Below are 72,089 nucleotides of genomic sequence, written 5' to 3'. Positions count from 1 at the left end.
AGGTAGATCTCTGGGGACCCTAGACCCTATCTTTGATCTCATTTTGGGGAAATCCCATTTCCACACCACTAAATTGGACACTGTCCACAGAGCCCTCGGGGTCATCTCTGTTGAGTCCACAAATTCACCCTAAAGTAAGCCATTGTAGCGAAAGCCAGAAATGTCCTTGACTTCCAGGGGGCTCGCATTCAATGGTTTCCAGACCTGTCCTGGATTAAAAAAGATAAGGGGGGTATGAGGGTCACTCTCTACATGGGGGAACAGATGGAGAGATCGATTGACCCAGATAAAGGATAATCTAGTTTTAATAAAGAAGTCCTACTAAATGACTAAAATACAATATCATAAAATGCACTTGTCATAAAATATATTCACTAAAAAAAGGAAAACAGATATAACCCACTAGCAGTGGGAGCAGTCCTCTCAAAGATCTATCCACTCCTCTAGACCGTATATTTCAATGCAGTTCCACAGTGGACTTTCCAGTGTTATTAGTTCCGATGATGCAACGTGCAGTCCAGACACTCGAGTCCAATTGTATAATATATTTTGTTGCAGTAGTTAGTTCGGCCATTGAAGATTGTAGCCAGAGAGCACCGCCCAATTTCATAGCTGATCAGATGCATATAGGGTTACACCAACCTGGTGGCCGTATAGTATGCTGGTTATCCGGACCCCACCTGTAAAATGAGTAGCGCGTCTCTTGCCAGCCTCCCAGTGTGCAGCGTTCTCCGCTGTTGTGAGCCTCACCATTCACGCGGCGTCCCACGTGGTGTTACGGGCATCGACGCGGCGTCTCACATGACCCGGAAGGGGAGTTAGTTGTCGGTATGTTGGTAGCGCTGGTAGTGGTCGGGGTCCTAGTGTCTGGATTTTACTGTAGTCATTCACGAACAGGCCTATCGTTTTGTATTATAGATTACAGTCTTTAGGTATGCATCAATGGAAGTGGCCCACTAGCTGGGACCAAACGCGTTTCGGGGACAACCCCCTTCTTCAGTGGACTGAAGCGCTCATCTACATATTCCTCTGTATCGGCGTCCTCAGGACAGTGATACAGATGGCTGTGCTACGGCGGGGCAGGGGAGGGAGAGGTGCCTATCAGAGAGCGGCTCTGGGGGTGCGATTAAGTCATTATCATCGTGCTGCCTGATCTGGGCAGCACAGAGCGGGGGACACAGGCGGAAGTGGCCTGCATCGCTGCCAGACTCATGAAGGTAAGTATTAGTGTATTCTTTTTTTGGGGGGGGGGGGCACAATGGGGGCATCTGGGCGATTTCTCACTGGGCCATTTTGGGGGGACACTATGGGGAGATCTGGGGGCATTTTCTTCTGTCCCATTTTTGGGGGGCATCTGGGGCATTTATTTCTGACCCATTTGGGGGGGCACTATGGGGTCATGTGTTACTGGGGGGGCAGTAGGAGATGATATTGGGGCATCTGGTGGATTTTTGTTACCTGTTTGCCCTGGCATGTCTACATTCTACTGTCTCCCCAAATTACACAAGGGGACGCACTTTAAAGGTGACCCATTGTGTCAGGGGTGGGGAACCTTTGCCAAAATTTGGGGATTTATGTAGATCAGATTCTGGCCCCTTTTGTGACTGCACTTCCCTACAATAGCCGTGACACCACAGATTTGTTAAATCTGTGGTGATTCAAATTGAGGAAGGTAGTCTGTTGGCCAGTATTGATGTTGAGGTGCTGTACTCTGGAATTCCTCACTCCCTGGGCATCAAGGCGGTTGAGTACTCTTTGAGCACTCGTGGTTGTCAGTACCGCACCCACAGTCTCTTCATCCTCCGTTTATTGGAATTCACGTTGACCCTAAACGTGTTCTCCTTTAGTGGGAGGGTCTACCACCAGCTCAGGGGCACTGCGATGGGGAGTTCCTGTGCACCATCGTATGCCAACCTGTTCCTGGGTTGGTGGGAGGCGACCCTGATTTTCACGGAGCAACGATCTGTCTCAATGGAGCATGTGGGACTGTGGGCCCGTTACATTGATGACATTTTTATTATTTGGAATGGTAGTGATGCTTCATTTAGGTCTATGGTGGAGAGACTTAATGATAACATGATTGGGGTAAGATTCCCGTGTGAGTCTGATAGTGAACGCCTGCCTTTCCTTCGATGTCCATATCTCAAAAACCCAAGGAGGTGAGCTCATTACGTCAGTATACAGAAAGCGCACATCTACTAACACCTTGCTTAGGTGGTAGAGAAGTCATCCTCTCACACTCAAGAGAGGTATTCCCAAGGGGCAATACCTCCGGTTAAGCAGGAATTACTCGACTCAACGTGAATTTAGAAGGCAGGCTGATGACCTTCGTACTAGGTTTCGGCAGCGAGGGTATCCAGACAGGGTCCTGCAGAAAGCTTTTAGTTTAGTTTGTAAAATATTTTATTGTACAAGTCAAAAAGAAGGTCATACTTTGAGGACATCAATGGCATCATATTATGCATCCGCATAATGCACGATAGTATTGACATTAACATATACATAAAATCAGTGAATTTGTATAGCAAAAAGAGAACATGAACCTTAACATAAGACCAGTGCCGGACTGGGGATAAAAACCAGCCCTAGAAAAAGTTGCATACCAGCCCCACAGCATTGCGTCATTATTTACTTGTTTATAAAAGGGGAAAGCAGTCATTTTAAAACACGAATATGAACTTTGCCCCACAATAGCTCTTTTGTAGAACCCCATTGTTCATATTACCGTTTTACTGGCTAAGACAGCGCTAAATCCCGGCCATCAGTGATAGTGACGTCACTGGGCTTCCTGGCAGCCCCATGGAGAGCCCGGTTCGTCACCAGATCTTCAAAAAATGCCTTTGCCCTGCACGATTTAGTGCAGGGCAAAGTAGAGCATCGGAGCATGAACTGCTCCGATGCTCAAGTCAGGGGGGCTGCCAGGGTGAAAATGGAGGTATGTCCGGGTTCAGCTCTGAACCCGAACAACCCCTTTAATTTATACTCAGATATAGTCCTCCTGTAAGTACCTGGCCTTCCCCCTCTGTCCTCCTCTTCCTCACCCCCTTCCCCTTCTGTCCCCCTTGAATGTATGTCAGCAGCAGCACCAGGAGAAGGACTGAAGCTGAAGGCTGCACAGGGACAAGTGAGTGACTGGCACCCCCTTCCTGCTGTCACAGAGTTGCTGGATTCTCCTGGAAAAGTTGTTGAAGTGCAGCTGCCTGGAGGTGGTGGGCTTCAAGCTTCTCACAGCCACTCTGACCACCATGCATGGAGTTTCAGCTGCCTGGAGGTGGTGGGCTCCAAGCTTCTCACAGCCACTCTGACCATCATGCATGGAGTTTCAGCTGCCTGGAAGTGACCTCCAGGCTTCTATGTATGAAGGCACAGTAGACTGCTGGGAGCTGCCTGTGTGGAGGCTGAGCAGCCTGCTGGATGCAGAGAGTGTGATCACTGTCCCCTCCTGTACAGAGAGCAGCAAGGGACTCTCCGGGCTGGGCATTGTCTACCACGTCTTTGTGTGAGTACCGGACCACCGTGCTGCTGTGTATAATGCACCGCCACTCGCCACATGTGGTCATGGCCTGGCATCCAATACATATCAGGGGAAAGCTATACTGTGCATTAAATATGGTGCAGGGCTGCGGGGGGGTCCAGCAGTGTCTGTCACTTGGAGATGTCAGCGGCAGAGCTCCTGGAGACACGACGTATCCTCATCCACACACTCTTCTGTGCGATTCCTCTTCTCTGTCACATGAAGCCACATATTCTTCTCCAAAGTACAAGCCCTCCTCAGTCAATCTGATTCCCTGCCCTCTGTGGAGGCACCATGCCCAGCAGGTCCTTTGTACAGCACAGTGACACCAGGTTACACACCAATATGTTCTCCACTCCCAGCCCCTGACAACCTGTGTGACAACCTTTCACAAAGTGCTACCTCCAGCCAGAGCCCCGCTGTCAACTGCCCCAATTTCCTTGCTGTGATGTATAAAGAAGCATGTGAGGGCTACACAGTGCCCATGGAGCCCAGATCCTAGAAGCTGATCTGCCCAGCTGATGTCACTCCTGGAGAGTCCTGTAAACTGGAGACTGTATGTAAACTAATAGTATACATTACATAACCCTGGCAGCCTGCACAGTCACATGTGGGCACAGCCCTGGCATCCAATACATATCACAGAGAGCAATACTGTGCTTATAGCGCTGATCCAGTGCTGGAGAGGGTGGCAAAGCCCTCCAGAACAAATTAGCCAATAGTCAATCCAGCATAGCCATGGGACTCAGCACATCAGGTTGTAGCCACTTTTGCAAGAGGTGAAATAAGTCCTAATACTGGGGTCTCGCGGGCTCAGCAAAGTTAAAACCCCACTAATGTACCCCTTGGGCCCGGATCAACACATTCACCCCCAGTCTTGCCAGAATCTCACCCTTTACTTTCTGGTAGTTGGCCGCTTGATCATCTGGAAAGTCGAAATACACCCACTGAGAATCAGATGCCAGGAACGGAGCGACGACCTCAGCCCACTGGTCTCATGGTAGTTTCTCCCTTCTGGCTACCTTCTCGTACATCACCAGGTAGGTTTCAACGTCATCTAAGGGCGTTCTCTTGGGGGTCACCGGATGGACCGCTTTCCAGACATCGTGTTGACGCTTTGGGATGTTCCTGTCATCTATATAGCCATCACGTGTTTTAACAGCAGCTGGTTTGTTTCTTGCTGCTGCCCGTTTGCCTCTCGTTGTTGCAGGTTGGCTTCTCGCTGCTGCTGGTTAGCCTCCACAAGAGCCTTCATTATGGCCTACATTTTGTCGAGGGTCACGGGTTGAAATTTAGCGGGTTTAATGCAAGACAAACAACCGTGCCCGGAGCAAAAATGAAAAACAATACTTTGGTGATCATGCCTGCCTCACTGCACTCGCACCCATCCTCCACCAATTGTGGGGTTTCGCACTGGTAGATAGGGTAAGCGGACGCAGTACAGAGGCAAAATACAAGTTCTTAACGCAAAACTTCAGTGTTTATTCACACAAAAAGTAACGCACAAAACAATGCGTTACTTTGCAGTCTTGGTGTTTACTTCACACACAATGGAAAGTACATCTTTGTGTTACTTCACACAAATTGGAAAATTTGTATAAGACAAGTCACCTTGATGTCAGTTCTGCCTCCAGCAGTTCACGGCAGGCTTTAGGGGGACCTGTTTCCTGGCCCATGGGTCTCAGCCCACCAACCTGGCACCTAGCCTCAGATCCCAACACAGAGATCCTGCTACTGAGCCCAGCTGCCTATTTAAGGACAGCCAGGTGCTGCCAAAAACCCGGCCCGGCAATTAAAATCCAGTCCAGCATTTGATCCCACCTGGCTGCAAATCAGCCCAGCAGCACACGCTGGGATGAAAATACCTGTTTTCCCTGACCATTCAGAATCAGAATTAGCTTTATTTGCCAAACACGACACAGTCGATCGTGCTCGGAATTGGGTTAGGCACAGGTACAGGCATAGTAACTAGGGGGTGGAAGGGGGGGGTTAGCAATGGGCACATTAGGGGCGAGGGAGGGATTATGGGCGGGAGATGGCGCGTGATGAGTTCAGCAGTCTGACGGCCGTTAGGAAGAAAGTGTTCAGCCTCCTCGATGTCCTTGCAGGGATGGCCTGATACCTGCGGCCGGACTTTAGACGTCTGAAGAGATGATGGCCCGGATGTGAGTGGTCATTGAATATTTTCAGAGCCCTGGAGCGCAGTCTGTTGGAGAAGATAGAGTCAAGGGGTGATAGTGGCAGTCGAGTAGTTCTCTCCGCCGAGCTGATGACCCTTTGTAGTTTGCCCTTGTCACTGGCTGATGAGCCGGCATACCACACCAGAAGGGACGAGCACAATACCGACTCGATGGTACAGGAGTAGAAGGACCTCAGTTGTCGAAGGAAATAGAGCCGCTGGTGAGCCTTCTTAATGATGGACGAGATGTTGGGACGCCAGGATAGGTCTTCACTCATTCGTGTACAGAGAGAACAGGAACGGCAATAGTACACATCCCTGAGGGGCGCCAGTGTTGGTGACCCTCGGTTTAGAGGTCAGATTGCCTAATCTTACGACCTGGAACCTGTTAGTGAGAAAGTCCATGATTCCCCGCACTGTGTCACAATATATCTATCTATATATATATATATATATATATACACACATATATATACACAGCTAAATATTCCCTGCTCCACTCCATAGGCCTGCAAGGAACCCCGGAACAGGGAAACAATTTCTTCAGGCAAAAAAAATAATCCAGCACATGCACTACGGGTAAAATCCAACTTTTTTATTGTGATTCTTTTAAAAATTCCATGAACTGATTAGAGCATTTTACGGTCTACACGTTTCAACAAACTGTATTATTCATGACCAAGAATGGTATATATATATATATATATATATATATATATATATACACACAGTACAGACCAAAAGTTTGGACACACCTTCTCATTCAAAGAGTTTTCTATTAAAATTGTAGATTCACACTGAAGGCATCAAAACTATGAATTAACACATGTGGAATTATATACATAACAAAAAAGTGTGAAACAACTGAAAATATGTCATATTCTAGGTTCTTCAAAGTAGCCACCTTTTGCTTTGATTACTGCTTTGCACACTCTTGGCATTCTCTTGATGAGCTTCAAGAGGTAGTCACCTGAAATGGTTTTCACTTCACAGGTGTGCCCTGTCAGGTTTAATAAGTGGGATTTCTTGCCTTATAAATGGGGTTGGGACCATCAGTTGCGTTGTGGAGAAGTCAGGTGGATACACAGCTGATAGTCCTACTGAATACACTGTTAGAATTTGTATTATGGCAAGAAAAAAGCAGCTAAGTAAAGAAAAACGAGTGGCCATCATTACTTTAAGAAATGAAGGTCAGTCAGTCCGAAAAATTGGGAAAACTTTGAAAGTGTCCCCAAGTGCAGTCACAAAAACCATCAAGCGCTAAAAAGGAAACTGGCTCACATGCGGACCGCCCCAGGAAAGGAAGACCAAGGGCCACCTCTGCTGCGAAGGATAAGTTCATCCGAGTCACCAGCCTCAGAAATCGCAGGTTAACAGCAGCTCAGATTAGAGACCAGGTCAATGCCACACAGAGTTCTAGCAGCAGACACATCTCTAGAACAACTGTTAAGAGGAGACTGTGTGAATCAGGCCTTCATGGTAGAATATCTGCTAGGAAACCACTGCTAAGGACAGGCAACAAGCAGAAGAGACTTGTTTGGGCTAAAGAACACAAGGAATGGACATTAGACCAGTGGAAATCTGTGCTTTGGTCTGAGGAGTCCAAATTTGAGATCTTTGGTTCCAACCACCGTGTCTTTGTGCGACGCAGAAAAGGTGAACGGATGGACTCTACATGCCTGGTTCCCACCGTGAAGCATGGAGGAGGAGGTGTGATGGTGTGGGGGTGCTTTGCTGGTGACACTGTTGGGGATTTATTCAAAATTGAAGGCATACTGAACCAGCATGGCTACCACAGCATCTTGCAGCGGCATGCTATTCCATCCGGTTTGTATATAGTTGGACCATCATTTATTTTTCAACAGGACAATGACCCCAAACACACCTCCAGGCTGTGTAAGGGCTATTTCACCATGAAGGAGAGTGATGGGGTGCTGCGCCAGATGACCTGGCCTCCACAGTCACCGGACCTGAACCCAATCGAGATGGTTTGGGGTGAGCTGGACCGCAGAGTGAAGGCAAAAGGGCCAACAAGTGCTAAGCATCTCTGGGAACTCCAAGACTGTTGGAAGACCATTTCAGGTGACTACCTCTTGAAGCTCATCCAGAGAATGCCAAGAGTGTGCAAAGCAGTAATCAAAGTAAAAGGTGGCTACTTTGAAGAACCTAGAATATGACATATTTTCAGTTGTTTCACACTTTTTTGTTATGTATATAATTCCACATGTGTTAATTCATAGTTTTGATGCCTTCAGTGTGAATCTACAATTTTCATAGTCATGAAAATAAAGAAAACTCTTTGAACGAGAAGGTGTGTACAAACTTTCGGTCTGTACTGTGTATATATATATATATATACACACACACACACACACACCGTATATATAAGTGTCCAAGTCACATTATTATGACCACCAGCTAATATGAAGGCCTGAAGCGTCTGGAGCCATGCTGACTACAGTGAAACCCACAGCTGCTGCAGGGGGCATGGGAGGGCATTCATAGAGCGAATTAAGTGTGGTCCCACAGATGCTCAATTGGGTTCAAGTCTTGGGAGTCAGGGGGTCAAGTTGCTACTTGAAAGTCTTGGTTATGCTCCTATAATCAATATCGGACATTTCTAGCTGTACGCATTGTCTTGCTGGAAGATACCATCTGCCCCAGGTAAAATAATCTGCATGCATAGGTGTACATGATCTTCAAGGATTCATTCATAACCAAAATGGCTGAGTGGCCCAGAGAATGCCAGGATAACATTCTCCAGACCATAACGCTTCCACCACCAGCTTGTGTTCTTCCAGAAATGGCTACAGGGTAATTGCTCTCTGATATTTCTATGTCAGTGTCCATCTGTGTGATAAAGCAAAAAGAGTGACTTATCGGAGAAGGCAACCCAGACCAATCAGCGGAGGTCCAATTCGGATACTGAAATTGATGTATTTTCGGTCGATGCAACTTCGCTAGTATTGGTGCTGTAACCATCTCTCTGCTTTGAATGCCCATATCGCTGAACTTTTGTTTTAGACACACATCTGGTAACCCCCCCCCCCTCCCTAGTTAATTTTGTTGGACAGTTGCTCCACTGTAGTGTGTCAGTCCACCATCACACACATTCTTAGCCGACGTTCAGCTCACATTAATGATACGTGGTACTCTGCAGTTTCCACATCGCTTCATAATGATACACTTTAACCACAGCAGCAAACAGTTCACAAACTGTGTAGTTTCAGAACTACTGCCACTTGGGGCCCAAAAGCCAATAATCATCCCTTTTAGCAACTATGATAAATTGCCCCTTTTATCCATGACAGTAACAAGGGATTTTTGTGCATACAACCGATAGCACTAAGCCAGCTCACAACATGTTGCTGACATTGAAAGTAGGAAGTGGTCATAAGAATATGGCTCAACTGTGTATATCATGTAAGATCGCAATGGTGCATTGTTACACTACATCTAATGATTGTCAATGGTGTCCCAATGCGACATGCTGGGACGGTCATTAAAAATTCAACACTTCAATTCTGGTCTTAGGTAATATGCAACTTTGCCATCATAGAACACAATGCAAGTCTCAAGCCACTACAAACTGAATGTGACTTTTCTGCAATTAGTTTTTTTAAACAGCCCAAAAATCAGCAAAACAGCAAGTTGCGCAACTATTCTGAGACTCAGTCATATGACAAATGTTGCCGTGTATCCCTAGTTATTGATATATCTGTAAGATAGCTTTAAAATTCGTATTCCCTTACGTCCTACCAGCAGCACAGATGGGGTTAACTGCCCCTGTGGACTGGTAGGAGCGGCGGAATTTTTAATGAGCCCAAGAACCAATAAGCGATCTTCAGCTCCCAGAAAAGGAGGAGATCGCCCCCCAGCCCACCGTGTTTTTTTCTGTCCTTTGGACAGGTGGACTGGCGTGAGGCTCCCCTTTCTGGGAGCTGAAGTGTTTTTGAAGGGGGCTCTCTTGTTACTAGGAGATTGCCCTTTTTTCTGCTTTTTGCCTTACTGGCTTGCCTTTGTTGCTTTCTAAGAAGCTTATTGCGGCTCTATATTTACAGGTGTACCTCAGGGGGGGCGGTGACCTCCCTCCCCTCTTCCTCCGACCGGTTTTGAGAGGCTCAGCAGTACTCCGGTTGCTAGACGCCGTTCCGGCGTGAGCGCCGCCATCTTCCGGAAGTGACGCGCAGGTGCGCAACGTCACTTCCGGTCTTCTTATATCTCCGAGCGGTGTTTTTTTTTCTTCTCACCGCTCGGTCTTTCTTCTTGTTCCAGGGGATCCTGCTCTGTCTAGAGCAGATAAGGGAGATACCTTATTTATAGCTGAGTCTATAATAAAGGCTCCATTAGAGATCTGGGCTTACCTCTAGAGAGACCCCGCCCGGGGGCGGAGCTCCCCCTTTTTAAACGCCCAGAGCCTGTCATTCAGTCTCTGGTTGCGTTGCTTTGCAAGCTAGCTCCAGAGTTCCTGTGCTTGGCTTATATTCTTGCTTTGGATATTTTCTTCCAGCTCTATTTTCTTCAATTGCTGGTGGGCGTCCCAGATGTTGTTTTCCACCTCACTATGTGTTTGTTAGGTGTTATGACCTGTCTCTTTTTCTGTTACAGTGATGGCTTCCCCTAGGGATTCGGATCAACAGCGGAAGTCCAGGGCCAAAAGAAAGCACTTGGCCTGTTACGATTGTAACACTCCTTTGGACGACAACTGTCCTTATTCAAGGTGCGAGAGTTGTCGCACACAGGCAACCACGGAACCCACGATGCGGGAGATGTTCCAGTGGACGAAAACCTACGTGGATGATTCCATAAAGGGAGTTGTGCGCCTTCTTAATGAGAGGCTACCAGGATCCTCCCAGACTCCTATGGAAGTGACTGCACCAGTCGAGAGACCCACTCCCTGTTCCGTGGGGTCATCTTCTAAGGAAGAAGAACTAACTTCTTGTTTTTTTACTCCAGAGAAAACACAGAAGTTGCTGAAGTCCATCAGGTCAGGGGACCATGATGTTGACATGGGGGAGTCCTCCGTTCCCGCCGGACGGACACAGCGTGTCTTTAGAGCGGATGAGACCCTTCTCTCTGTGATGCGCACAGAGTGGAGAAAGTCTGAAAAAGGTCCAGTCCTCACCAGGAAGTTCAAGCTTATGTACCCAATGGCTAAACCCTTGGTGGAATCGTGGGGTTCCGTTCCCAAGGTGGACATGGCGATAGCCAAGTTGTCCAGGCGCACTCTGGTCCCTGCAGACGATGGGTCTAGTCTGCAGGACCCTCTAGATCGGAGGGCAGAGTGCACCCTTAGAAGGGGTTACGCGGCGGCCGCTGCCTCCGCATCGACATCTATTGCGGCCACTGAAGTAGCCTCCTTCTTACGCTGCAGGCTGAATCAAATCCAGACAGACGTGGATCAGAGCGTTTCCAGAGATGACATCCTGACCGCCTTCAAGACAGTCAATCTGGCTATGGATTTTTTGTGTGATTCCACCCAAATGCAGTTAAAACTGGCAGCCAAAACGATGGCTCTTCTCTCAGCTGCCCGTAGGCCACTATGGCTGAAGCCGTGGAATGCGGACAACGCGTCCAAATTTATTTTATGTGGGCTCCCCTTCGAGCCGGATAGGCTCTTCGGGTCCGAATTGGATAAAATTATGGAGGGACTCTCCGACAAGAAGGGGAAGAGTCTCCCCCAGCAGCCCTTTCGGGGACGCCCCAGACAGGATCAAAGATGCGGAGGCCGTTCAGGGCAGCAGGCTAGGCGCAGAGATTGGGGGGGCCGTCTCGTAGATCCTCGAGACGCCCCTGCAAACCCACCAAGGAGGCGAAACCCTCCTGACTATGGGCCTCTCCGAGGCTCTTGGATAAGCCCCCTGCCGTATCTTCTCTAGATTTTCCCGTACCCCTCCCCCAGATTCCCGTGGGGGGCCGTCTCTCCCACTTCAGACACATTTAGGCCCAGCAGATTGCAGACCCCTGGGTTCAGGGTATAGTTTCTGCCGGTTACCGGGTAGATCTCATCTCCCCCCCAGAGAGATTCATCGCCACGCGAAACTTCGGGTCGGCAAAACAAAAGATCCTAGAGTCCTACATTCAGGACTACATCTCCAAGGGAGCTCTGGAGGAGGTGCCGGCAGGGGAGAGAGGCCTAGGGATTTATTCTCCAGTTTTCCTGGTTCCCAAGAGGACGGGATATCTCCGGATGATCATCGACTTGAGATTTCTCAATCGATTTGTAACGAAAACCAGGTTTCGGATGGAAACCATAATGTCAGTCAGTCACATCCTCAAACCTGGGGACGTCATGGCTACTCTGGACCTCAGGGATGCTTACCTCCACATCCCGATCCATTCCGCCTCCCGGAAGTTCCTCAGGATCACGGTCCAGATCTCAGGGGTTCGCAGGCATTTTCAGTTCGCCGTTCTTCCCTTCGGAATCTCTTCTGCCCCTCTCATCTTCACCAAGGTGGTGGTGTCGGTGGTGGCAGCTTTGAGACTTCAAGGACTGACTATTATTCCTTACCTGGACGATTGGCTTTTCATAGCCTCTTCAGTTCCGATCCTTACCCACCATCTTCAGATCGCAATCTCCTTTCTCCTCCGCCTGGGCTGGATTATCAACTGGCAGAAGTCGAATGTGAGCCCATCAACTTCAATCCATTATTTAGGATTCGTGGTCGACTCTGTGGAGATGTCCCTCCAGTTGACTCTAGAAAGGAGAGCGCGGATTCAGGATCTGGCAAGGATCCTTTACGTCCCTCGTCGAGTCTCCATCCGGACTCTCATGAAGATGCTGGGGCTCCCTTGGGCGCTATGGCACCTCCGTCCCCTTCAGTCGGAGGTCTTACACTTATGGAACGGCAGCCCTGCGGGGCTAGATTCCCTGTGCTCCCTGTCCGGTCAAACCCGGAGTTCCCTCAGATGGTGGTTCATATTGACTACAGACGCGTCCCTTGTAGGCTGGGGCGCTCAGCTGGACGGATCCCCAGTACAGGGATCTTGGTCTCCTCTGGAGCGGCGTCTCTTTTCCAATCTTCGCGAGATGCGAGCTATCCGGCTAGCCCTCCTTCACTTCGCCCCTCAGATCCGGGGCAAAGCAGTGAAAGTCCAGTCAGACAATATGACTGCGGTTCTCTACATAAACAAGCAGGGAGGCACAAGATCATTGCCCCTTCTGTCAGAGATCGGGGTAATTCTTCGGTGGGCAGAGTCGAACCTTTCCCATCTATCTGCCACTCATATTCGAGGCTCCCTCAATATGATAGCGGACCGCTTAAGTCGAGGATTACCGACCATGGAGTGGTCTCTGCATCCGGAGATCTTCAGGCAGTTAGTTCACAGATGGGGTATGCCAGAGGTGGATCTCATGGCGACCAGGTTCAACACCAAGGTGCTGAGGTTCTGTTCCCTGTACAGGGAAGACAACCCCCTGGCGACAGATGCTCTGACGATACCGTGGAGGTTCAGGCTGGCTTACATCTTCCCTCCGTTTTCCATGATACCGAGGGTATTGACGAAAATCCGTCAGGATCAGGCCTCGGTAATGGCCCTCATACCGTTCTGGCCCAGGAGATCCTGGTTTACCCAGCTCATTCAGATGAGTCGGGGACAATACTGGAGACTCCCCCTGGAGCAGACCCTGGTGTCATGGGACACTCATCTCTGCCCAGATCTGCACAGGTTCAACCTGACAGCCTGGAGGTTGATCAGTCCCTTCCCAACATAGAAGGGTTTTCCGAGTCGGTCCTGAGAACTTTGTCGCATTCCAGAGCAGAGTCTACGAAGAAGGCTTACTCCAGGATCATGAGAATCTTCTTGTCATGGTGCGATTCCAAACAGGTGGCGTCTGCAGATCCGCCCCTTCCTGCGATATTACAATTCCTTCAAGATGGACTTGATAAAGGTCTCTCTCCAGCTACCTTGAGAGTTCAGATATGTGCCATCTCGGCCTGCCTTAACAGGCCGCATTCTCGGGACCCACTCATCAAACGCTTCCTGAAGGGAGCTGAAAGACTAAAGCCTACTATACTGAAACCTATTCTCCAGTGGGATCTTTCAGTAGTGCTCAGGGGGTTAGCATCTCCCCCCTTTGAGCCATTGAAGGAGGTGGAATTAAGATTTTTTACCTTAAAATTGGTTTTTCTTCTGGCTGTAGCTTCAGCCAAGAGGATTTCTGAACTACAAGCTTTTTCTGCAATTCACCCTTACATCATTTTCTTGCAGGACAGAGTATTCCTGAAGTTTTTACCCTACTTCAGACCTAAGGTTCCAACCTTACAAAATATTAACCAGGTAATCTCTTTACCAGTTTTGTTTTCAGCCTCCTCCTCTGATACTCCAGCCAGACATCCGCTGGATATTTCGAGGTGCCTCCAGGTCTATGTGGATAGATCTAGAGAGTTCAGGATAGATGAGAATCTCCTCATCCTGTTTGCCGGTAAGTCTAAAGGCCGTAAAGCGTCTAAAGCTACCATTAGTCGCTGGATCAAGGAAGCCATCAGGGAGTCTTTTGTCTCCCAATCTCTAGATCCTCTGGAGTTTGTGAGGGCCCATTCTACTAGGGTTGTCTCCACCTCTGTTGCGGAGAGAAGACTTCTCCCCTTAGAGTTGATCTGTAAGGCGGCTTCCTGGAGCTCTGAGTCAACCTTCATCTCCCATTATAGGATAGATGCTAGGGTGGCAGAGTTTTCGGCCTTTGGGCAGACAGTTCTTAGTTCTGCCAGGCATGAGGACCCTCCCTAGGGGATTCTTCTTGCTATCTCCCCATCTGTGCTGCTGGTAGGACATAAGGGAATCGTTAATTTCTAACGATAATTTGTTTTCCCTTAGTCCTAACAGCAGCACACAAATATCCCACCCTAGGTACAAGATGCTTGTTAAAGACACGGTGGGCTGGGGGGCGATCTCCTCCCTTTCTGGGAGCTGAAGATCGCTTATTGGTTCTTGGGCTCATTCAAAATTCCGCCGGTCCTACCAGTCCACAGGGGCAGTTAACCCAATCTGTGCTGCTGTTAGGACTAAGGGAAAACAAATTATCATTAGAAATTAACGATTTGCTCCTGCAGCATTTCCCATATTCCAAAATAGCAGTAATAGTTTATTCTGTTTTGATGAGTTTTAGAATTTGATTGCATTACAAAACATTTTCCACACATAAAACATCAAAATGGCTTCTCTCTTACGTGAAGTCTCTCATGTCTATTACGATCTGATTTCCATCTAAAACATTTGCCACATTCTGAACATGAATACAGCTTCTCTTCTGTATGATTTCTCTCATGTCTAACAAGACTTGATTTATCTGTAAAACATTTCCCACATTCTAAACATGAATATGGCTTCTCTCCTGTGTGACTTCTCTCATGTCTAATAAGATGTGATTTCCGTATAAAACACTTCTCACATTCTGAACATGAATATGGTTTCTCCCCTGTGTGTGTTTTCTCATGGAATACAAGATTTGATTGATCTGCAAAACATTTCCCACATTCTGAACATGAATATGGTTTCTCTCCTGTGTGACTTCTCTGATGTGTAACAAAATTAGATTTATATGTAAAACATTTCCCACATTCCGAACATGAATACGGCTTCTCTCCTGTGTGACTTCTCTTATGAATCACAAAATTTGATTTCTGTGCAAAACATTTCCCACATTCTGAACATGAATACGGCTTCTCTCCTGTGTGACTTCTCTGATGTTTAACAAGATGTGATTTTTCTGTAAAACATTTCCCACATTCTGAACATGAATACGGTTTCTCTCCAGTGTGAAGTCTCTCATGTATAACAAGACTTGATTTATCTGAAAAACATTTCCGACATTCTGAACATGAATATGGTTTCTCTCCAGTGTGACTTCTCTCATGTCTCACAAAATGGGATTTATCTGTAAACCATTTCCCACATTCTGAACAAGAATATGGCTTCTCTGAGTGACTTCTCTCATGGGAAACAAGACTTGATTTATCTGTAAAACATTTTCCACATTCCGAACACGAATAAGGCTTCTGTGTGTGTCTTCTCTCATGGGTAACAAGAGTTGATTTCTCTGTAAAACATTTCCCACATACTGAGCATGAAAATGGCATTTCTCCTGTGTGATGTTTCTCATGTCTAGCAATACTTGATTTATTTTTAAAACATTTCCCACATTCTGAACATGAATATGGCTTCTCTCCTCTGTGGCGTCTCTCGTGTCTACGAAGACTTGATTTATCTGCAAAAGATTTTCCACATTCTGAACACAAATACGGCTTCTCCCCTGTATGAATTCTTTTATGTTTAACAAGACTTGATTTGTCTGTAAGAAATTTCCCACATTCTGAACATGAATATGGCTTCTCTCCTGAGTGACTTTTCTCATGTCTAACAAGACCTGATTTCCGTGTAAAACATTTCTCACATTTTGAACATGAATTTAGCTTCTCTCCTATGTGACGTCTCTTATGAACAACAAGACTTGATTTATCTGTAAAACATTTCCCACATTCTGAACATGGCTTCTCTTCTGGGTGAATTTTCTCATGTGTAATAAGATGTGTTTTCTTTGTGAAGCACTTCCCACATTCTGAACAGGAGTATGGCGTCTCTCCTGTGCGAGTTCTTCTGTTTGCAGAAAGTCTTTTTGTGAACTCTTTAGCACGTAGAAATCTTTTACCTCCTCTTTGTCCTATATTTATGGTAACAATATGTGACTGGTCAGGAGAAAGTTCCTCATGATTAGGGGGGCTATATGACAGATTTGTGCTGTGAAGTCCTGAATCTACATTAAGGTTATCTCCTGAAAAGCGCTGCATGATGTCTTCATCACCTGCTTTATAATTTAGTGATAACATGAAGTTTCCTATAGAATTCTTACAGAGGTTTTCTGTGAAGATAAAAATAGAAATTTGTGCTTTACTTTTTTTAAACCACTGAGTAGACAAAGTCAGATCTATAGCTACACCATTCATTTTAAATCTCTCTTTCCTTTAATTAAAAAACTATACCAGTGTGCGCGATTCCAGCATCACAAAGCTTTGTGTAACACTGTGATAAGTTTAAGATTCTGCTCTACAATCATTTACCACTTTTACTACACAAACCTAACTACAAAATTTGAGAAACCAACCATATCTGGCAATCAAGCATGCTTTCAAGACGTTTGGCCCTTCAATGCCAAGGGGGCATCACATTAAAACAACAAGTTAACTTAAGGATCTGTCACCACATTCCTCAACACAACCTGCATTCATGATTAAATAGATCTCTCAGACCTGATGAGGCAGGTGGATTCACTAGAAAACTCCATGCCGTTATGCCCACCTACAGCTTAAATGAGCAGCACTTTTTAGTGTCTCTCTTCCTCAGCTTCTAATAGCAACAATTAATTAACCAATAATTCAGGACTCACTGGTAGTGATGAGCGAACTTGTGTTTTAAGTTCGGCGTCTAAAGTTCGAGTTCAGGTTATCGAAGTATCCCGTTATGGATTCTAAGGCTGGGTTCACACCAGAGCGTTTTACAGCGCGTACGATCGCGCTGTAAAACGCCCGACGCCCCAAGAAGAACATGAGCTTCTTTGGGGCGTCTTGTCGCGCGTTCCCGCTGAAGTCTATGTACGGGAACGCGCGACAAGACGTTCCGTTATGGTCCATAGTAGCGAAATCCATAACGGGATACTTCGATAACCCGAACTTTAGACGCCAAACTTAAAACACAAGTTCGCTCATCACTACTCACTGGCAATAAAATCTGACAATTATTATATGTCCAGTCAATAAAACAAGCTGGATACAGGTTATGATGTGCACAGAGGATGCGGGCATTTTGCGGAAGCTCATGCTTCTTCTGACTTGCGTTATGACTTGGGTGCACACAGGTATATATATATATATATATATACACACACACACACACCGTCCCCACTGCCATCACTATAGTAACTTTTCACTACAAACATTGAGGCAACAATATAATTATCATAAAAATAACAATGAATAACACCGACAATGGCATCTGTTGGGGGAAGCGGGAATATCATTTCTCACCAACTAAGGCTACTTTCACACTTGCGTTCGAGGTTCCGCTTGAAGGCTCTCACAAGCGGCCCCGAATGGACCTGTGCGGCCCCAATGCATTCTGAGTGGAGGCGGATCCGCTCAGAATGAATCAGTCTGGCACCGTTTGACCTCCGTTCCGCTCAGCAGGCGGACACCCGAACGCAGCTTGCAGTGTTCGGATGTCCGCCTGGCCGTGCAGAGCCAAATGGATCCGTCCAGACTTACAATGCAAGTCAATGGGGACGGATCCGTTTAGAGTTGACACAATAGGGTGCAATTTCAAACGGATCCGTCTGACTAACTTTATGAATTTTTTCTAAAAGATAATGCAGACGGATCCGTTCTGAACGCAAGTGTGAAAGTAGCCTAAGCAGACATTGAAAATGATGCTGAAAGCAGAAATCTGAGTGGAATACAGTAGGTGTGGACCCAGTGTGGTGCTCCTCCATTACCTGTCACTGCACACACGTGTATACACTGCACATGACGGCTCTTACCTTGTGATATAAGAGGCTGGTGCTCCTCCATTACATGTCACTGCACACACGTGTATACACTGCACATGACGGCTCTTACCCTGTGATATAAGAGGCTGGTGCTCCTCCGTTACATGTCACTGCACACACGTGTATACACTGCACATGACGGCTCTTACCTTGTGATATAAGAGGCTAGTGCTCCTCCATTACATGTCACTGCACACACGTGTACACACTGCACATGACGGCTCTTACCTTGTGATATAAGAGGCTGGTGCTCCCCCATTACATGTCACTGCACACACGTGTATACACTGCACATGACGGCTCTTACCCTGTGATATAAGAGGCTGGTGCTCCTTTATTACATGTCACTGCACACACGTGTACACACTGCACATGACGGCTCTTACCCTGTGATATAAGAGGCTGGTGCTCCTTTATTACATGTCACTGCACACACGTGTATACACTGCACATGACGGCTCTTACCTTGTGATATAAGAAGCTGGTGCTCCTCCATTACATGTCACTGCACACACTGCACATGACGGCTCTTACCTTGTGATATAAGAGGCTGGTGCTCCTTTATTACATGTCACTGCACACACGTGTATACACTGCACATGACGGCTCTTACCTTGTGATATAAGAAGCTGGTGCTCCTCCATTACATGTCACTGCACACACTGCACATGACGGCTCTTACCTTGTGATATAAGAGGCTGGTGCTCCTCCATCATGGCCTCCTTGTACAGGTCCTTGTGTCCTTCTATATACTCCCACTCATCCATGGAGAAATAGACAGTGACGTCCTGACACCTTATAGGAACCTGACAACACAATGACACCATCATCACCCAGACCCCTCCAGTGCTGTTACTGGAGAATTTCCCAGCATTCCCAGCAGTGTCACCTCTCCAGTCAGCAGCTCCATCATCTTGTGGGTGAGTTCTAGGATCTTCTGCTCATGTATCAGGGGGTGAGGGGGAGGCTCTGTGATGGGGGGAGGGGTCCTGCTCCGCCCTCCTAACTCCTGGAGATGGATGATGGGAGTCACACAGTCCTCCGATGTCTTCTTCACTATTGTGTACTCCTGTGGATGGAGAGAGACACTTAGGGAATAAATCCTTCAGGGGTCATGTGCTCTCCTCCGGCCCTCTCCTCCTGGTACAACGTGCCTACTTACCTTCTCATGGCTCCTACAACATGACTATTGGTCACTGGTCACATGACACATCACTCACCATATTGGGGGCTGATCTTCAGGTTCCCCATCACTTGGAAGGTCTGGAGGCCGTTCTCCAGGACCCTGGACTCTTCCTATCACTTCCTATGATGGATTCTCCTTCCCGATGTCTGACTTGTTACAGAATACAATAAAGAGGAGAGAAATCTAGAAAAGTTTACCTCTCCGCTCAGCAGGGAGATGATCTCCAAGGTGAGGTCTAATATTCTTCTGCTGATCTCCTTCCTGTCCATCATTGGTGGCTCATTCAGGAGAAGGCTCGTATTGCAGGTTTTTTTCATGATGCCTCCGAAATAAAGGAATAAAGGTTAATCAGTGAGTCCCATGTCTCCTATAATGAGGCAGAGAGAAAGTATAACTCATCCCACGAAACTGAGACCCTCATAAAGCTGCACTGATAGGAAAACTCTGAAGTCTGTGTGTATCTAAGCTCCTGGCAGTGCAGTGTGTATCTAAGCTCCTGGCGGTGCAGTGTGTGGAGGCAGGAGACTCTGAGCTCCGTGTGTATCTAAGCTCCTGGCAGTGCAGTGTGTGGAGGCAGGAGACTCTGAGCTCCGTGTGTATCTAAGCTCCTGGCGGTGCAGTGTGTGGAGGCAGGAGACTCTGAGCTCCGTGTGTATCTAAGCTCCTGGCGGTGCAGTGTGTGGAGGCAGGAGACTCTGAGCTCCGTGTGTATCTAAGCTCCTGGCAGTGCAGTGTGTAGAGGCAGGAGACTCTGAGCTCTGTGTGTATCTAAGCTCCTGGCAGTGCAGTGTGTATCTAAGCTCCTGGCAGTGCAGTGTGTGGAGGCAGGAGACTCTGAGGTCCATGTGTATCTAAGCTCCTGGCAGTGCAGTGTGGAGGCAGGAGACGATGAGCTCCGTGTGCATCTAAGCTCCTGGCGGTGCAGTGTGTGGAGTCAGGAGATGAGCTCCGTGTGTATCTAAGCTCCTGGCAGTGCAGTGTGTGGAGGCAGGAGACTCTGAGCTCTGTGTGCATCTAAGCTCCTGGCAGTGCAGTGTGTATCTAAGCTCCTGGCAGTGCAGTGTGTGGAGGCAGGAGATGATGAGCTCCGCGTGTATCTAAGCTCCTGGCGGTGCAGTGTGTGGAGGCAGGAGACTCTGAGCTCCGTGTGTATCTAAGCTCCTGGCGGTGCAGTGTGTGGAGGCAGGAGACTCTGAGCTCCGTGTGTATCTAAGCTCCTGGCAGTGCAGTGTGTGGAGGCAGGAGACTCTGAGGTCCATGTGTATCTTAGCTCCTGGCAGTGCAGTGTGTGGAGGCAGGAGATGATGAGCTCCGTGTGCATCTAAGCTCCTGGCGGTGCAGTGTGTGGAGGCAGGAGATGATGAGCTCCGTGTGTATCTAAGCTCCTGGCAGTGCAGTGTGTGGAGGCAGGTGTCACGGACGGTGTACAGGAAACAAGACAAAGCAACATGGATATATGACTCACTGGATCCAAAGCTAAGGAACCATAAGGGAGACCCCTGCACAAGACCTGAGACTATCCCTGGCTGCTCAGCCTATGCAACGATCCCAGAGGTGGATGGTTGCATATCCATGTACCTTGACTATATAACCCCTGAACACCCTACAATAGTGAGGGGACACGACCACCGGCTCCCTACACCAGACACGGAGGGAGTCAGGGTCACCTGGGATCCAGCAAACAGAAAATAACAGATAAATGTTCAGCACTTAACTTTGTAGCAGACTGGAAAACAAGATCAGCATGCACACACACTCCAGGAAGTAGTATAAGCCGCCCAGTAATGCATTATGGGGCGGAATTTAAAGGGATGCAATCAGTCCAACCACATGACAGCTGAGAGAGGCTAACGAGATGAGGAACTGAACATCACAACAAAGAAACTCAAGGAGGAGGTTCTGAAAGGCTTCTGTCAGAGCTTCTCAGCTGTCTGGTTGTGACAGCAGGAGACTCTGAGCTCTGTGTGTATCTAAGCTCCTGGCGGTGCAGTGTGTGGAGGCAGGAGACTCTGAGCTCCATGTGTATCTAAGCTCCTGGCAGTGCAGTGTGTGGAGGCAGGAGACATGTCCTGAGTATCTCGGCCCCCCGGTCCGGTGCTGGTCGGCGCACAGAACACTGCACACACGGAGGAGAATACACGTCTGTAAATCAGGCCTAAAACGGCCGTACACCTTCAGTATCGGTCAGATTAACCCTTCTTCTCCTGGAAGTTCTTCTCATACAAATACTGTGGCATCAGCTCCTATGTCCTCTGGATGGGGGGGGGGGCGCGAGCTGCTGTCAGACACCGCTAGTGGCGGTGAGGAGTGGGCATGCTGAATTCATCGTGCCTAGTGCCGAGGGTCTGCCAGTGGAAGTGATTCTGGGGGCCTCCAATACTTACCAGAGTCGTAGTTAGTAAATTTGGGGCATGAAAGCCCTGCCTCGAAAACGTCCCCAACCCAATTGTGACACCCACTTTTGGGCGGGGCTTACATAAGCTCCAATCAGTTTGGGCCTGAGACAGAAGGAATCGGTAGGTCAGTCCCTGCAAATTCAGGACTCTAGGAGAGTATGAGCCCGTCCTAAAGCTACACGGAGGCGCTGCCTTATATTGTTAGGCCTCAGACACAGGAACGTCTGCATTGTAGCCACAACACAGTGCACAGAACAGAACTGTACTTTATACCGCACTGTATCCATGTGCTACGTCTGACCGTACCTTTACATACGTGTAACATGTCTGATCATAACTCTGTGTGTGCAGAACACACGGTGCATCCATAAAAAGGCATCAAAAACAGAAAAGTACCACCTGCCATAGCACATACAGAGGCTGGTGCTCCTCCATTACATGTCACTGCACACACGTGTATACACTGCACATGACGGGTCTTACCTTGTGATATAAGAGGCTGGTGCTCCTCCATTACATGTCACTGCACACACGTGTATACACTGCACATGACGGCTCTTACCTTGTGATATAAGAGGCTGGTGCTCCTCCATTACATGTCACTGCACACACGTGTATACACTGCACATGACAGCTCTTACCTTGTGATATAAGAGGCTGGTGCTCCTCCATTACATGTCACTGCACACACGTGTATACACTGCACATGACGGCTCTTACCTTGTGATATAAGAGGCTGGTGCTCCTCCATTACATGTCACTGCACACACGTGTATACACTGCACATGACAGGCTCTTACCTTGTGATATAAGAGGCTGGTGCTCCTCCATTACATGTCACTGCACACACGTGTATACAGTGCACATGACGGCTCTTACCTTGTGATATAAGAGGCTGGTGCTCCTCCATTACATGTCACTGCACACACGTGTATACACTGCACATGACAGGTCTTACCCTGTGATATAAGAGGCTGGTGCTCCTCCATTACATGTCACTGCACACACGTGTATACACTGCACATGACGGCTCTTACCCTGTGATATAAGAGGCTGGTGCTCCTCTATTACATGTCACTGCACACACGTGTATACACTGCACATGACAGGTCTTACCCTGTGATATAAGAGGCTGGTGCTCCTCCATTACATGTCACTGCACACACGTGTATACACTGCACATGACGGCTCTTACCCTGTGATATAAGAGGCTGGTGCTCCTCTATTACATGTCACTGCACACACGTGTATACACTGCACATGACAGGCTCTTACCTGTGATATAAGAGGCTGGTGCTCCTCCATTACATGTCACTGCACACACGTGTATACACTGCACATGACGGCTCTTACCTTGTGATATAAGAGGCTGGTGCTCCTCCATTACATGTCACTGCACACACGTGTATACACTGCACATGACGGCTCTTACCTTGTGATATAAGAGGCTGGTGCTCCTCCATTACATGTCACTGCACACACGTGTATACACTGCACATGACGGCTCTTACCTTGTGATATAAGAGGCTGGTGCTCCTCCATTACATGTCACTGCACACACGTGTATACACTGCACATGACGGCTCTTACCTTGTGATATAAGAGGCTGGTGCTCCTCCATTACATGTCACTGCACACACGTGTATACACTGCACATGACGGCTCTTACCCTGTGATATAAGAGGCTGGTGCTCCTCCATTACATGTCACTGCACACACGTGTATACACTGCACATGACGGCTCTTACCCTGTGATATAAGAGGCTGGTGCTCCTCCATTACATGTCACTGCACACACGTGTATACACTGCACATGACGGCTCTTACCTTGTGATATAAGAGGCTGGTGCTCCTCCATTACATGTCACTGCACACACGTGTATACACTGCACATGACGGCTCTTACCTTGTGATATAAGAGGCTGGTGCTCCTCCATCATGGCCTCCTTGTACAGGTCCTTGTGTCCTTCTATATACTCCCACTCCTCCATGGAGAAATAGACAGTGACGTCCTGACACCTTATAGGAACCTGACAACACAATGACACCGTCATCACCCAGACCCTCCAGTGCTGTTACTGGAGAATTTCCCAGCATTCTCAGCAGTGTCACCTCTCCAGTCAGCAGCTCCATCATCTTGTGGGTGAGTTCTAGGATCTTCTGCTCATGTATCAGGGGGTGAGGGGGAGGCTCTGTGATGGGGGCAGGGGTCCTGCTCCGCCCTCCTGACTCCTGGAGATGGATGATGGGAGTCACACAGTCCCCCGATGTCTTCTTCACTATTGTGTACTCCTGTGGATGGAGAGAGACACTTAGGGAATAAACCCTTCAGGGGCCATGTGCTCTCCTCCGGCCCTCTCCTCCTGGTACAACGTGCCTACTTACCTCCTCATGGCTCCTACAACATGACTATTGGTCACTGGTCACATGACACATCACTCACCATATTGGGGGCTGATCTTCAGGTTCTCCATCACTTGGAATGTCTGGAGGCCGTTCTCCAGGACCCTGGACTCTTCCTATCACTTCCTATGATGGATTCTCCTCCCCGATGTCTGACTTGTTACAGAATACAATAAAGAGGAGAGAAATCTAGAAAAGTTTACCTCTCCGCTCAGCAGGGAGATGATCTCCAAGGTGAGGTCTAATATTCTTCTGCTGATCTCCTTCCTGTCCATCCTTTGTGGTCATTCAGGAGAAGAGGAGAGAACTGGAGGAGCTGGAGGCTTCTAGTACTGCAGGCGCCTTTATGAGAAGAGGAGAGGAAATCATCCAGGGGACAAGACCAGATGTCACCTCCAGAACCGCACTTCCTGAGCCTGGAGGGGCCCCGCTTCTCAGAGCCCCCACCACATGGATTCCAGGGGCCCCAACATGGAGATCACTGGTGGCTCCACAGGAGATAAATGTCTGATAGATGCAGGTCCCACCTCTGGGCTGTGCTCAGCTGTGTCCAGAACTCCTAGAGAAGAGACTGGAGAGAGCTGAGCTCAGGCCGGGCCCCGCTCCATTCATTCTCCTCCTGGAGGCAGGGGCCCCTCACCAGGACAGTCAGGGGCCAGCGAATGATGACAACCCCCACTACTCCTCCCCCATCATACTAAGCTGAGGAGCGGAGAAGGATTCCTTGTGTGTAATGGAGGAGAATCTCCAGAGGTGACATGTCTGAGCTCTCCACCACACTGTCTCCTCACAGCTCATCTTACCTGCAGGCTGGAGGAATGGCTGATACCAGAGAGAACAAGAGCCCTGACTACCGACCAGGACCTGCCCAGTGTCTGCTGCACTGCCAGACCTGAAGGACCTGGGGTGACGTCACCGTCATGTGATCACTGAAGGGGGCGGGGCTCAGCAGTGGGGAGAGGAGGTGCTGAAGGACCTGGGGTGACGTCACCGTCACGTGATCACTGCAGGGGGCGGGGCTAAGCAGTGGGGAGAGGCGGTGGTGAAGGACCTTTGATGATGTCTCCATCATGTGATCAGTGCAGGGGGCGGAGCTCAGCAATGTGGTGGATAAAAGGTGTTGAAGGACCTGGGTGACGTCACCGTCATGTGATCAGTACAGGGGGCGGGGCTTAGCAGTGGGGAGAGGCGGTGGTGAAGGACCTTTGATGATGTCTCCATCATGTGATCAGTGCAGGGGGCGGAGCTCAGCAATGTGGTGGATAAAAGGTGTTGAAGGACCTGGGTGACGTCACCGTCATGTGATCAGTACAGGGGGCGGGGCTTAGCAGTGGGGAGAGGAGGTGGTGAAGGACCTGCGGTGACATCACCGGCATGTGATCAGTGCAGGAGGCAGGGCTCAGCAGTGAAGAAGAGAAAAGGTCGGGAAGGATATGGGGCGTGATATCACCATCATGTGATCAGTTTAGGGGCGGGGCTCAGCAGTAGAGAGGATAAGAGGTGGCAAAGGACCTGTGATGATGTCACTATCATGTGATCAGGGCAGGGTCAGAAGGAGGGGAACAGCTTTAGAAGACATCCATGTCATGTTATCAGTGCAGTCACAGATTTTGTTGGTTGGGAGGCTGATATCCAGCAGCAGATAATGGGTTTCGGCGGCCGCCTCCATTTTGCCATCAGAAGGACATTTGCTTTTTATAAGTGGCGGGGACACCCTCACAGAAGGGGATCCTAAGGCATGTTCGGGAACATCCCCTGTCTGCAGCTTCCAGTCAGCAGGGAGCGTTCACAGCGGCGCCAGTAAATGGAGGGGAGTGCTTTTTTTTTTCTGCAGAAGTAGAGATGGAGGCATTATTCTTATAGGAGAGCATTACTGGGGGCATTATTCTTACTGGGGATCACTAATTACTATTATAGCATTACTATTACTGGAAGTATTAGGGCAAAACCCCCTTTTATAATTGTCGGGGTCCCAATTGAAGTGTCCTTATGAGCGCTGCGGAGAGCTGACACAGACATCACTGCTGAATCTGATTCTCTCCTTTATTCCACACTCCGTATACATCTTTATAACACTACAGATAATCACAGACAAATCTGGCACACCGCCAAGGGGGTGGAAAGTCAATACTAGTGATTTGATTTGTTATTCATAAGGCAATACTTCCGCCCCACACTAACAGAATTCTAATCTCCTTAAAGCTACAGAGAACGCTGATAAGGGAGCTGCTATCTTGGCCTTGCAGCTAGAAACATTTGGTCTATACATCCTGCCAGCTGGCTCATTAATTTTCCACACATGCACAAAATGGAAGAAATACTCATACAAAATGGATTCTCATCCCTCACAATTCCCCCATTTTGAGATATCTTGGAACTGACATCTTAACCCAGAGGTACTTCAGTCGGGATAAGCCCAACTACCAGCCGGAGGCCAGATTCTCTCCCAGGTATCGATGCAGCTCCCAAGATCTCTCAATAATCCCGGTAGTTTCTCCTTTTGGTACAGAACCTGTTGGCGCACATAAACATCAGCTTAATCCCAGCATATACTACTATTATAATCAACACTACTTGCATTATTGTTAGTAAAATTCCCACCAACCACCCACATATGAATAAGTTCTTTAGAAGTCAAAGGGATTTCCAGATAGGGCAGAGTTCTTGAACCCCTGGGACTGTGAGTACAGACCCAACAGTCCTTAATGGGAACCTGTCACCGGGATTTTGTGTATAGAGCTGAGGACATGGGTTGCTAGATGGCCGCTAACACATCCGCAATACCCAGTCCCCATAGCTCTGTGTGCTTTTAATGTGTTAAAAAACAGATTTGATACATATGCAAATTAACCTGAGATGAGTCCTGTCCCTGACTCCTCTCACGTACAGGACTCATCTCAGGGTAATCTGCATATGTATCAAATCGTTTTTTTGACACAATAAAACACACAGAGCTATGGGGACTGGGTATTGCGGATGTGCTAGCGGCCATCTAGCAACCCATGTCCTCAGCTCTATACACAAAACCCCGGTGACAGGTTCCCTTTAAAGGGGTTCTGCAGTTAGTTTAAACTGATGATCTATCCTCTGGATAGATCATCAGCATCTGATCGGCGGGGGTCCGACACCCGGGACCCCTGCCGATCAGCTGCTGCAGCCTTTTCACTGTTTACCGCAGGCCCAGTGACATCACGACCAGTATCAACTGGGCAAGGCTAAACTCCATTCAAATGAACAGAGCTTAGCCGCGCCCGGGCCAGTTGATACTAGTCGTGACGTCACTGGGCCTGCGGTAAACAGTGAGAAGGCCACGGCGCTCCTGGAGCGCCGCTGCCTTCTCAAACAGCTGATCGGCGGGGGTCCCGGGTGTCGGACCCCCGCCGATCAGATGCTAATGATCTATCCAGAGGATAGATCATCAGTTTAAACAAACTGCAGAACCCCTTTAATTTTACTGTCAGTGTCATTGAGTCCTCTAAATAGCACCTTGTGGTGTCGGATAAGTGCATTGTCCTAGTTATCCTTCAGTTGTTGGTACAGGGCCGTTGTTCCCAGGATTAGGGCGGCCATCAGCAAGAGGATCCTCATCCTTGGTTGTCGGAACTTCCTTGCAGTGAGAAGCGTGTATGCAGTTAGGCTTTCCTTCAACCATTACTGCTGTATGAGTAGGCAACAGGACTTGGAAAGAACCATCAAATCTGGGATCCAAGCCTTTTCTCACATGTCTTTTTATGACCACCCAGTCTCCTGGTTGCAGACTGTGTGTTCCTTCTACTGAATCTGGATCTGGAAGGGAAGCAAACATTTGTTTATGGGTGTACTCAAGCCTCTTTGTGAGGACCCGCATGTAGCTTGTTAGGCTATCAACTGTTGTGGAAAATACAATCCTAATCTGGGGGCGCTTCCAAACAGAATCTCAAATGGGGATAGTCCTGTCTGATTCAATAACTTCATGGACACCATACCTGCACACCAGTTCACTTACCAGCTTCTTTGCTGTGTTATTTGCCTTTGCTACTGGGAAGGCTTCCAGCCATCCTGAAAATAGATCAACACACAAGGACAAATTCCTATCCTTCTACCTTAGGCAGTTGTATATAGTCTATCTGCAGTCTCTGGAGCGGTTAAAGTGGCCTGGGGGGGTGCTTGCTTGGAGTCTTCACCACTTCACTGGGATTGTTCATTGCACAGACCATACATCCTTGTACAAACCGAGAGGCTACTTTAGAAAATCCTGGAGCAATCCACCCTGCATTAACAACACTTACCATGGCACCTTTTGATAGATGAGTGGGCCTCCTGAGCCATAGCTGGGTATAGAGGGCATGGTAGACAAAGTTTATCCTTGTTTCTCCAAATTCCATGTTCATCAGGTTTGGCCCGTTGTTTTGCTCAAAGTTATTTTTCCTCAGGAGGAGCTTGTTCGAGCATTTTTTTAAATGTACTTAGAGAAATGTCCTCAGTTCTCAAGGCTCTCACCGGGGTAGCGTCAGCATTTAGTGGCTGGAGTGCAGCTTGTTTGGCTGCCTTGTCTGCTCGATCATTGCCTTTTGCTTCCACCGTGGTACATCTTATATGAGCCTATACCTTAATAATAGTGACCTCCTCTGGTAATAACAGAGAGTTCATAAGTTCAAGTACAGAGTCTTTATCCTTAATTGGCCAGCCTGCAGATGTTATTATTCACTGCCTCTTCTGTAAGGTGACAATCATACAGAGGTTGCATTAACATGAAGGCATGTCTAATCCAGGGGCAACAGTATGACACCAGCCCCAAAAACACCCATCAGCTTTGTGCTCCTTTGGGCACTTGTATCCTTTCAGCAGCCTCCTTTCTTTCTGGGGTTAGGTGGCGACCTCCATGGGAGAGACAGTGTCCTAGAAATACAACCCTGTTTTTAGAAAACTGCAGCTTCTGTTTTGAGGATTTACACCCGTTCTAATGTGGGAAAATTAAAAGAGATATAGTTGCCTCACAGCAAATTTCATTGGTTTAGGCACACAGGAGCAAATTATCCACGTATTGTAACAGGACCACTGAGCCGGGCGGTGCCAGTTTGTAAGGGCAGACTGCAGAGCCTGTGTATACATGGTCGGGGAGTTCTGAGCTCCCTCAGGCAGAATAATCCAGGTATACTGGTTGCCCTTAGAAGTAAAAGCAAACAGATACTGACAGTCAGGATGCAGCGGGACACTAAAGAAAGTATTTGCCATGTCTATCACTGTGAAACACGTGGCAGTGGATGGAACTTGTGACAGTAAGGTATGTGGGTTTGGCACTATTGGAATTTGTAAAACGGTCACCTTGTTGGCTTCTCTAAGATCATGAGCCGTCCTTTAACTGACAGGCTGTCCCTTAACTGGTTTCTTCTTTATTGGGAACAGCGGGGTATTTGTCACGTTAGTGATGTGGGAGGGAACACGACACCGACAACAGGAGGGAAGGGAAAGGGAACTAGGCCTCAGAGCTAGGGAAAGGGAAACTGAACACCACCTATAGCAACCCTAATCCTAGCCCTGACTCCTATCCATATGAACAGACCTTGAGGGTAGGAATGTTCTAACACTGGAACCTATGACCCTGGAAACCCTGAATTGCCCTGGAATAGTGTCAGGGCTTGAGACAACCTGTTCCTTCCAATATGAAAGAACACGCTTCTCCCTGAGGCCTAGTAGCAAAAGAGAGAGGGGGAAAAACAAAATATAAAAAGGGAAGTAGCACTTAACTTCTGTAGTAAATGGGCGAGCAGGAACTCAGAAGTGGACAACACACCACTTCTTCCAAAACCAAACTAAAGCTATTAACTGCATAGCATAACGGGTGAAGCAAGATTAAATAGAGAAGTTGGAAAGACCACTAAGCTACAACTGAGACAAGAGGTGTGGTTATACTTCCTCTGGGGCCCCAAAATCTACATGGGTAGTGCCATTGGGATCAAAGTGTATGTGGGCTCCCAGTGCTTGCAAAACATCAGTCCCTAAAAAGATTCTGGCAGTTTTTTTTTAAACTAACAATTGGGTAACAAACATGCTGTCTTATCTTTAGTTGAACTGGCTCAGATTTACAGACAAAAACTGTTTCTCCTATAAATCCCACAGCCAGTACATAACAAGGGGTTAACTGATGCTGGCCGCAAGAAACTCTGGTCTACTACTGTTTTGGCTACCCCCGTGTCAACCAGGAATGGTACTGCCTTTTGGTTTCTGAGTATACAACAATCTACCTTGCACAACTTCTCCTCTCCATCCCCCAGTTTCAACATCATGAGCTACTTTTATCCATGTATCAACCACTTCTTCACATCTATGATCCTTTATCCAACCACAATGTGTTCTTCTGAATCTTTCCCAGACTTCTAGGCTAAGATTCCCATACTTCATCTCTGCCTTCTCCAACACTCTGTCCACATTCTTCAGACTCTCCTTACCTCCTCTTTCCTTCACCAATGTTTTGGCGGTCTTTGTCACAGGTAGGGGAAAACACCAGAAAACAAACAGAAGGAAATAGACCAGAGTCTAGGCCTCAAAGCTAAGAGAGAGGGATGGTGACCTCCTATGAATCCCTAGACCTCTCCCTGACTCCTGCCAATATGTGTAGACCCAGAAGGTGGAAATACTCCTAAGCCGGAACCTTAGCCCTAGAGACCCTGGAAAGCCTTAGGAGTGGTGGCAGGGAATTAGACTACTGGTTCCATCCCAGATGAAGGAACCAGCAGTCTCCCTGAGGCCTAGAAAACAACAAACACAAGCGAACAACAAAATGCAAAACAAAATGCACTTAGCTTAAGGAGGAGTAGGAGAATTAAAGGAACAACACACCAGCTAAACCAACTCCAGCAGGAAATATCAACCGCATGTTAAGCAGTGTGAGTCAGAACTAAATAGAGCCTCAGCAATGATCACAAGCTGCACTTCACAAGAGAAGGGCATTACCAAACAACAACACTGCAAGGAGAAAACAGAGAGACTGTCAGATACCCTCACGTGCCGCCAGTCTCTCAGATCTTCTCACCTCTGTCGTGGAAGGGACCATGACAGTAACCCCTTCCCCTCTACGGGTGACCTCCGGACACCCAGGGCCGACTTTATCAGGATGCGCCCTGTGAAATTCCTTCACAAGGCGACTGGCATTAACATTTGTTGCAGGAACCCACATTCTTTTCTCTGGACTGTAACCTTTCCAGTGCACGAGATACTGAAGAGATCGACTGAGAATTCGTGAGTTCACTATCCTGCCAATCTGAAATTCAAGATTATCGTCCACCAAGACAGGAGCAGGAGGTAAGGAGGACGGTTCTGCAGGTTCGACATATCTTTTCAGTAATGATTTGTGAAAAACATTATAAATTCTTAAAGCCTGCGGAAGTTAAAGACGAAAAGCAACCTGTTTAATAATGGCAGAGATCTTCTATGGACCAATAAACCTTGGCCCCAACTTCCAAGAAGGTACCTTTAACTTAATGTTTCTTGTGGACAGCCACACAGAATCACCCACTGTCAGGTCTGGACCACTCATATGTCTCTTGTCAGCCATACGTTTATACTTTTTGCCCATTTTTTTTTAAATAGTTTTTAATTTTCCACCAAATAGATGAAAAAGAAGAGGTAAATCTTTACTCTTCCTTTATACCAGAAGTCTCAGTACCCAAAAAAGTGGATGGAACCCATATGCTCGGAAAAACAGCGACTTATCAGTGGACTCCTGCCTACAGTTATTTATGGCAAACGCAGCCAACGACAAAAATGAAGACCACTCCTCCTGATTTTCCAACACAAAACATCTCAAATAAGTCTCCAGATTCTGGTTAGTGCGCTCAGTCTGTCTGTTCGACTGAGGATGAAAAGCCGAAAAAAAAAGGGAAATTGGACCCCCAGGTGAGTACAGAACGCCTTCCAGAACCTGGAAACAAACTGAGTCCCCCTTTTAGACACCACATCAGAGGGGATACCGTGTAGTTTCACTATGTTATCGACAAACACTTGTGCGAGAGTTTTAGCATTATGCTATAAAGTTCGACATCTGGCTGAAGCGATCAACAACCACCAGAATCAGAGTTTTCCCTGAGGTATTAGGCAAATCTGTAATAAAGTTCATGGACAAATGAGTCCACGGTTGGGACGGGATAGACAAGGGAAGTCGAGATCCTGAAGGCCGAGTACAGGTGAAACTCGAAAAATTAGAATATCGTGCAAAAGTCCATTATTTCAGTAATGCAAATTAAAGGGATTGCATTAATAGAGCTTTAAATTAGAATTTTGTGAAAAGGTCCAATATTCTAGGCTCAAAGTGTCACACTCTAGTCAGCACATTAATCAATATTCCCTGAGCAAAGGGTACCTCAATATTGTGACTTTGAGGTTTCATAAACTGTAAGCCATAATCATCCAAATTATAACAAATAAAGGCTTAAAATATTTCGCTTTCCATGTAATGAGTCTATCTCATATGTTAGTTTCACCTTTTAAAGCGAACCTTTCACCACATTTTCACTTTACAAACTAGCAACAGTACCTTATAGATTATCTTGAGTGTGTTGTTATCCATGTTACTGCCGCTTTCCTGCGCTGTTTATTCATAAAAAAATCGTCTTATAAAGTTCAAATTTCGTGCTCAAACAGTCAAGCAACAAGTCAAGGGGGTAGCCCTTCCCTCTCCTCTGGCCGTACCGCCCCTGCCCTAACGCCGCCTCTATGCCTTTTAATTGACAGGCGGCTTAGTCGCCTGGACGGCGCTTCTGAATCCTGCGCATGCGCAGTCCTCCTCATTCGCCGCTCGATCCTGTCTTTCTGGCGGACACAAGCGCGACCATGAATCGCGCATGCGCCGTACGCGATGCCTGCCTGTCTGCTCTCCCTCCCGTGCGCGCGCTCCACTATCTTCAGGCGAATGAGGAGGACGGCGCATGCGCAGGATTCAGAAGCGCCGTCCCGGCGACTGAGCCGGCTGTCAATTACAAGGCATAGAGGCGGCGTTAGGGCAGGGGCGGTACGGCCAGAGGAGAGGGAAGGGCTACCCCCTTGACTTGTTGCTTGACTGCTGGAGCACGAAATGTGAACTTTATAAGACGATTTTTTTTATGAATAAACAGCGCAGGAAAGCGGCAGTAACATGGATAACAACACACTCAAGATAATCTATAAGGTACTGTTGCTAGTTTGTAAAGTGAAAATGAGGTGAAAGGTTCGCTTTAAGTTGCATTACTGAAATAAATAAACTTTGCACGATAGTCTAATTTTTCCAGTTTCACCGGTATGTGTCACCTTGGCACGCGCACAAGTCTCACAAGCTGACACATAGCCCTCAATACATTTACGCAATCCTGGCCACCAGAATCTCTGTGAAATGAGATCAACCATAGATCTGCTCCCAGGGTGTCCCATAAGAACAGTACTGTGATGTTATTGAAATACCTTGTGCCATAGTTACCAAGGAATAAACAACTTCCCTGGAGAACAAGAATCAGGTGCATCTCCCTGGGCCTCCAACACCTCTGCCTCAAGTTCAGGATAAAGGGCGCATACAACCACCCCATCTGCTAATATCGGGCCAGGATCCTCTGAATCATCCCCACGGGAAAGCCATGCGACAAAGAATAGGCTTTGACGTTCTTAACCCCAAAGCGATAGGTGACAACAAAAATTAAATCTGGTAAAAAAAGACCATCTGGCCTGCCTTGGGTTCAGACGTTTAGCCGACTCCAGATAAGCCAGATTTTTGTGATCAGTAATTACCAAGATGAATCGTTCCTTCCAACCAATGACGCCATTCCTCAAAAACCAACTTAATGGCTTGCAACTCTCTATTACCTACATCATAATTTCTTTCAGCAATAGAGAGTTTTTTAGAGAAAAAAGCACATGGGCGCCATTTGCTAGGAAAAGGACCCTGCGACAAGACTGCTGCAACCCCTACCTCGGATGCGTCAACTTCCACAATGAATGGCTGTGACACATCAGGTTGCACCAGTATAGGAGCAGAAGTAAAAATAAGGCTTCACTGCTGAAAAAGCATGTAATGCCTCATCAGACCAGACTGAGAAATCCGCACCTTTCTTAGTCATATCTGTTAATGGTTTAACAACAGTCGAGTAATTCAAGATAAATTTACGGTAGTAGTTGGTGAACCCCAGAAATCGCTTGAGCGCTTTCAAATTTTCAGGTCGATCCCAGTCCAAGACAGCACAGACTTTTTCCGGATCTATACGAAAACCCAAAGTTGAGAGTAGGTAACCCATCTTGATGTAAGATGTCATTGATGAAATGTTGAAAAACAGCAGGAGCATTGGTCAACCCAAAAGGCATGACCAAATTCTCAAAATGACCTTCAGGGTTATTAAAGGCCATCTTCCATTTGTCCCCCTCCTTGATCCTTACCAAAGTATATGCCCCCCTCAAATCCAACTTCGAGAACACCTTGGCACCGACAATCTGATTTAACAAATCTGGGATCAAAGAAAGGTGATAGGGATCACGGACACGTAATATTTAAGTATTTTAATTTTCTTAATTCCTGGAGAACCCCTTTAAGGTTTACTTACTTAATCTGCCACCTGTGGGTCTGGGTAGGGGTTCCTCCAGACGGTTCCTTTCCTTATGCACTGCTTCCTATTCCCTGATTGCCAGATCTTGGAAACAAACTTCCCCTCCTACTTCATCAATGTTTTTGTCCATAGTTCAAGACATCAGGTCCTTGGAGTACCTTTAACGGTCTCCATTAACAACAATATAGAGAAATCCCTGGCAATATGGTTGCCATGGAACTCTTACCCTGTGTCATCCAAATTCTGTGTGACTCCCCCTTTTTGGCCCATACTTTTGCCTTTTTATATCATCCCTTCATGTTCTCCATTTGCCTTTGTTGTTTGTTATGGTGTCATATGTCTAAGTTGTGCCCTTGTTACATTTTGGGTTATGCATCATATTTTCTTCTTCAAATACTGCTAACGTTATGTCTACCCTGGGAATTTTAGAGGTTTTTATGATTATACTATGTTTTTATTTTTTTTCCTGTTATTTCTTTGTGTTGTTATTTAACATGTAAAACATAATATAAATTTACGGTGGGAAAAAAAGAAGTATCAAAGGTGACAGTGGAATTGTGGAGCAACTTCTGGTACTAAAGACATACGGTCAAATGAGACTTGACACAGCACATAATTATGTACTTTGGGAACATTTGGATACTACAAAGGTTTTACTGGCCTGAGGTGTGTCAGGAAGTGAAGAACTATTGTGAGCCGTGTCCTACATGCCAGATAAGTGTCCCAACATCAAACATTTGTATCCTTGAAGTGACATTTGAGAGAGTTACTATAGGCTTGGTGGGTCCCATAGTAAGATCAGGTAGGGAACACCAGCATGATTTGGGAGTAGTGGATTCTGGCTCCTGTTATCCAGAAGCAGTGCAATTAAGAAGTGTGGCATCGAGAAATATCGCATGCGAGTTGTTTTACATGTTCTCCCGCACAGGGGTCCCCAAAGAGATCCTCACTGACTTGGGTACAACCCTGATGACAAAAGTTAGAACGGAACTGTGCAAATTTTTCAAAATTATACCCTTACATCTCTGGGTATTAGGCTACTTTCACACTTGCGTTTTGGCTTTCTGTTTGTGAGATCAGTCATGGGCTCTCACTAGTGGTCCAAAACTGATCAGTTTTGCCCTAATGCATTCTAAATGGAAAAGGATCCGCTCAGAATGCATCAGTTTGCCTCTAATCAGTCACTATTCCGCTTTGGAGGCTGACATCAAAACACTGCCTGCCTGTGTGCCAAACGGATGCGTCCTGGCACACAATGTAAGTCAATGGGTACGGATCCGTTTTCTCTGACACAATAGAAAACTGATCCATCCATTTATGACGTATGTATGCGGTTGTATTATTGTAACAGAAGCGCTTTTGCAGATACATGATGGATCCGCAAAAAACGCTAGTGTGAAAGTAGCCTAATCCCACTCATGACCATCCTTCTCTACCCACTTACTTCAATATATGCTTAAGGGTCTTGTAACCTTTTCTTCTAACTCATCTATTTGAGGCTAATTACCATAGTTCATGTTATCTATCAGAGAGGTGGCCCAGGAGACTACAGGGTTTTCTCCCTTGGAATTTGTCTATAGTTGTTTTCCCAGGGGTGTATTGAACATTGCCGAAGAAAAATGGAAGGCAGAGTCTACTCCATATAGAAGCGTCATGCAGCATGTAGGCCAGATGCAAAGATGTATAGCTGCTGTCATACCTGCTATAAAAGAGCATCTCCAGGTAGTACAAGAGGCCCAGGGCACAATTTATAATTGGTCTGTAAAAGTAACGAGTTTTAGTCCTTGGGACAGAGTCTATATTAGTACTGTCACGGTTGTAGTAGGGGAGAACACCAAAAGACAACAAGAAGAATGGGGAAAGACACTAGACCTCACCACTAAGGAAGGAAAACGGTCACCACCTAGAAAAAAAACCTGCTCCTGGCCCTAACTTCTATCTGTATGGGCACCTCTCGATGGTATAGATGCCCATACACAGGAACCTAGAAAACCCTGGTGACCCTCAGATACCCTAAAGGTAATGATAGGGCAGAGACAACCTGTTCCTTCCCTAGTCAAGGAACCAGCGTCTCGCTGAGGCCTAGTAAACAACCGGGGGGGGGGGGGGGAATACAAAACACAACAAGCGGGACACTTAACTTCTGGGAATGATGGATGAACAGGACTTCAACAAGAACCACACTCCAGCTCTTCCACAACCAAATAAAGCTATTCAGAGCAAGGAGTGATGGGTAAAGTCAGACTAAATAGGGGGACGTAAAGGTCACATGATCCACACCTGAACAGGAGGTGTGGACATAACAGCAACACACAAAATGAAACCAAAAGAGGCGGGCAGATCAATCATGTGCAGCCAGTCTTTCAGACCTTCTAACACCTGTCACAGGTGTGACAAGTACCCACAGTGGAAAGTAAATTATTAGCCAATTGGCAGGGTCCCTAAGAGATTGTGAAAAGGTGGGTGACATGAGGTACAAGGTGAAACAACCAGATAGAAGAGAGCATGGGCAGGATTATTACATAAACCCGATCAAGTCCTGAAAGATCCGGGAATCATTGATGTCCAAACATAACGTGATTAAGGATGTGCTGCAACCATTTTCCACTTATAGGAGAGGCACTGTCAGTGCACCAACAGGAAGTTAAGGAATTCCTTCACAGGAATAAAAGGTCATTTTTATTATCGACCAGGCCGTACACACCTAATAAGAGAGAGAGAGTACACACCTAAAATAGAGACCAAGCTGATTTGGAAAGTGAACGGTAAGCTATACCACATACCAGAAGTACGCAGAGAGGAGGTGTCCTCTGAGGTCAAATGCATGTTTGAGTTGGGTATTCAAGCCCATTGGTACTGGTCCCAAAGCTAAATGGTGCCATGGGGTGTGTGTAATGACTTTGAAATTAAATGAGGTGACAAAATGTGATGTCTACGCTTGCCCAGGGTAAATAAACGGATTGAGAGGCTCTGTAATGCAGGGTATATCACCACTCTTAATCTGATTGAATGTTGTTGGCAGATACCATTATACTATGAGGCAAAGAAGAAAACGGTGTTTGCCACTCCAGAGGGATTGTTCAAGTATATACTGATGCCATTTGGATTAGATGGAGCCCCTGCTACATTTCAGAGGTTGACGGATCTGATCTTGAGACTGCATTGTGGCTATGTCAACATCCACCTCGATGATGTGGTCCTTTTTAGTTCAGACTGGAAAAATCATCCATGCAAAGTAAAGGCTGTGTTAGATTCCATTAGTGATGTGGGCCTTACCATAGGCCTGGAGAGATGTGCAGTAGGTTAAAAGGAAGCAAAGTGCATGGGCAAAGAAGGTTAACAAGGTCGAGGCAATACAGAACTGGCCTAAACTGTTAACCAAGAAACTAGTCAGGGTGTTTCTGTCATGATCAGTGTGGGGGGAAAACACCACACAGAACAGAGGAGGTAAGGGGAACAGTAACTGGGCCTGGAAACTAGGAAAGGAACAGGTCACCTCCTAAACAACCCCAATCCGGGCCCTAACTCCCTATCAATATGAATAGAGCTTGAAGGTAGAAATATTCATATGCAGGATACCTAGGCCCTTATTTCCCTATAATACCCTGGAATAAGGTTAGGACCAGAGACAACCCTAACTCCCCAGATGGACGAATGGAAGTCTCTGTCTCAGGCCCAGATACAAACAACAGGGAATATAACAAACACAAACTTGTGACACTTAATTTCTGAAGAGAAGGATGAGCAGGAACACCAGAGACAACCTCACACCAGCTCAGCCAAACCCAAATGAAGCTATCTACTGCATAGTCAGAAGAGTGGGGTCAGACTATAAAGGGTAGAAGAAACCACTGAGCAACAGCGGAGAAAAGGGAAGTGGTCATTAACCCTATCAATACTGAATCAAGAGAAACCAAGGAGGCTGTTAGAGTCCTCCATGCTCAGCCAGTCTCCCTGATCTCCTGACATCAGTCGCCTGAGGGCCCGTGACAGTTTATCAGTGCCACTGGTTACTACTGACTGTTTGTGCGCTAGTTACCCAGGATTTTAAGAAAGAATTTCAGATCCAGACAGGTTCATCTGACACAGGGCTGGGAGCAAGGTTATATCAGATGGATAATGGTAAGGAACAGCCAGTGAGATACCTGAGCAGAGAGCGGATTCCTATAGAGAAAACAGTTATGGAACGAGAATGTTTAGCAGTCAAGTGTGTGCTGGAATAATAAAAATACTGTTTATGGGGTGGAATGTTTTGCAGTGTTTGGGGTGGCCCCAATGCTACACTGGGCTCCCTTGACACCATCAAGGTTTTACCACGTGCTCTCTGGAAGGGATGGTAAGGCGTGGTGCACCCCTATGGGAAATAAGTCCAGAGAGTCAGGGTCTGCAGTTAACCAGTGTGCTTTTTTACTGGAGGAATTCAGATGCAAAACAATACAGGCGAGGCATAGGGCTGGCTTCTCCAGTCTCCTCCCTGGTAGAAGGGTTTGATGCTGAGGAAAGGCTCTTAAATGTGCCTCTCTCTCAGAAGGTTGATACTCTGGTGAAAGGCTGGAGGCCCACGTTCGGTAGCTCAATAGTCTGGGTGGCTCATTGGTCACAGGTCAACATCCCCATCTCACCATCTTCTTCTGGTTACTCAATAGTCTGGCATAGTCTCCTCTTCTAAGCACTGGTCCCTAACTACACAACACTCGGAGGCTCTGACTGCTCTCCTTATACACTCACCTAAAGAATTATTAGGAACACCTGTTCTATTTCTCATTAATGCGATTATCTAGTCAACCAATCACATGGCAGTTGCTTCAATGCATGTAGGGTTGTGGTCCTGGTCAAGACAATCTCCTGAACTCCAAACTGAGCAGTAATACACACTGTATTACTCATACAGCCAATGCATTCCAATACAGAAGTATTGGAATGCATTGTAAAGGCGATCAGACCCTAAAATTTGAAGTCCCAAAGTGGGACAAAAAATAAAGTGGAAAAAAAAGTTGAAAAAATAAGGTTTCCCCCTCCCCCCAAAAAAAATTTAAGTTTCAAGTAAAAAAAAAACTAAAACAACTTAAATTTAGACATATTACGTATCGCCGCGTTCGTTTTGACCGGCTCAATAAACATATCACATGACCTAACCCCTCAGATGAACACCATAAAAAATAAAAACTGTGCTAAATAAACTTTTTTTGTCACCTTACATCACAAAAAGTACAACAGTAAGCGATCAAAAAGGCGTATGCCCACCAAAATAGTACCAATCTAACAGTCACCTCATCACGCAAAAAATAAGCCCCTACCTAACACAATCGCCAAAAATATAAAAAAAAATATGGTTCAGAATATGGAGACACTAAGACATCATTTTTTTTTGTTTTAAAAAAGCTGTTAAGTAAATTTTAAAAAAAGTATACATATTAGGTATCGTCACGTCCGTAATAACCTGCTTTATAAAAATATCAAATGACCTAACCCATCAGATGAACATCGTAAAAAGACAAAAAAAGTGTAATAGCAAGCAATCAAAAAGTCAAACGCACCCTAAAATAGTGCCAATCAAACCGTCATCTCATCCCACCAAACGCATACCATACCCAAGATAATCGCCCGAAAAATGAAAAAACTATGGCTCTCAGACTATGGAACACTAAAACATGTTTTTTTTTTGTTTCAAAAATGAAATCATTGTGTAAAACTTACATTAAAAAAAAAATTGTATACATATTAGGTATCGCCGCGACCGTAACAACCTGCTCTATAAAAGATACCACATTATCTAACCTGTCAGATGAATGTTGTAAAAAAAAAGTGCCAAAACAGCTATTTCTTGTTACCTTACCTCACAAAATGTGTAATATAGAGCAACCATAACTCATATGTACCCTAAACTAGTACTAATAAAACTGCCACCCTATCCAGTAGTTTCTAAAATGGGGTCACTTTTTTGGAGTTTCTACTCTAGGGGTGCATCAGGGGGCTTCAAATGGGACATGGTGTCAAAAAACCAGTCCAGCTAAATCTGCCTCCCAAAAACCGTATGGCATTCCTTTCCTTCTGCGCCCTGCCGTGTGCCCGTACAGCGGTTTACGACCACATATGGGGTGTTTATGTAAACTACAGAATCAGAGCTATAAATATTGAGGTTTTTTTTTGGGCTGTTAACCCTTGCTTTGTAACTGGAAAAAAGTTATTAAAATTTAAAATCTGCCAAAAAAGTGAAATTTTGAAATTGTATCTCTATTTTCCATTAATTCTTGTGAAACACCTAAAGGGTTAACAAAGTTTGTAAAATCAGTTTTGAATACCTTGAGGGGTGTAGTTTCTAGCATGTGGTCGTTTTTGGGTGGTTTCTATTATGTCAGCCTTACAAAGTGACTTCAGACCTGAACTGGTCGTTAAAAAGTGGATTTTTGAAAATTTCAAGATTTGCTTCTAAACTTAAGCCTTGTAACATACCCAAAAAATTTAATATAATTCCCAAAATGATCCAAACATGAAGTAGACATATGGGGAATGTAAAGTAATAACTATTTTTGGAGGTATTACTATGTATTATAGAAGTAGAGAAATTGAAACTTAGAAATTTGCAAATGTTTCCATATTTTTGGTAAATTTGGTATTTTTTTTATAAATAAAAATGATTTTTTTTAACTCCATTTTACCAGTGTCATGAAGTAAGATATGTGACAAAAAAAAACTATCTCAGAATGGCCTGGATAAATCTGGACAAAGCATTTTAAAGTTATCACCACATAAAGCAACACTGGTCAGATTTGCAAAAAATGGCCTGGTCCTTAAGGTGAAAATAAGCACTAAGGGTTAATGTACCCCTGCTCCAGGGCACTACAGTTTATGTTGGCGACAGACTGTGCTCTGCTAGAATGGATGTGGCAGAACAAGGTAAGAAATGTAAAACTGACCACAGCTGGGGAAAATTACATAAGGTGGACACATCTTTGACTGACATATCCAGGCAGTAAAAACGTAATGACGCCTGGCCCTGTTAAATTGTAGAGGGCCTGGTCATTTCAGAGAGAGCTGAGCCTCTAGGTGTAATTGCAACACCCCTGTTACTTCTAGAAGCTCATTTGCATATAATAAAACATTTTTCTAAGCAATGCGGGCACATATGAACATGGGACGAACACAAATGTCTTCAGCTGCCAAGTGCACATGTAACAGGTCAGCCATTTTCATAGGGGAAGATGTTTCTAATACAAAGAAATAGCTTTCCTTAATAAAGTATATTACAAAAATATAAGGCATCCCTTGTCTACATTAGCAAAAATAAACTGGAACGACAAAGACACTTTAACCCTTTATTGGTGGAATGACTTGTGTGCTTGGGGTCTTTGTCTTGCTGCATGATCCTCGTTCTCTTGAGATTTAGCTCACAGAAAGATGTCCTGACATTGCTGGTATAATTGAGAATTCATTGTTCCACCGACTTACCAATTACATGGAGCATCGTTACTTCTCCCCATGTTACTCTGGACAATCCCGCAGTGTGGATAGAATTATGAATACAGTGGTAAGAAGCAAGGTTCATGGGGACAATTCATCTTCACTGCTCTGGAAGTAAACAAGGCTTTTCTTCTCTTCCTTATATCAACAATATTTTTCTTCCATGGATCCCGGGCACAGTTGACCTCAGAAAAATGTAAATTTGGTCGTCTAGGGAATCCAGGATAATGCCACCCAAAAAAATAAAGCCTCTTGTTGCATAAGTTACATAAATAACCTAATATGTTAAAATATGTGAAAATGGTTTCTCTCTTGTGTGAATTCTCTCATGGGTAACAAGATTTGATTTCTGTATAAAACATTTCCCACATTCTGAACATGAATACAGCTTCTCTCCGGTGTGAATTCTCTCATGTGCAACAAGATTTGATTTTTGAGTAAAACATTTTCCACATTCTGAACATGAATACAACTTCTCTCCTGTGTGAATTCGCTCATGTGCAGCAAGAATCGATTTCCTTGTAAAACATTTCCCACAGTGTGAACACGAATACGGTTTCTCCCCTGTGTGACTTATCTCATGTGCAACAAGAATTGATTTCCGTGTAAAACATTTCCCACATTCTGAACACGAATATGGCTTCTCTCCTGTGTGACGTCTCTCATGTGTAACAAGATCAGATTTTTGTCTAAAACATTTGCCACATTCTGTACATGAAAATGGTTTTTCTCCTGTATGACTTCTCTCATGTATAACAAGACTTGATTTCTCTGTAAAGCATTTTCCACATTCTGAACATGAATATGGCTTCTCTCCTGTGTGTCTTCTTTCATGTATAACAAGATGTGATTTATATGTAAAACATTTTCTGCATTCTGAACAGGAGTGCGGCTTCTTTCCAGTGTGAATTCTTTTGAGTGTAGAAAGACTTGATCTCTTAGTTAACTCTTTACTACAGTGAAACCTTTCAACTCCTTTCTGACCTGCACTTGCGGTAACAACTTGTGTTTGGTCAGTACAAAGTTCCTTATGATTAGGATTATATGATAGATCTTTGTGAAGTCCTGGAAGTACATTAAAGGTAACAAGGTTTTTTACCGAATAGTGCTGCATAATATCTTCATCTCCATCTGAAATTTTACTGGGATTTTCTGTTAAAATAAAAAGTTTACATTTATGGTTTTTGTTTTTTTAAAACTGCGGAGTACAGAAGCTTATAACATTCCTATCAGGCTTGAAGTGTATCCAGCATAAAGGAGAGGTATAAGCCATTCAATTTAAATCATTCCTGCATTAGCTAAAAAAAACTGCACCAAAAACTGCAAGTGTATAACTTCCTAGAAAAGTCCAGGATTTTGGTTTACAACTGGTTATGACTTGAGCAGCGGCACATATTTCCACCCAGCCACTGCATCCATATCAGTGGAGCTCCACGAGGTACTGAGCCCCAGTTCTCGTGATCAGTGGAGGTCACAACCATAGGACCACCACTAATCTAATAGTTATCCTCTTCCCCTATCCTGGATAGGGCATAACTTTCTGTAGCCAGAATACCCCTTTAATACACAAGCCTTTTTTTTGTGCACTCCTCCCCTATTGAAATCTCACAATGCTCAGTGGCTGCAGTCTCCCAGGCTCTTTAGTGAGAGAGTGCCCATTTTCAAGCAGTAGTTTCCTGCTGCTCTGATCCAGCTCAGTGGTTCCCTGCAGCTGTCTTCTGTTCCCTATCCTGTAAACGGTCAGACAAACGGGGTCACATGCGCCACTGCAGCCAAGGAATTGGTCTTTGCATGGATGTTCCATGTCACCACTGAGGCCAGTCATTGTCTGCAGAATTGCGTGGAACCATGACTGTCTAGAGGTTTTACTGAACAGGGACCAGAAAACTGAAGAGAGCCAGAATGGAGTACCAAGACAGCAATGGGGGGGCTACTGTAAGGCTCCCAGCTGTGATACCAACCATTGGCACCCTTTAAAGGCATCACAGGGAAAGATGGCCTTGACAGTTACCCTGTCAAACCCCAAAGACATTGCAGTCACTATACACCGTATCTGATGGGTTAAATGGTCGGGATCAGAGTTAAGAGTGATCACGACCACTGAAATGGGAGCTCAGCTGTGAATAACATCTGGATCCTGCTGTGAAAGGTGAGGGCACAGCTTTTGTGTCATCCAATGAAAGTAACTGTACATAAATTTGCAGAAGGGGTTGAGAAATCTTGGAATTCACCTTCTCCATTCATGATTCCATACCTGTGGTGACATCTCCTGAAATGTCCTCCTCCACCTCACTCTTACACGGGGGATCGCCCATCATCCATTCATCTTCATCCTCCACTTTAATATCAGTCAGATCTTCCCCCTGATTTGTCATCTGTAACAATTCAGAACAATACAGCAGACAGGTGAAAAATCTAACCCCTCTGTGACGGCAGGACCCCCTATATAGATGTGTATAGGGCTCAGCTCCATCTACCTAAGGGTTCTCTGGGAGCTTCTCCTCTGGACAGTCCTGGGAATACAGAGGACGGGGACATCTCTTGGGGGGATTTCTCCTCCTGGATCCATCTGTGGAGACACAAGCACACAGTGACTGAACACATGGCCTCCTGTAGATCTGTCTATAGATCAGAATCTTCTCTCAGCTCCTTCACTTCTAGGTTTAGTTATCACTAGGAAATAATGTTCTGCTCCTCACCACCTGTGCCGAGGCCCCAGCACCTAGCAGGCCACAGGCATGAAGTAACATCAGGCCTATGACAGTGAATGGTGGGCAGTGGACTGACTGCTCCTCCACAATAGTGCGTTAAAAGGATGAGGATACAGTAAAAAGTTTTAAACTATTTTATAAGTGCCCTACATCACCCTACCGACCAAAAATGTGTTAAGGCATCAAGAGAACCCCCAAAGACCTTTATCAGTCACACAACGGACATGGAAGAAGTAAAACAACTACTCCTCGTCTCTTCTCCACTAGGCACCGAGGTGTTGGAGAGGGATATAGATGTAGAGCTTTCTCCAAGACTTCTTTCCCTGGGAAGACAATTCCTTTATCCTAAGGAGCTGTTATGGTGAAAGATCTGATGACATTTCCTGGATATTTTCTGTGAGCCCATTACATCAACATCAAAAAAAACTGCCACCCTGCTGGATTAGAACCTCTGAGATCACTGGAACCCCCATCCTCCTCTGTAGGAAGATTCATTCCAATAGTCAGCAACCTCACAACAAAACAACAAAAGACCCCCAGAAAACTCTACAAACTGCAGAAGCCTCTGTCCACGTGTCTACTAATAGAAAAACGCAGAGAGAATGGTGATCAAGGAAGGGAACCACAAAGGAAGCCACGGATCCAACAAAACCATTGCAGCACATTTCAAGTTGACCCAAGACCACATAGATGGGAGGCATCATGGTTTGGGGCTGGTGGAGGGGACACCATGGTTTGAGGTTGGCAGAGAGGGGACAACATGGTTGGAGAAGCTCTGCTGTCTTAGGGTCTGGACACCCTATAACCAGTTGGTGAACAATTGGGCAGATTTACTTAATATTAGGACATCAACACAATTCTAACTCTATACACCACCACAATGAATTTGAAATGAAATGAACAAGATGTGCTTTACCTGCAGACGGTCAGCTTTAATTTGAGGGTATTTACATCCAAATCAGGTGAACGGTGCAGGAATTACAACAGTTTGCCTATGTGCCTCCCACTTGTTAAGGAACCAAAAGTAATGGGACAATTGGCTTCTCAGCTGTTCCATGGCCAGGTGTGTGTTATTCCCTCATTATCCCAATTACATTGAGCAGATAAAAGGTCCAGAGGTCAATTCCAGTCTGCTATTTGCATTTGGAATCTGCTACCGTCAACTCTCAAGATGAGATCCCAAGAGCTGTTGCCATCAGTGAAGCCATCATTAGGCTGAAAAAACACAACAAACCCATCAGAGAGATAGCAGAAACATTAGGCCTGGCCAAAACAACTGTTAGGAACATCCTTAAAAAGAAGGTCAGCAACACCAAAATACCTGGAAGACCACGAAAAACAACTGTGGTGGATGACCAAAGAATTCTTTCCCTGGTGAAGAAAACACCCTTCACAACAGTTGGCCAGATCAAGAACACTCTCCAGGAGGTAGGTGTATGTGTGTCAAAGTCAACAATAAGGAGAAGACTTCACCAGAGTGAATACAGAGGGTTCACCTCAAGATGTAAACCATTGGTGAGCCTCAAAAACAGGAAGGCCAGATTAGAGTTTGCCAAACGACAGCTAAAAAAGCCTTCACAGTTCTGGAACAACATCCTATGGACAGATGAGACCAAGATCAACTTGTACCAAAGTGATGGGAAGAGAAGAGTATGGAGAAGGAAAGGAACTGCTCATGATCCGACGCATACCACCTCATCAGTGAAGCATGGTGGTGGTAGTGTCATGGCGTGGGCATGTATGGCTGCCAATGGAGCTGGTTCTCTGGTATTTATTGATGATGTGACTGCTGACAAAAGCAGCAGGATGAATTCTGAAGTGTTTCGGGTAATATTTTCCTCTCACCCATGACGGCACCCTGTGCGACTCAGGACCTCCCATCAGGACAGTAAACCTAAGAAGATAAAAAAAGGACACACCCCCACCTAACACCAGTTCAGGTTTCCTGTCCTCCGGATGGGAGATCCTGAGAAGCAGCGCAGCAGGCTCGCTGCAAAGACATACCTCAAAGAAGCACCAGCGCTGGGGGGGTCTGTGGCCAGAGCCGTGGGAAGACCTATCCCTGGGGAGCGGTAGTTCTGTGGTCGTGCCGGAAGCCGCTCCCCACAAGTCTGCCTGCGCCTGCACTCTCACCGGTCCTGTGGGGAGCCGCTGTGGCAGTGTTTAGGCGGCTACCCACGTTCTCCATGCTGGATACCCGATTCCAAGATGGCGCCCGCGCGCATATGCGCATGCGCGGGGCAATCCTTCACTGATGACGTCGGGGGGGCGGGGCTTCTCCCGGCGCACAGGACCCGGAAGTAGAGTGCTGGGGAGCGTCTTTTAAACTACAAATGCGGCGGCAGGTGCAGGCAGAAAGCGGGGGCACCATTTTTGATGTGCTGAAGTAGTAATCCTGCTTACAAGCATGTCGGACCCTACAGATGGACGCGCTGAACCCCTAGAACCCTTGAGGCCTGCAAGTCCAGTACAAGGAGTGTGCGGAATGTAAAACGTCCCTATCTGCATCCTATCAGAAACCTTTATGCCCAGCATGTATAGATAAACTGGTAGCGGAGCAATCCCAGACCCTTACTAGATCCATGAAGTCTTTAATCAAGGCATCCTTCAAGGCATTCAGTAAAAGCCGTGCCAGACAAATCCAGAGTACGACAGTATAGAAATGGACTCATCCGACAGTTAAGTCAGAGAATCCGGGCAGTTATTTTCTAGTAATTCGGACTCCTCGGACGACGATTATTCAGGGAGGTCATTCTTTTCCCCTGAGGATACGCAGCCGTTACTAAAAGCGGTCAGAGCAACTATGCAGTTGGAAGACATTAAGCAGACCAGATCGGTTGCGGACCAGGCCTTCCAGGCATTGGGCCCTAAAAAACATAGGGTTTTTCCTATTCATGAAAACATGCAGGCGATTATTAAAAGAGAGTGGAAAAATCTTCATACCCTCCTCTGTGAAAAGGAAATATCCTTATGAGGAAAAGGTCTCCTCAAGCTGGGATAGGGCCCCTACGGTAGATGCTCCAGTCGCCAAAATAGCAAAGAGATCTGCCCTCCCCTTTGATGATCTAGGTTGTCTTTCGGACCCGTTAGATAAAAAAGCAGACATATATCTAAAACGGGCGTGGGAAACTTCTACTACTTGTCTTAGACCTGCAGTTGCAGCCACTTGGGTATCCCGGTCCCTGATACTATGGATTGACCCGCTAGAGACACATCTTAAAGAGAAAAAGCCTAGAGAAGAGCTTTTAGCTTCTCTTCCCACCTTCTCAAAAGCGGCAGATTTTTTAACAGATGCATCTACTGATGTTATACGCTTTGCCGCCAAATCCTCAGCCATGACAAATGCGGCAAGAAGAGCCATTTGGCTTAGATCCTGGAAGGGTGACCAGGGGTCTAAGGCCAGACTCTGTGCCCTTCCATGTGAGGGCGATAGGTTGTTTGGGTCCTCTCTAGACGACATCTTGGAGAAGGCCTCTGACAAGAAAAGAGGATTTCCTGTCCCTCAGAAGAATCCCTTTTTTCATAAACCCCAGCAGGGTTTTAGAAGGCAGAGGGGCAAGCCATACGACAGGAAAGAGAGAGATAGGTTTCAAAGAAAAACTAGCGGCTTCCTTTTTAAATCCCAGGATAATAAACCAAAAGACAAGCAATGACGCCAGTCTCCAGGTTGGGGGAAGATTCTCTTCCTTTCTCCCGGCTTGGTCAAACGTCACACAAAACAAGTGGGTTTCGGGAGGGATAGCAGAGGGATTCAGGTTGGAGTTCCTCTCCTATCCCCAAGATTTCTTCACCCGCACTCCAATTCCGAAAGATCCTCTAAAGTCCACAGTTTTAGAGGCAGAGATTCAGTTATTATTAGACAAAAGAGTAGTTTGCCAAGTTCCAAAGAAAGAGGAGGGCAAGGGGTTTTACTCTCCACTTTTTTTAATAAGAAAACCCAATGGGTCCTTTCGGATGATTCTGAACCTGAAGCGTCTAAACAAGTTCCTGAGATACAAAAAGTTCCGGATGGAAACAATAAAGACAACTATAGACCTGTTATGCAGAGATTGCTGGATGGCAAGTATAGACCTAGAGGATGCTTATTATCACATCCCAATTCACTCTTCCTCCCAAAAGTATTTGAGAACGGCAGTTCAAGTGAAGGGCCAACTTTTGCACCTGCAATACAGGGCCCTCCCATTTGGGGTCTCTCAAGCCCCGAGAATTTTCACAAAGGTTGTGGCGGAGATGGTGGCATTCCTTAGATTGTCCAGGATAGTGTTAGTACCCTATCTGGACAATTTTTTGTTCATAGCCCAGACAAGGGAGCAGTTACAGACAGAACTGGTCCTGGTGTGCTCTCTGTTGAAGGATTTGGGGTGGAAGATGAATCAAGAGAAGTCTTGTTTAACCCCTTCTCAAAATTGCACCTTTTTAGGAATGCAGCTAGATTCCACGACTCAGAAGACATTCCTCCCTTAGAAGAAAGTGTTTTCAACAATAGAACATGTTTGGATCCTTTTCCGTTCCTTACGATGATCCATCAGAAAGGCGATGGCAGTACTGGGGCACCTGACGGCTACAATTCCCGCCGTATCATTTGCTCAGATCCACACAAGACCGTTACAGTCTGATATCTTAAAGAATTGGAATGGTCTCCCACAAACGCTAGAGGAAAAATTTCATCTCTCCTCCGGAGCAAGGTATTCTCTCCTGTGGTGGACGTCCGAGAAGAACCTTTCGGCAGGAATGCCTTGGTCCTTCATAGAGCCCATACTGATAACGACAGACGCCAGTCCGTGGGGTTGGAGGGCTCACTCAGATGGAAAATACTGGCAGGGAAGATGGGATTTAAGAACCCGGGCCTGCACGTCAAATTACAAGGAGCTCAAAGCAGTAGAAAGAGTCCTAAAGGTGGCAGTTCCAGATGTCTCAAACAGAAAGTTGGTCTTTTACTCGGACAATTCAACGACAGTGGCCAATATAAATCATCAGGGCGGAAAAGAGATACCATCCCTAATCTTCCTCTGCCAGGAGATTTTCTAAATAGCAGAAGACAGGAACCTGGTCCTGTCTGCAATACATCTGAAGGGGAAAGAGAACAATGTGGCCGACTTTTTAAGCCGAGTAGAACTCAGTGAGGCAGAGTGGAGTCTGAACGAGGAAATTTTTTCCCAGATTGTGTCAAAGTTTGGGGCCCCAACTATGGACCTCTTTGCCACTCGGAAAAAACAGAAAGACAGAGAGATTCTTCTCCCTAAACTACACAGAGAATCCTACAGCGGTAGACAGTCTGGCTCAGGACTGGAGCCAGGAACTCGACTATGCCTTCCCGCCTATTTCCCTAATTCCACAGGTACTGAAGAAAGTACAGAGGGAAAGAGCCACCATAATTCTGGTAGCCCCAAAATGGCCCAAGAGAGTCTGGTACTTCACCCTCTTAAGTCTAGCCAGAAGCCCCCCCTGGGTGATCCCTCCAAGGGAGGATCTCCTTTCCCAGGGGCCCGTATGGCATCCCAATCCGGGGATTCTTCAATTGGCAGTATGGAGATTGACAGGGACATCTGGTTGAGGAGAGGGCTTTCTAGCAAAGTTGTTTCCACCCTTCTAGGCAGTAGAAAAACTACAACAGCCAGGAAGTATAATAAGGTTTGGAATATCTTTTCTTCCTTTCTAGGTTCTAGCCCTGATCCATTTAGTCCTCCAGAAATCCCTAAGATTTTAGACTTTTTACAGGCAGGTTTAGACAAGGGACTCCAGGCCTCCACCTTAAAAGTACAGGTGTCGGCTTTGAGCTACTTTTTTGACTACCAATTAGCAATTCACCCTTGGGTCAAACGTTTCCTTTCTGCCGCTGCCAGAATCCGTCCTTCTGTAAGACCTCTTTCCCCTCCTTGGGACCTGAACAAGGTCTTGACGGCCCTAACCGATAAACCCTTTGAGCCCTTATTGGAGATCCCAATTGACATCTTGTCCATTAAAATTGCTTTCCTCCTGGCTACTACCTCTGCTAGGAGGATCTCGGAGATCCAGGCCTTCTCTGCTTATCCACCTTATACTGTCATCCAGGATAACCAAATAGTTATCAGGCCCCTGCCTTCTTTCCTTCCCAAGGTTGTCTCTGATTTTCACAGGAGCCAGGACATTGTGTTACCTTCCTTTTTTCCTAACCCCTCCAATAGCACGGAAAAAAAGTTTAATTACCTGGATGTTAAGAGATGCTTGTTGGTCTACCTAGATGTTACGGCTCCTTGGAGAAAAGACGAAAACCTCCTGGTCCAGTATTTAGGAGGGAATAGGGGGAAAAAAGCATCCTGTGGGGTTATTGCTAGATGGGTGAAGAAGGCCATAGCTAAGGCTTATATCTCCTTGGGTCTTTCCCCTCCTTCAGGTTTCCGGGCCCATTTTACTAGGGCAGTGTCTACTTTGTGGGCTGAAAGAGCTGATGTGTCTTTAGCTCAGATTTGTAGGGCGGCTACCTGGAGTTCCCCCCAAACCTTTCTCAAACATTATAGATTGCAGCTCCATTCTGATGCCTTATTCGGGGAGAAAGTCCTTCAGACTGTGCCCCCCCTCCCCCCCCCAGGTTCTACTTATAGTTTATCTCGCACAGGGTGCCGTCATGGGTGAGGGGAAAACAACATTGCTTACCAGTAATCGTTTTTCTCGATACCCATGACGGCACCCGATATTTCCCTCCCCTTATAGATATTTATATATATATATATATGGCGTTAGCCAGGTCTATATCAAGTAATATAGATAAAAAAATAAAAAAAAGAGGGTCTTTAATCCTTTTTCACTTGGTGTTAGGTGGGGGTGTGTCTTTTATCTTCTCAGGTTTCCTGTCCTGATGGGAGGTCCCGAGTCGCACAGGGTGCCGTCATGGGTATCGAGAAAAACGATTACCGGTAAGCAATGTTGTTATCTGCTCATATTCAGCCAAATGCTTCAGAACTCATTGGACGGCGCTTCACAGTGCAGATGGACAATGACCCAAAGCATACTGCAAAAGCAACCAAAAGAGTTTTTTAAAGGGAAAGAAGTGGAATGTTCTGCAATGGCCAAGTCAATCCCCGGACCTGAATCCGATTGAGCATTTCACTTGCTAAAGACAAAACTGAAGGGAAAATGCACCAAGAACAAGCAGGAACTGAAGACAGTAGCAGTAGAGGCCGGGCAGAGCATCACCAGGGATGAGACCAGCGTCTGGTGATGTCTATGTGTTCCAGACTTCAGGCTGTAATTGACTGAAAGGATTTGAAACCAAGTATTAAAAAGTGAAAGTTTGATTTATGATTATTATTCTCAAAACAATGATAGAAATGGCTGCAGCTCTCACCTCTGACTTTAATCCACGAAGCACGGAAAAAAGGCCAGAACTGGGCCCAATAGAATATCCAATAGAAAGAGGATCCAGCTTCTTGTGGAGTAAAAAAAAATTGTTGTATTGGGTCATCGGATAAAATCCACCAAAATCACAGGAAAAAAGTGTACAGTAACATGTTTCGAGCTACAGAATCCAGCCCTTCATCAAGACATAACAGACATATTAAAACCATTCCTTTTTATGTAGCACAAGGTCCGACCCCCTCTAATCAGCAAGGTGTCCGCACCTGGAGCCCGGAGTGGGAACTATTCAGCGGTCCAGGGGAGGAGATCCAGTATCACAGGTGATACATACACATAATGAACATATCTTAGGCCACTTTCACACCTGCGTTAGGTGCGGATCCGTCTGCCATCCGCACAGACGGCTCCGCACCTATAAATGCAAACGATGGCATCCGTTCAGAACGGAATCGTCCGCATTCTATGTAAAAAAAAAAAAGTCTAAGTCCAATTGTTAGTCAGACGGATCCGTCCCGACCCCACACCGAAAGTCAACAGGGGACGGATCCGAAATTGCACCATATTGTGTCAACATCAAACGGATCCGTCCCCACCGACCCACACTGCAAGTCAGGATGGATCTGCCTGGCTCCGCACAGCCAGGCGGACACCAAAACGCTGCAAGCAGCGCCCCGGTGTCCGCCTCCAGAGCGGAATGAAGGCGGAACGGAGCCAAACTGATGCACTCCAAACGGATCAGCATCCATCCAGAACGCATTGGGGCCAATCCGATCCGCCCGTGAGAGCCCCGATACGGACCCCACAGGTGGACACCGAAACGCCGGTGCAAAAGTAGCCCTAATTGTATTGCAGAGTGAGGTCATGTTTTCTATTTAACCCCTTTGGCGTGCAGGTATCAAGTGAAAACATCCGGCTTAGGAGTTTTTGTCTGCGGTCGCCTCCTCTTATGGGCAATGACACCACTTCAATCCCCTGTGCACAAAACGCAGATGCGTCACCTCCGTGAACAGTGGCGAAGTGGAAAGTCGCCGCCGATACATTGCGAGTCTGAAAACGAGGAATATCCCTGAGATGTTTTCTGATACGTATTTACAGCTCATTTACATCCAACATACTGACCGTTACAGATTCCGCATGTGATAACGCACGCCACAAACTCCGTGTTACAGATCCTGCATGTGATAGCGCACGCCACAAACTCCGTGTTACAGATCCTGCATGTGATAATGCACGCCACAAACTCCGTGTTACAGATCCTGCATGTGATAACACACGCCACAAACTCCGTGTTACAGATCCTGCATGTGATAATGCACGCCACAAACTCTGTGTTACAGATCCTGCATGTGATAACGCACGCCACAAACTCTGTGTTACAGATTCCGCATGTGATAATGCACGCCACAAACTCTGTGTTACAGATCCTGCATGTGATAACGCACGCCACAAACTCCGTGTTACAGATCCTGCATGTGATAATGCACGCCACAAACTCTGTGTTACAGATTCCGCATGTGATAATGCACGCCACAAACTCTGTGTTACAGATCCTGCATGTGATAACGCACGCCACAAACTCCGTGTTACAGATCCTGCATGTGATAACGCACGCCACAAACTCCGTGTTACAGATCCTGCATGTGATAACGCACGCCACAAACTCCGTGTTACAGATCCTGCATGTGATAACGCACGCCACAAACTCCGTGTTACAGATTCCGCATGTGATAACGCACAAACTCCGTGTTACAGATCCTGCATGTGATAGCGCACGCCACAAACTCCGTGTTACAGATCCCGCATGTGATAACGCACGCCACAAACTCCGTGTTACAGATTCCGCATGTGATAGCGCACGCCACAAACTCCGGATTACAGATCCTGCATGTGATAGCGCACGCCACAAACTCCGGATTACAGATCCCGCATGTGATAACGCACACCACAAACTCTGTGTTACAGATTCCACATGTGATAACGCACGCCACAAACTCCGTGTTACAGATTCCGCATGTGATAACGCACGCCACAAACTCTGTGTTACAGATTCCACATGTGATAACGCACACCACAAACTCTGTGTTACAGATTCCGCATGTGATAACGCACGCCACAAACTCAGTGTTACAGATTCCGCATGTGATAACGCACGCCACAAACTCCGTGTTACAGATCCTGCATGTGATAATGCACGCCACAAACTCCGTGTTACAGATCCTGCATGTGATAACGCACGCCACAAACTCCGTGTTACAGATCCTGCATGTGATAACGCACGCCACAAACTCCGTGTTACAGATTCCGCATGTGATAACGCACAAACTCCGTGTTACAGATCCTGCATGTGATAGCGCACGCCACAAACTCCGTGTTACAGATCCCGCATGTGATAACGCACGCCACAAACTCCGTGTTACAGATTCCGCATGTGATAACGCACGCCACAAACTCCGGATTACAGATCCTGCATGTGATAGCGCACGCCACAAACTCCGGATTACAGATCCCGCATGTGATAACGCACGCCACAAACTCTGTGTTACAGATCCTGCATGTGATAACGCACGCCACAAACTCTGTGTTACAGATTCCGCATGTGATAACGCACGCCACAAACTCCGGATTACAGATTCCGCATGTGATAACGCACGCCACAAACTCCTGGTTACAGATTCCGCATGTGATAACGCACGCCACAAACTCCGTGTTACAGATTCCGCATGTGATAACGCACGCCACAAACTCCGTGTTACAGATCCTGCATGTGATAGCGCACGCCACAAACTCCGTGTTACAGATCCCGCATGTGATAACGCACGCCACAAACTCCGTGTTACAGATCCTGCATGTGATAGCGCACGCCACAAACTCCGTGTTACAGATTCCGCATGTGATAACGCACGCCACAAACTCCGTGTTACAGATCCTGCATGTGATAACGCACGCCACAAACTCTGTGTTACAGATTCCGCATGTGATAACGCACACCACAAACTCTGTGTTACAGATTCCGCATGTGATAACGCACGCCACAAACTCCGGATTACAGATTCCGCATGTGATAACGCACGCCACAAACTCCGGATTACAGATTCCGCATGTGATAACGCACGCCACAAACTCCGTGTTACAGATCCTGCATGTGATAGCGCACGCCACAAACTCCGTGTTACAGATCCCGCATGTGATAACGCACGCCACAAACTCCGTGTTACTGATCCTGCAGGTGATAGCGCACGCCACAAACTCCGTGTTACAGATTCCGCATGTGATAACGCACGCCACAAACTCCGTGTTACTGATCCTGCAGGTGATAGCGCACACCACAAACGCCGTGTTACAGATCCTGCATGTGATAACGCACGCCACAAACTCCGTGTTACAGATCCTGCATGTGATAACGCACACCACAAACTCCGTGTTACAGATCCTGCATGTGATAACGCACGCCACAAACTCCGTGTTACAGATTCCGCATGTGATAGCGCACGCCACAAACTCCGGATTACAGATCCCGCATGTGATAACGCACGCCACAAACTCCGTGTTACAGATCCTGCATGTGATAACGCACGCCACAAACTCCGTGTTACAGATCCTGCATGTGATAACGCACGCCACAAACTCCGTGTTACAGATCCTGCATGTGATAACGCACGCCACAAACTCCGTGTTACAGATCCTGCATGTGATAACGCACAAACTCCGTGTTACAGATCCTGCATGTGATAGCGCACGCCACAAACTCCGTGTTACAGATCCCGCATGTGATAACGCACGCCACAAACTCCGTGTTACAGATCCTGCATGTGATAACGCACGCCACAAACTCCGTGTTACAGATCCTGCATGTGATAACGCACAAACTCCGTGTTACAGATCCTGCATGTGATAGCGCACGCCACAAACTCCGTGTTACAGATCCCGCATGTGATAACGCACGCCACAAACTCCGTGTTACAGATCCCGCATGTGATAACGCACGCCACAAACTCCGTGTTACAGATCCTGCATGTGATAACGCACGCCACAAACTCCGTGTTACAGATCCTGCATGTGATAACGCACGCCACAAACTCCGTGTTACAGATCCTGCATGTGATAACGCACGCCACAAACTCCGTGTTACAGATTCTGCAGGTGATAGCGCACACCACAAACGCCGTGTTACAGATCCTGCATGTGATAACGCACGCCACAAACTCCGTGTTACAGATCCTGCATGTGATAACGCACGCCACAAACTCCGTGTTACAGATTCCGCAGGTGATAACGCACGCCACAAACTACGGATTACAGATTCTGCATGTGATAACGCACGCCACAAACTCCGTGTTACAGATCCTGCATGTGATAACGCACACCACAAACTCCGTGTTACAGATCCTGCATGTGATAACACACGCCACAAACGCCGTGTTACAGATCCTGCATGTGATAACGCACGCCACAAACTCCGTGTTACAGATGATGTATTGTTCTAGAGTGTCTGTTGTTATTCACTGTAGATGTGACCTCCTCAGTGACGCACGTGTATCGGCAGCAGATGCATTTCTTACTTCCACATTTATAATTGCCAGTAGTATTTGGCCAGGAACATGCCCGGGGACTGGTACCAGTAAACAGGCTGGGGCTGAGGTTTTTTCCCACTGTAGGGGCTTTCTTGGATATACACCTGATACCCGCAGACACCACGTCTCTCCGCTCCTCATCGTAACTGAGGACAGGGAGATGTTTCCGGATAATTCTGCAGATGTGTGGATATTCTCTACTGTAGTTAGTAATAAAAACTGTAGTTTTTTTTGTCCTCCTCAGCAAGGTCTTTACTTTTTTTACTTTTTTGACATCTATAGGATTTTTTCAAGGTCTGAGGAAGGATCAGAGATCCCCTATCTTTCAGTCTGGCAAACCCAAGCCTTTGTTAATGTTCTGGAGCGTGCAGCCTCTGCTCAGGAGTCTCTGTGTGATCGTCTCTGCTTCTTTTAAGAACAGCCCCTCTGTAGAGCATTTGCGTCTAGCGCTAATCATTTCCCCCTTTGGTATGTTGTTTATGACATGCGGTTATTTATACGATTAGCCAATAAAGAACTATTTTTTTAAGTCCACAAGAAGCTGGATTCTCTCTTTATAATGATTATTATTCTGTCCCATTACTTTTGGCCCCTTAACAAGTGGGAGGCACAGATGCAAACTGCTGTAATTCCTGCACCGTTCACCTGATTTGGATGTAAATCCCCTCAAATTAAAGCCGACAGTCTGCGGGTACAGCCGACAGTCTGCGGGTACAGCCGACAGTCTGCGGGTACAGCCGACAGTCTGCGGGTACAGCCGACAGTCTGCGGGTACAGCCGACAGTCTGCGGGTACAGCCGACAGTCTGCGGGTACAGCCGACAGTCTGCAGGTAAAGCACATCTTGTGGTGGTGTATAGAGCCAAAAATGCTAGAATTGTGTCCATGTCCCAATATTTATGGACCTGACTGTATGCAGCTATGAGTAAAAGTCTGTATAGAATTTAAAATTTAAAACATTCCAAAAATGCTACCTTACTAGGGGCAGATGCCTGCAAGTGTTTAAACACACACGGTAGTATCAGAAGACGCAGTGGCTTGTTCTGAACAAGTATCTAAAAATTCTCCTTATTTCAGAGAGCAGCAGCATTACAATGTGGAACGGACAAGGAAGTCGAGGTCCTGCTGTGTAGGGATTGTAGAAGTGGGCCGTCAGAAATGGCGGATATTTTTTATTGGCCTCAGCTGAACGTGTGTGAAAATCCTCACAGATCCTCACAGATCCAGGCCTCCCTCATTTTGACAAATGTTGACAGATGTTTTTTCAGTTGCAGAGGACAAGTGTCTATTGCACAATTACGAACTGTTGAAGCTTTGTAACCTATTTTATTAATTTTTTTTCAATCTTGCTCATATTCAGAAAAAAAGCTTATGTGTAGCACTTTAAAAGCTTGTGTGTCTTGTCTGGTGCAGTGCAACCCATGAAGTTGTGAACAGCAGGAGCCGTTCAGTATTCGGCGCAGGCGCAGTGAGGAAGCCAGCAGCCACCAAGCGTCCTTCCCTCACTGCACCTGCGCCGAATACTGAATGGCGCGAGATTTACACTGCAGACACGGCCGGAGGGAGGAGAGCAGCGCGGCCTGGCCCTGACAATCGAGAGAAGAAGGGCGTGAAGAGAGGGGGGGAAACGGAGCCTCCCCCCCCCCCCCCCACTCCTAGAGGCTAATTGGCATATTATAAATGTTTGTTTTTCTCAATAAAGGCTTCAGGCGGTGAGATGGCGCTAATATAGTTCTGTTCAGCTGACATTAGCACATGACGGCTCTTACCTTGTGATATAAGAGGCTGGTGCTCCTCCATTACATGTCACTGCACACACGTGTACACACTGCACATGACGGCTCTTACCCTGTGATATAAGAGGCTGGTGCTCCTCCATTACATGTCACTGCACACACGTGTATACACTGCACATGACGGCTCTTACCTTGTGATATAAGAGGCTGGTGCTCCTCCATTACATGTCACTGCACACACGTGTACACACTGCACATGACGGCTCTTACCCTGTGATATAAGAGGCTGGTGCTCCTCCATTACATGTCACTGCACACACGTGTACACACTGCACATGACGGCTCTTACCCTGTGATATAAGAGGCTGGTGCTCCTCCATTACATGTCACTGCACACACGTGTATACACTGCACATGACGGCTCTTACCTTGTGATATAAGAGGCTGGTGCTCCTCCATTACATGTCACTGCACACACGTGTTTACACTGCACATGACGGCTCTTACCTTGTGATATAAGAGGCTGGTGCTCCTCCATTACATGTCACTGCACACACGTGTACACACTGCACATGACGGCTCTTACCCTGTGATATAAGAGGCTGGTGCTCCTCCATTACATGTCACTGCACACACGTGTATACACTGCACATGACGGATCTTACCCTGTGATATAAGAGGCTGGTGCTCCTCCATTACATGTCACTGCACACACGTGTATACACTGCACATGACGGCTCTTACCTTGTGATATAAGAGGCTGGTGCTCCTCCATTACATGTCACTGCACACACGTGTACACACTGCACATGACGGCTCTTACCCTGTGATATAAGAGGCTGGTGCTCCTCCATTACATGTCACTGCACACACGTGTATACACTGCACATGACCGCTCTTACCTTGTGATATAAGAGGCTGGTGCTCCTCTATTACATGTCACTGCACACACGTGTATACACTGCACATGACGGCTCTTATCCTGTGATATAAGAGGCTGGTGCTCCTCCATTACATGTTACTGCACACACGTGTATACACTGCACATGACGGCTCTTACCTTGTGATATAAGAGGCTGGTGCTCCTCCATTACATGTCACTGCACACACGTGTATACAGTGCACATGACGGCTCTTACCTTGTGATATAAGAGGCTGGTGCTCCTCCATTACATGTCACTGCACACACGTGTATACACTGCACATGACCGCTCTTACCTTGTGATATAAGAGGCTGGTGCTCCTCCATTACATGTCACTGCACATGACGGCTCTTACCTTGTGATATAGGAGGCTGGTGCTCCTCCATTACATGTCACTGCACACACACGTGTATACACTGCACATGATGAGTCTTACCTTGTGATATAAGAGGCTGGTGCTCCTCCATTACATGTCACTGCACACACGTGTATACACTGCACATGACGGCTCTTACCTTGTGATATAAGAGGCTGGTGCTCCTCCATTACATGTCACTGCACACACGTGTATACACTGCACATGACGGATCTTACCCTGTGATATAAGAGGCTGGTGCCCCTCCATTACATGTCACTGCACACACGTGTATACACTGCACATGACGGCTCTTACCCTGTGATATAAGAGGCTGGTGCTCCTCCATTACATGTCACTGCACACACGTGTATACACTGCACATGACGGGTCTTACCCTGTGATATAAGAGGCTGGTGCTCCTCCATTACATATCACTGCACACACGTGTATACACTGCACATGACGGCCCTTACCTTGTGATATAAGAGGCTGGTGCTCCTCCATTACATGTCACTGCACACACGTGTACACACTGCACATGACGGCTCTTACCCTGTGATATAAGAGGCTGGTGCTCCTCCATTACATGTCACTGCACACACGTGTATACACTGCACATGACCGCTCTTACCTTGTGATATAAGAGGCTGGTGCTCCTCTATTACATGTCACTGCACACACGTGTATACACTGCACATGACGGCTCTTATCCTGTGATATAAGAGGCTGGTGCTCCTCCATTACATGTTACTGCACACACATGTATACACTGCACATGACGGCTCTTACCTTGTGATATAAGAGGTTGGTGCTCCTCCATTACATGTCACTGCACACACGTGTATACAGTGCACATGACGGCTCTTACCTTGTGATATAAGAGGCTGGTGCTCCTCCATTACATGTCACTGCACACACGTGAATACACTGCACATGACGGCTCTTACCTTGTGATATAAGAGGCTGGTGCTCCTCCATTACATGTCACTGCACACACGTGTATACACTGCACATGACCGCTCTTACCTTGTGATATAAGAGGCTGGTGCTCCTCCATTACATGTCACTGCACATGACGGCTCTTACCTTGTGATATAGGAGGCTGGTGCTCCTCCATTACATGTCACTGCACACACACGTGTATACACTGCACATGATGAGTCTTACCTTGTGATATAAGAGGCTGGTGCTCCTCCATTACATGTCACTGCACACACGTGTATACACTGCACATGACGGCTCTTACCTTGTGATATAAGAGGCTGGTGCTCCTCCATTACATGTCACTGCACACACGTGTATACACTGCACATGACGGCTCTTACCCTGTGATATAAGAGGCTGGTGCTCCTCCATTACATGTCACTGCACACACGTGTATACACTGCACATGACGGGTCTTACCCTGTGATATAAGAGGCTGGTGCTCCTCCATTACATATCACTGCACACACGTGTATACACTGCACATGACGGCCCTTACCTTGTGATATAAGAGGCTGGTGCTCCTCCATTACATGTCACTGCACACACGTGTACACACTGCACATGACGGCTCTTACCCTGTGATATAAGAGGCTGGTGCTCCTCCATTACATGTCACTGCACACACGTGTATACACTGCACATGACGGCTCTTACCCTGTGATATAAGAGGCTGGTGGTCCTCCATTACATGTCACTGCACACACGTGTATACACTGCACATGACGGCTCTTACCCTGTGATATTAGAGGCTGGTGCTCCTCCATAATGGCCTCCTTGTACAGATCCTTGTGTCCTTCTATATACTCCCACTCCTCCATGGAGAAATAGACAGTGACATCCTGACACCTTATAGGAACCTGACAACACAATGACACCGTCATCACCCAGACCCCTCCAGTGCTGTTACTGGAGAATTTCCCAGCATTCCCAGCAGTGTCACCTCTCCAGTCAGCAGCTCCATCATCTTGTGGGTGAGTTCTAGGATCTTCTGCTCATGTATCAGGGGGTGAGGGGGAGGCTCTGTGATGGGGGGAGGGGTCCTGCTCCGCCCTCCTGACTCCTGGAGATGGATGATGGGAGTCACACAGTCCCCCGATGTCTTCTTCACTATTGTGTACTCCTGTGGATGGAGAGAGACACTTAGGGAATAAACCCTTCAGGGGCCATGTGCTCTCCTCCGGCCCTCTCCTCCTGGTACAACGTGCCTACTTACCTTCTCATGGGTCCTACAACATGACTATTGGTCACTGGTCACATGACACATTACTCACCATATTGGGGGCTGATCTTCAGGTTCTCCATCACTTAGAAGGTCTGGAGGCCGTTCTCCAGGACCCTGGACTCTTCCTATCACTTCCTATGATGGATTCTCCCTCCCGATGTCTGACTTGTTACAGAATACAATAAAGAGGAGAGAAATCTAGAACAGTTTACCTCTCCGCTCATTAGGGAGATGATCTCCAAGGTGAGGTCTAATATTCTTCTGCTGATCTCCTTCCTGTCCATCCTTGGTGGTCATTCAGGAGAAGAGGAGAGAACTGGAGGAGCTGGAGGCTTCTAGTACTGCAGGCGCCTTTATGAGAAGAGGAGAGGAAATCATCCAGGGGACAAGACCAGATGTCACCTCCAGAACCGCACTTCCTGAGCCTGGAGGGGCCCCACTTCTCAGAGCCCCCACCACATGGATTCCAGGGGCCCCAACATGGAGATCTCTGGTGGCTCCACAGGAGATAACTGTCTGATAGATGCAGGTCCCACCTCTGGGCTGTGCTCAGCTGTGTCCAGAACTCCTAGAGAAGAGACTGGAGAGAGCTGAGCTCAGGAAGGGCCCCGCTCCATTCATTCTCCTCCTGGATGCAGGGGCCCCTAACCAGGACAGTCAGGGACCAGCGAATGATGACAACCCCCACTATTCCTCCCCCATCATACTAAGCTGAGGAGCGGAGAAGGATTCCTTGTGTGTAATGGAGGAGAATCTCCAGAGGTGACATGTCTGAGCTCTCCACCACACTGTCTCCTCACAGCTCCTCTTACCTGCAGGCTGGAGGAATGGCTGATACCAGAGAGAACAAGAGCCCTGACTACCGACTAGGACCTGCCCAGTGTCTGCTGCGCTGCCAGAGCTGAAGGACCTGCGGTGAGGTCACCGTCATGTGATCAGTGCAGGGGGCGGGGCTCAGCAGTGACTACCGACCAGGACCTGCCCAGTATCTGCTGCACTGCCAGAGCTGAAGGACCTGGGGTGATGTCACCGTCATGTGATCAGGGGCGGGGCTCAGCAGTGGAGAGGAGAAGAGGTGGTAAAGGACCTGTGATGATGTCACTGTTATGTGATCAGTTTAGGGGGAGGGGCTGAGCAGTGGAGAAGAGAGGAGGTGGAGAAGGACCTGTGATGATGTCACTGTCATGTGATCAGTTTAGGGGGCAGGGCTGAGCAGTGGAGAAGGACATCACCATCATGTGAGCAGTTTATGGGGCAGGGCTTAGCAGCCAATAATAAGAGGTGGTGAAGGAACTGTGATGATGTCACTATCATGTGATCAGTGCAAGGGCGGAGCTCAGCAGTTTAGAGGATAAGGGGTGGTGAAAGACCTGTGCTGATGTCACTATCATGTGATCAGTGCAGGGGGCGGGGTCAGAAGGAGGGAAGCAGCCTGAGAAGACATCCATGTCATGTTACCAGTGTAGTCACAGATTACTCTTTGGGAGAGATGATAGAGCAGGGAAGGAAGGAAACAAAGCAGGTGTGAAAGAAAGCATTAATCCACCTACTCTGGTTCTTACCTACAATAATCAATTCCAGCAGCTCAAACAGGTCGTATCGGAATGTATATCGATTCTACATGACGATGACATTTTACATGGTTTCCTGCAGGATGGCTACAGGGTGGCAGGCAGACGGTCTCCCACGCTGGCTTCATCCCTGTCCCCTTCATTAATTAAATCAGCTTCGAAAAGAACCCAGACCAACACCTGGCTTAAATGCACCGGGTTCACTCGCTGCGGCAGTCATCCCTGCAAAACTTGCGGTTATGTTGTCCCCACCAAAATCTTCGAGGATTCAGAACACCTTCCCCATTAAATCTTATATAAACTGCGATACCACTGGGGTAATTTATGTCATCAGATGTCCCCAGTGTGACCTCCTCTATGTGGGAAGCACCACAAGAAGGTTGAAAAATAGAATCCTGGAACATCTGAATTTTGTTACTAATTCTTATGTCAATATTTCGAATGCTGCCAGGCACTTTGTTTCGATGCACGACAGGAGCTTACGAACTTTTTCTGCCTTTGGAATCGAGTGAGTTTTTCCCTCTATTCGAGGGGGCGATTTCCAAAGGCGATTAATACAAAGGGAAGCCTTTTGGATTCTACAATTAAAAACAAGATATCCGAATGGCTTGAACCTAAAAAAGGAACTCATGTATCTTTATTAGGATTTGGTCCATTCCTGGTGTGCCTCTATATGTTCATTGTGTTGTTTCATCCAGATCAGCAGCTATGAGGATACTTCCGCCATGGTTGATTTGCATTTTTTCTGTTTTTAACATTGTGAACTACTATTCAGACCATGCAGTTTTTTCAGGAATTCATGTATACAGTACAGACCATAAGTTTGGACACACCTTCTCATTCAAAGAGTTTTCTTTATTTTCATGACTATGAAAATTGTAGATTCACACTGAAGGCATCAAAACTATGAATTATCACATGTGGAATTATATACATAACAAAAAGTGTGAAACAACTGAAAATATGTCATATTCTAGGTTCTTCAAAGTAGCCACCTTTTGCTTTGATTACTGCTTTGCACACTCTTGGCATTCTCTTGATGAGCTTCAAGAGGTAGTCACCTGAAATGGTCTTCACTTCACAGGTGTGCCCTGTCAGGTTTAATAAGTGGGATTTCTTGCCTTATAAATGGGGTTGGGACCATCAGTTGCGTTGTGGAGAAGTCAGGTGGATACACAGCTGATAGTCCTACTGAATAGACTGTTAGAATTTGTATTATGGCAAGAAAAAAGCAGCTAAGTAAAGAAAAACGAGTGGCCATCATTACTTTAAGAAATGAAGGTCAGTCAGTCCGAAAAATTGGGAAAACTTTGAAAGTGTCCCCAAGTGCAGTCACAAAAACCATCAAGCGCTACAAAGAAACTGGCTCACATGCGGACCGCCCCAGGAAAGGAAGACCAAGAGTCACCTCTGCTGCGGAGGATAAGTTCATCCGAGTCACCAGCCTCAGAAATCGCAGGTTAACAGCAGCTCAGATTAGAGACCAGGTCAATGCCACCCAGAGTTCTAGCAGCAGACACATCTCTAGAACAACTGTTAAGAGGAGACTGTGTGAATCAGGCCTTCATGGTAGAAGATCTGCTAGGAAACCACTGCTAAGGACAGGCAACAAGCAGAAGAGACTTGTTTGGGCTAAAGAACACAAGGAATGGACATTAGACCAGTGGAAATCTGTGCTTTGGTCTGATGAGTCCAAATTTGAGATCTTTGGTTCCAACCACCGTGTCTTTGTGCGACGCAGAAAAGGTGAACGGATGGACTCTACATGCCTGGTTCCCACCGTGAAGCATGGAGGAGGAGGTGTAATGGTGTGGGGGTGCTTTGCTGGTGACACTATTGGGGATTTATTCAAAATTGAAGGCATACTGAACCAGCATGGCTACCACAGCATCTTGCAGCGGCATGCTATTCCATCCAGGCTGTGTAAGGGCTATTTGACCATGAAGGAGAGTGAAGAGGTGCTGCGCCAGATGACCTGGCCTCCACAGTCACCGGACCTGAACCCAATCGAGATGGTTTGGGGTGAGCTGGACCACAGAGTGAAGGCAAAAGGGCCAACAAGTGCTAAGCATCTATGGGAACTCCTTCAAGACCTTTTCTCACATGTCTTTTTATGACCACCCAGTCTCCTGGTTGCAGACTGTGTGTTCCTTCTACTGAATCTGGATCTGGAAGGGAAGCAAACACTTGTTTATGGGTGTACTCAAGCCTCTTTGTGAGGGCCCGCATGTAGCTTGTTAGACTATCAACTGTTGTGGAAAATACAAATCTAATCTGGGGGCGCTTCCAAACAGAATCTCAAATGGGGATAATCCTGTCTGATTCAATAACTTCAGGGACACCAAACCTGCACACCAGTTCACTGACAGCTTCTTTGCTGTGTTCTTTGCATTTGCCTTTGCTACTGGGAAGGCTTCCAGCCATCCTGAAAAGAGATCAACACACACAAGGACAAGTTACTATACTCCTACCTTAGGCAGTTGTATATAGTCTATCTGCAGTCTCTGGAGCGGGTAAAGTGGCCTGGGGGGGTGCTTGCTTGGAGTCTTCACCACTTGACCGGCATTGTTCAATGCACAGACCATACATCCTTGTACAAACCGAGAGACTACTGTATAAAGTCCTGGAGCAATCCACCTTGCATTAACCACACTTACCATGGCACCTTTTGATAGATAAGTGGGCCCATGGGCCTCCTGAGCCATAGCTGGGTATAGAGGGCATGGTAGACAAAGTTTGTCCTTGTTTCTCAGGCAGACGGTCTCCCACGCTGGCTTCATCCCTGTCCCCTTCATTAATTAAATCAGCTTCGAAAAGAACCCAGACCAACACCTGGCTTAAATGCACCGGGTTCACTCGCTGCGGCAGTCATCCCTGCAAAACTTGCGGTTATGTTGTCCCCACCAAAATCTTCGAGGATTCAGAACACCTTCCCCATTAAATCTTATATAAACTGCGATACCACTGGGGTAATTTATGTCATCAGATGTCCCCAGTGTGACCTCCTCTATGTGGGAAGCACCACAAGAAGGTTGAAAAATAGAATCCTGGAACATCTGAATTTTGTTACTAATTCTTATGTCAATATTTCGAATGCTGCCAGGCACTTTGTTTCGATGCACGACAGGAGCTTACGAACTTTTTCTGCCTTTGGAATCGAGTGAGTTTTTCCCTCTATTCGAGGGGGCGATTTCCAAAGGCGATTAATACAAAGGGAAGCCTTTTGGATTCTACAATTAAAAACAAGATATCCGAATGGCTTGAACCTAAAAAAGGAACTCATGTATCTTTATTAGGATTTGGTCCATTCCTGGTGTGCCTCTATATGTTCATTGTGTTGTTTCATCCAGATCAGCAGCTATGAGGATACTTCCGCCATGGTTGATTTGCATTTTTTCTGTTTTTAACATTGTGAACTACTATTCAGACCATGCAGTTTTTTCAGGAATTCATGTATACAGTACAGACCATAAGTTTGGACACACCTTCTCATTCAAAGAGTTTTCTTTATTTTCATGACTATGAAAATTGTAGATTCACACTGAAGGCATCAAAACTATGAATTATCACATGTGGAATTATATACATAACAAAAAGTGTGAAACAACTGAAAATATGTCATATTCTAGGTTCTTCAAAGTAGCCACCTTTTGCTTTGATTGCTGCTTTGCACACTCTTGGCATTCTCTTGATGAGCTTCAAGAGGTAGTCACCTGAAATGGTCTTCACTTCACAGGTGTGCCCTGTCAGGTTTAATAAGTGGGATTTCTTGCCTTATAAATGGGGTTGGGACCATCAGTTGCGTTGTGGAGAAGTCAGGTGGATACACAGCTGATAGTCCTACTGAATAGACTGTTAGAATTTGTATTATGGCAAGAAAAAAGCAGCTCAGTAAAGAAAAACGAGTGGCCATCATTACTTTAAGAAATGAAGGTCAGTCAGTCTGAAAAATTTGGGAAAACTTTGAAAGTGTCCCCAAGTGCAGTCACAAAAACCATCAAGCGCTACAAAGAAACTGGCTCACATGCGGACCGCCCCAGGAAAGGAAGACCAAGAGTCACCTCTGCTGCGGAGGATAAGTTCATCCGAGTCACCAGCCTCAGAAATCGCAGGTTAACAGCAGCTCAGATTAGAGACCAGGTCAATGCCACCCAGAGTTCTAGCAGCAGACACATCTCTAGAACAACTGTTAAGAGGAGACTGTGTGAATCAGGCCTTCATGGTAGAAGATCTGCTAGGAAACCACTGCTAAGGACAGGCAACAAGCAGAAGAGACTTGTTTGGGCTAAAGAACACAAGGAATGGACATTAGACCAGTGGAAATCTGTGCTTTGGTCTGATGAGTCCAAATTTGAGATCTTTGGTTCCAACCACCGTGTCTTTGTGCGACGCAGAAAAGGTGAACGGATGGACTCTACATGCCTGGTTCCCACCGTGAAGCATGGAGGAGGAGGTGTAATGGTGTGGGGGTGCTTTGCTGGTGACACTATTGGGGATTTATTCAAAATTGAAGGCATACTGAACCAGCATGGCTACCACAGCATCTTGCAGCGGCATGCTATTCCATCCAGGCTGTGTAAGGGCTATTTGACCATGAAGGAGAGTGAAGAGGTGCTGCGCCAGATGACCTGGCCTCCACAGTCACCGGACCTGAACCCAATCGAGATGGTTTGGGGTGAGCTGGACCACAGAGTGAAGGCAAAAGGGCCAACAAGTGCTAAGCATCTATGGGAACTCCTTCAAGACCTTTTCTCACATGTCTTTTTATGACCACCCAGTCTCCTGGTTGCAGACTGTGTGTTCCTTCTACTGAATCTGGATCTGGAAGGGAAGCAAACACTTGTTTATGGGTGTACTCAAGCCTCTTTGTGAGGGCCCGCATGTAGCTTGTTAGACTATCAACTGTTGTGGAAAATACAAATCTAATCTGGGGGCGCTTCCAAACAGAATCTCAAATGGGGATAATCCTGTCTGATTCAATAACTTCAGGGACACCAAACCTGCACACCAGTTCACTGACAGCTTCTTTGCTGTGTTCTTTGCATTTGCCTTTGCTACTGGGAAGGCTTCCAGCCATCCTGAAAAGAGATCAACACACACAAGGACAAGTTACTATACTCCTACCTTAGGCAGTTGTATATAGTCTATCTGCAGTCTCTGGAGCGGGTAAAGTGGCCTGGGGGGGTGCTTGCTTGGAGTCTTCACCACTTGACCGGCATTGTTCAATGCACAGACCATACATCCTTGTACAAACCGAGAGACTACTGTATAAAGTCCTGGAGCAATCCACCTTGCATTAACCACACTTACCATGGCACCTTTTGATAGATAAGTGGGCCCATGGGCCTCCTGAGCCATAGCTGGGTATAGAGGGCATGGTAGACAAAGTTTGTCCTTGTTTCTCCAAATTCCATGTTCATCAGGTTTGGCCCGTTGTTTTGCCCAGTTCTTTTTCCTCAGGAGGGGCTTGTTCAAGCATTCTTTGAAATGTACTTACTGAAATGTCCTCAGGCCTCAAGGCTCTCACCGGGGTGGCGTCATCATTTAGTGGCTGGAGTGCAGCTTGTTTGGCTGCCTTGTCTGCTCAATCATTGCCTTTTGCTTCCACCGTGGTACATCTTATATGAGCCTATACCTTAATACTAGCAACCTCCACTGGTAATCACAGAGAGTTCATAAGTTCAAGTACAGAGTCTTTATCTTTAATTGGCTGGCCTGCTGATGTTAGAAAGTCTCTAGCCTGCCATATGGGTCCATAATTATGTGCAATACCAAAAGCATACCTTGAGTCCGTGTAGATGTTCACCTTCTTCCCCTTGGCCAATTTCCATGCCTCAGGGAGTGCCTTCAGCTGCGCCTCTTGTGCTGACATGTGAGGTGGCAGTGGTTCAGCTATCCCTACCTCATGCTGTGTGACCACTGCATATCCAGTGTGGACCGGCTGTCCTCTCCCATCAACCTGCTTCCATCTACAAAATACCCAAAATCAGGGTTATCAAGGGGGTTTTCATGTACATGATTAAATCCTGACGTTTCTTGTTGCATTAATTGTACACTGTCATGGGGGTCATCATGTAATTTAGGAGGCTGCCTGTATACCCCCTTCCCCTATTTCTGAATCTGTGATTGGTAACAAAGTAGCAGGATTCAGAGTAGTAAACCTTGTGAAAGAAATGTTAGCGGCATGAGGAGTGTACACTGGAGTCTGAGTTGCCTGGCTATAGAAATATGCTTAGGTTGAACCTGTGCCCTGTATGTCATGAGGTGTTTGTACAATCACCAGGTAGTCTAACACAATTTCAGAGGCTTTTTCTATCATTGCCTGCAATGCCGCTACCGCCCCGACACAGGAGGGGGCGTCTCTGGCGACAGGATCTAATATGGCTGAAAAGTAGGTCACCATGTTTCTGAATCAGTATAGCCATCCTGTTAACCTTCATTTCGGAGAAGAACAACTGAAATTCCTCATCATATTTTGGAATACCCAGGCCTGGGGCTGAGGTTATGCACAGCTTCAATGTATGGAAATTATTCACTGCCCTATACTGTAAGGTGAAATGGGTCAGATGCCAATCATACAGAGGTTGCATTAAGATGGAGGCATGTCTAATCCAGGGGCGACAGTATGACACCAGCCCCAAAAACACCCGTCAGCTTTGTGCTCCTTTGGGCACTTGTATCCTTTCAGCAGCCTCCTTTCTTTCTAGGGTTAGGTGACAAGCTCCATTGGAGAGGCAATGTTCCTAGAAATACAACCTTGTTTTTACAAAACTGCAGCTTCTGCTTTGAGGCTTTACACCCGTTCTGATGTAAAAAATTAAAAGAGATATAGTTGCTTCACAGCCAATTTCATTGGTTTAGGCACACAGGAGCAAATTATCCACATATTGTAACAGGACCACTGAGCCGGGCGGTGCCCAGTTTGTAAGGACAGATTGCAGAGCCTGTGTATATATGGTCGGGGGAGTTCTGAGCTCCCTGAGGCAGGACGGTCCAAGTATACTGGTTGCCCTTAAAAGTAAAAGCAAACTGACAGGATGCAGCAGGACACTAAAGAAAGCATTTGCCAGATCTATCACTGTGAATCACGTAGCAGTGGATGGAACTTGTGACAGTAAGGTATGCGGGTTTGGCACATACCAGTTTGTAAAACTGTCGCCTTGTTGGCTTCTCTAAGATCATGAACCGTCCTGTAACTGACAGGCTGTCCCTTAACTGGTTTCTTCTTTATTGGGAACAGCGGAGTATTTGTCACGTTAGTGATGTGGGAGGGAACACGACACCGACAACAGGAGGAAAGGGAAAAGGAACTAGGCCTCAGAGCTAGGTAAAGGGAAACGGAACACCACCTATAGCAACCCTAATCCTAGCCCTGACTCCTATCCATATGAACAGACCTTGAGGGTAGGAATGTTCATACACTGGAACCTATGACCCTGGAAACCCTGAATTGCCCTGGAATAGTGTCAGGGCTTGAGACGACCTGTTCCTTCCAATATGAAAGAACACGCTTCTCCCTGAGGCCTAGTAGCAAAAGACAGAGGGGAAACAACAAAATATAAAAGGGAAGTAACATTTAACTTCTGTAGTAAATGGACGAGCAGGAACCACTTCTTCCAAAACCAAACTAAAGCTATCAACTGCATAGCATAACGGGTGAAGCAAGATTAAATAGAGAAGTTGGAATGACCACTAAGCTACAACTGAGACAAGAGGTGTGGTTATACTTCCTCTGGGGCCCCAAAATCTACATGGGTAGTGCCATTGGGATCAAAGTGTATGTGGGCTCCCAGTGCTTGCAAAACATCAGTCCCTAAAAGAGGTTCCTGCAGGTTTTCTTTAACTAACAATTGGGTAACAACCGTACTGTCTTTTATCTTTAGTTTAACTGGCTCCGATTTACAGACAAAAAAATTTTCTCCTATAAATCCCACAGCCAGTACATAACAAGGGTTTAACTGATGTGGCCGCAAGAAACTCTGGTCTACTACTGTTTTGGCTACCCCCGTGTCAACCAGGAATGGTACTGCCTTTCGGTTTCTGAGTATACAACAATCTACCTTGCACAACTTCTCCTCTCCATCCCCCAGTTTCAACATCATGAGCTACCTTTATCCATGTATCAACCACTTCTTCACATCTATGATCCTTTATCCAACCACAATGTGTTCTTCTGAATATTTCCCAGACTTCTAGGCTAAGATTCCCATACTTCATCCCTGCCTTCTCCAACACTCTGTCCACATTCTTCAGACCCTCCTTAGCTCCTCTTTCCTTCACCAATGTTTTGGCGGTCTTTGTCACAGGTAGGGGAAAACACCAGAAAACAAACAGAAGGAAATAGACCGAAGTCTAGGCCTCAAAGCTAAGGGAGAGGGATGGTGACCTCCTAGGAATCCCTAGACCTCTCCCTGACTCCTGCCAATATGTGTAGACCCAGAAGGTGAAAATACTCCTA

The 72,089-nt window shown here is 46.6% G+C and overlaps 1 protein-coding gene and 1 long non-coding RNA gene across 2 annotated transcripts; both read right to left on the bottom strand.

Annotated features, from left to right (window-relative positions):
• Window positions 1–14,765: 14,765 nt before the first annotated feature.
• On the bottom strand, window positions 14,766–44,528 carry LOC122930459 (zinc finger protein 345-like). Its single transcript, XM_044283883.1, has 6 exons — window positions 44,473–44,528; window positions 42,517–43,370; window positions 31,393–31,573; window positions 28,202–28,254; window positions 18,914–18,968; window positions 14,766–16,551 (listed from the first exon to the last, which is right to left on the bottom strand). Exons 2-6 carry the CDS (start codon window positions 43,330–43,332, stop codon window positions 14,843–14,845), a joined length of 2,814 nt encoding a protein of 937 aa, XP_044139818.1. The 5' UTR covers window positions 43,333–43,370; window positions 44,473–44,528; the 3' UTR covers window positions 14,766–14,842.
• Window positions 19,241–23,779, bottom strand: LOC122925015. The gene is made up of 3 exons (XR_006387480.1): window positions 23,720–23,779; window positions 19,615–19,739; window positions 19,241–19,300 (listed from the first exon to the last, which is right to left on the bottom strand). It is a non-coding gene; the product is annotated as an uncharacterized LOC122925015 (long non-coding RNA).
• Window positions 44,529–72,089: the final 27,561 nt, after the last annotated feature.

This window comes from Bufo gargarizans, chromosome 1, assembly GCF_014858855.1.
Source record: "Bufo gargarizans isolate SCDJY-AF-19 chromosome 1, ASM1485885v1, whole genome shotgun sequence".
Lineage (NCBI taxonomy): Eukaryota > Metazoa > Chordata > Amphibia > Anura > Bufonidae > Bufo > Bufo gargarizans.
Note: the sequence above shows the minus strand (reverse complement) of the source record. Positions and strands in the feature narration are given on the sequence as shown.

Excerpts from the sequence above, each read along its gene's own strand:
- LOC122930459 (XM_044283883.1), bottom strand. The coding sequence starts at position 43,332 with ATGCAGCACTATTCGGTAAAAAACCTTGTTACCTTTAATGTACTTCCA. Across the intron at positions 28,255-31,392 it reads GTATCTCGTGCACTGGAAAG|GATGGCTGGAAGCCTTCCCA; the intron begins GTTACAGTCCAG and ends ATCTATTTTCAG. Across the intron at positions 16,552-18,913 it reads CCAGCCTCTTATATCACAAG|AAAACCTCTGTAAGAATTCT; the intron begins GTAAGAGCCGTC and ends TTATCTTCACAG.